Below are 72,089 nucleotides of genomic sequence, written 5' to 3'. Positions count from 1 at the left end.
CATTGAAAAACACATAAATGGAAAGATATCCCACGTTTATGGACTGAAAGAGTTAAAATTGTTAAAACATCCATACTACCCAAAGCCATCTATTGATTCAATTCAATCTCTATCAAAAATCCAATGGCATTTTTCACAGAAATAGAATAAACCATCCTAAAACTCATATGGAACCACAAAAATCCCTGAATAACCAAAGTGATCTTGGGAAAAAAACAAAGCCAGAGGAATCACACTTCCTGATTTCAAATTATTTTACAAAGCTATAGTAATCATAACACCATGGTACTGGCATAAAAAATGGGCAAATAGACCGATGAAACAGAATTGAGAGCCCAGAAATAAACCCACATACATACAGTCAACTAGTATTTGACAAGGGTGCCCAAAACACTCCATGTGGAAAAGATAGGCTCTTCAATGAATGGAGTTGGGAATACTGGGTAATCAAAAGCTGAGGAATTAAATTGAACCCCTCTCTTCTACCACTCACAAAAATTAACTTGAAATGGATTAAGGACTTAAACATAAGTCCTGAAACCATAAAGTACTTAGAAGAAAACATAAGAAGAAATCTCCTTGACATTGGTCTTGGCAATGACTTTTTGTATATGACATCAAAAACATAAGCAACAAAAGCAAAATTAGACACAAGGGACAACATCAAACTTAAAAGGATCAGCACAGCAAAATAAACAATCAACAAAATGAAAAGGAAACTAATATATATTGAGAGAAAATATTTGTAAACCATAACCTATTTGCAAACCATATACAATTAAAAAATAACCATATATATATATAAAGAATTTGTATAATTCAATACAAAAAACAAATAATATCATTAAAAAATGGGCAAAAGACCTGAATAAACATTTCTCCAAAGAAGACAGAAAAAAGGCCAGCGGGTACACGAAAGTGCTCAACATCACCAATCATCAGGCAAATGCAAATCAAAACCACAGTCAGATATAATCTCACACCTGTTAGAAAGGCTTTTATCAGAAAGACAGGCAATAACAAGTGCTGAGGAGAACGTGGAGAAAAGGGAACCATGTGCACTGCTGATGGCAATATAAATTGGTACAGTCACTATGGAAAACAGTATGGAGGTTCCTCAAAAAATACAAACAGAACTCCCGTGTGATCCAGTAAGCCCAATTCTGGGCATATATATCTGAAGGAAATGTAATCATGATCTCAAAGAGATATCTGCACCCCAAGTCCATTGCAGCATTATTCACCACAGCCAAGTCAATAAAACAACCTAAGTGTGCTTTGACAGATGAATGGATAAGATGATCTGGTGTATATATACGTGTATATATATGTGTGTGTGTGTGCATATATATATAATACATATGAATATTAATCAGCCATAAAAAAGAAGGGTATTGCCATTTGCAACAGTATGAATGATCGTTGAATGTATTATGCTAAGGGAAATAAGTCAGATAGAGAGACAAATACTCTGTGATCTCATTTTATGTGGAATCTACAGAAGCCAGACTCACAGAGGAGAGAGCAGAATGGTGGTTGGCAAGGGCTGGGGGGTGGGAGAAATGGGGAGACATTGGTCAGAGGGTACAAACTTCCAGTTATAAAATGAATAAATTCTTGAGACCTAATCTACAGCATGGTGACTATATTTAGTAATACTGTATTGTATACTTGAAAATGCTAACAGGGTAGATTTTAAATATTTTAACTACCACACACAAAAAACTGCACTCGTGTAAGATGATAGATGTGTTAACTAACATTATTGTGATAATCATATCACAATATATATATGTATCAAATCATCACATTGTACACCTTAAGCTTACACAATATTATGTGCCAGTTATATCTCAATAAAGCTGGAAAAAATATTAGTTAATAAATTTTCAAGATTAAAACCATAGGGCACGTGTTTTCTAACAACAGACATTAATTACAAATATATTACAAAAAAATATCTTTTAAAATACCAAATATATGGCAGTTAAACATTCTCCTCTAAACAGCCTATAGGTTAAAGAAGTCGTCACTGGGAAAGTAAGAAAATGTTGCCAACTAAATGATAAAAAAAAAGTACCAAAATGAGTGGTTTTCAGCTAAGGCAGTGTTTAGGCGAAATGTATAAACATTTATATGGGAAAAGGAACAAGACTTACATCTGTACTCCAAACCTCCATTTAAAAAACTAAAATAGAAGATAAAGTATAATTCCAAGTAAATCTTAAATTTTTCAAAGCAGAAAGCATTCATTCTTTTCCTAGACCTGAGTTTATAGACCCAGGCTTGCAGGGCAGAGGAAGGAAGTAGGTCCCCACAGCTCACAGGCCACAAACTGGATGCACAAACTCAGGTCTAGAAAAGAAGGATCATTCTATTTCTCTCTCTTCCCATTCCCATACAGACCATTACATAAGCACATTCACAAGAAACAGGAAACCACTATCATGACCCACAGTTTCTGGCTTTACTTAGCAAGTCAGGGAGGTGTAGAGAAGGATGTTTCTTAAACACCTCTAGCCCAAAAGATAGATGGTAATAAGAATAGATTAAACTCAAGGAACTGAACTGAGAGCCTGTTTATCCTGTTTCCCATTACAAACAATAGGAGCACACTAGTATTCCAGGACATACCAAGTGGGAATTTTCACTTAGAGCAGTACTTTTCAAAATTTAATGTGCTTTCAAATCCCCTAGGATTTGGTTAACATACAGATGTGAATATAGATCTGAGGTGCAGAACGTGGTGCTACATTTCTAACAACCTGTAAGGTAACGTTGTTGCTGCTGCTCCATGGACCACACACTGAGGGGCAAGGGCCTGGCCTAATACGTGCAGCTCATTTTTCCCTAGCTCTGAGGATTTAGCTGAGATACTTGAGAAGCATCTGTAGAAAATAACAAAACTCAATATCAAATGCAAAGACATTTGAGCCAGCAGTTTACAGTTATGTTTTATTGGAAATTGGAGGCATTGCCATCTTAGTGACCATATTTCATCTGAGGACATTTTTCAAGGTCTGCTTTACATATTTGTTCCACAGACTGTAGATGAATGGATTAAGCACTGGATTTACAAAAGTGTAGAAGACAGCTGTTATTCTGGATTCCTCAATAGGCTTACCTATTGGTGGTCTTACATACATACAGAGGAGCATCCCATAAAATAGAGTAGCAGCCATCATGTGGGAACAACAGGTAGAGAATACCTTGTGCCTTCCCTCTGCTGATTTGATTTGGAGAATGGCACTGATAACGAAGACATAAGACACCAGGATGATGGTGAGGGAGATGGAGAGGGTGAAGCCAGCTGGTATGAGCATGGCATGCTCTTTGACATAAGTATCAGAGCAAGAAAGCTTAATGAGTGGTGGGTCAGCACAATAGAAGTGGTTGATGACACTGGATCTACAGAAGGTCAAGCGGAAGGTCAGGATGGCCTGGAACAGTCCATCTGAGAAGCCAGAGACATAAGGAAATGTGGCCAAGCAGATGCAGACACGCCTGGACATTTTCACACTGTAGCGCAGAGGGTTGCATATTGCCACGTACCGGTTATAGGTCATTGCTGCCAGCATCTAAATCTCAGTGAGGAGAAGCGTGATGACTATGCAACACTGTGTAAAGCAGCCAGTGAAGGTGATGGTCTTCTTCTCTGATAAGAAATTAGTCAACATCTGAGGAGTTGCGTTTGAGGTATAGCTCAAGTCTACAAAGGCTAAATTAGTGAGAAAGAAGAACATGGGCGTGTGAAGGTGAGAGTCCAGTATTATTGATAACATCATGCCCAGGTTGCCTAAGAGAGTCACAAGGTACACAACCAGAAACAGCACAAAGGGGAGAGGTTGGAGTTCAGGGAGATCTGTGAGCCCCAGGAGAATGAATTCTGTTATTGCACTCTCATTTGAGATGGACATTTTCTGAGACTCTGTGCCTGCAGTTGAAACAAGTGAAAATAAAGCAGCATGAAGGTACACATCATATTACTGACTATTGAAATGATTTTTCTCTAAACCTCCATATGTCATTCAAATCAATACAATTGTAACCCAAATTTGTAGTTCTACTACAAGAATGTTCCCAGAATCGCACTTTAAGAAGGCGTAGTCACCATGGTCCCATAAACATATGTGAAATAAATGAAAAAAGAATCGACAGATCAAGTGACTTCTTGCACAATATTTTGAGGACAGTCTACAGCAATGACATACAGTTGATAAAGAAAAGAAATAAGTTTTGCAGTTAGTATTTAAATTATTAATTGCAACTTGTGTCTATTAGAGGTATTCCAATACCTGTGCATTTTACCTCCTTCCCATGGCAGCTAGAGCTGAACCTCCCTCTTCCTTTCTCTCAAGTTGGTTTTACTTTGTGCCCTTCTGTCAAACTTCAGGTTTTTTAAAACCTACTTAATTCTTATCTTATTTTAATAATGAGTCACTAAAACTTACTTTATTATAAGTTTTAGAAAGACAGTGACAAGCCTTTTAGACACCTATGTCTCTTTTACCGAGAATTGTAGGTACTTAATAAACATTTGTTGAATACAATAATAATAGTTATTGATAACGTATAATGATCCTTAACCATGAGTCACTTTATTTCTCCTTTTGTAAGTAGGAAAAATATTACCAATTCTGCATCCTGCTTAAATCCTGTGGACATCAATCTAGATATTCATAAAACAAGTATTTATTGATACATAACATAACATGTAATTAGACATGGCAGATGCCAAAATGAACAAAACCTTCAAACGTCCTGCCTTCTGGCATTGATGTTCTAGTGGACAGAGACATAGAGTACTCTAAGTAAATAAATGGTGTTTCAAATGGCACTGTTGCGGGAAAAAAATTAGAAAATGGAGTTTGGAGGAAAGATCTTCAAATTTTAAATAGTAACATCAATGAAGAACTCAGGAAAATGTGACTTTGTTAGCAATAAGCTGAAGGAGGAAGAGAGCAAGCAATAAAGCTGTTTTAAGAATGGTGTTCTAGGAAGGACAAAGAACCGATTCAAAGATGCCATATGTGATCTTTCTGTGGAACTGCTAGTGACGTGTGTGTACAGAGTTCGTGCAGAGGAGTGCAGAAAATCCAGCTGAGATGTTCCCTAAAATGCAAATGTTTCACTTCACTGAAAGTCTGTTTCATCTCTACCGAAGACTTTCCTTCCAAGAATATCAATGGCCTTCCCTGGATAACAGGAGTCAGCGGTTAGTTGCGGCTTCTCTTCAAGAAGTGTCTAGCAGGAAATACTCTGAAAACAGAATATTTATTTGTATGGCAGCAGCAAGGTGGCTTAGAAGTTATTTTCATGCTTTTCTGCATCTGGGAAACTTCAGAGAAAAAATAGGTGGTGTTTACCAGAACAGAGCAAAATGGAAAAAAGAAGATCAGGATTTGGGCATTCCAGATTTATACTGACACAACAAGAAAATAGATTTGAGGGGCCCATTTGCAGAAGGACTCATCTGCTGCATGTCACTAATGACTGTCTGTAGAACCTGAAATGGTCTTGACTCACCAGCTCAGTGACCTGTGTGGGATCCAGAAATATCCAGTTGAAGTAGAGCCGAGGTACTGACAAGTAAAGAGGCAAAAAGGACTGAATAGTATGTGTTTACAGAGAAAGAAACCACAGCCAATCTGACTGCCTGAGTCAGGCCAAAGCAAAAGGTGAACATCTTCTGAACAAGGCGCTTGTGGGTTTACTTGTTTACAACCAGGGAGAGCCTCTACCTGATGGAGAAAGAACTCACAGAGGAGTAGCTCAAGGTCAGTAGAAAGCTACAAATTATGAAACCCACAACTAGGACTAGCTACATAATATACAGGGTCCAGGGCAAAACAAAATGTAAGGGATCCTTGTTCAAAAATTTGACTAAGAATATCGACACTGTGACAGCAGAGGGTTAAACAAAGCTTGAGGGACATTCAAAACAGGGCCCTGTCAACAGCACAAGTTGCATGTCCATGAAGACAGCCTTTCGTGGAACATATAGGCTCTCAGAGCTGACAACGGGGATGTGGAAGGAGAAGGGGAGCACCCTAACACCTGCAAAAATAAAGACTAGAAGGAAAAGAAGGAGAAGCAGAATGAAACCCTAAAGCAAGGACTCAGCTCTGGTGGGAATGTCCGAGAGGATGACCCAGCTCAATGGGCTATCTGTCTAGATGAATTCTGTAGGCCATTCAATCACAAGTAAATGAGAAAAGACTTTGTTTCAGAAGAATAAAGGAAGTAAAATTATGGAAAAACTTTTAGCAAGAATTCATCGTAAGAATGGTTCTTAATCTTGTTTTCTTTATAAGATTCCCATGAAAAATCTAATAAAACTGTTGAAACTATGAATCTTCAATGAATAAAATGCACACACTCAAAATCTTACCAAAAATTAAAAAAAAAAATACACTATCTAAAGTATTTATAGATTGCCTGATCTTTACTATAAGAACTCTTGAATTAGAGTAAGTTTCATCTCAGGTCTGAAAATATCTTTACATTTGTCTCTGGTGAGCAAAATGTTTTCCCTTCATGGTTCTTTTGCAATAGTGTCATGTCTGTAAATGTTGTCCAAGAAGATCAACAGAAAATTCAATAAACTTGTTGTCAGGGAAATTAGCTGAGGTTCATATTATGCTACTGAAAACAGAAAGGATTGCGTATACATATTTTGGAGATACAGGGTGTAAATTTATGTGCCTCAGTTTGAGACTTTAATACAATTTCCTCTTGAAAGTTAAAACAAGACATGTTCATACAAATAAAAACAGAGAGAGTTATCTCCCACAAACTGTCATGGAAAGAACTAATTAACAGTACCCATTACAAGAATAAAAGTAAGCCCAGCATGAAGAGTGAGATCCAAACAAAGCAGTGAGTCATTGACAAAGGTGGCTAAATTTAAAGGAACATTGATAATAAATAAATATTCAATGTAATTATAATTTCAATCATATATAACATGTATAATTATGTTTCAACAGTCTAGTATTAAATAATAATTTATTATCAATGATTTATTTTATACTTCCACATAACAGCATATAAGATAGAAGCAAAAAGTAACCAGAGTTAGAATATTCTAAGTTCCATTTACTATTCCATAGCAAAGTAGACCTACTGATTAACAGAAACTTAGTTAACTCAAGTATGAGTACCAAAATTTGATGAAATTTATTAAAATAGAAAATAGAATGTGTAATAATCCAACAAGAAGTAGAAATAAAAAGGAACTTGGAAAACATAATTTATGGTAGGAAAAGGGGAAAAAGTATAGGGAAAATATTTTAAAAGTACAAAATAAGCTGTTAGAAAATATTAATAAATATCAATATTCACAATAAAATAAGAAACTCAGTAATTAAAAGGACTCAAAGCCTGAAAGTCAAAGGGGAGAAGTACACATGGTAGGCATCAACTAACCAAAAAGAATGAAAAATACTACTGAAGATACGTGAATACTGGATGGAATAGACTTTTGGATTCTAATCATCAAAGATGGGGTAGAAACTACAAAATGATAAAAGAAAATACTAGTTCATTACTTGACAAGATATAACAATATAGTGGCAATGTTCAAAGATAAAAATTACAAAGAGAAATAGACAAATCCACAAACATCTCTCTTGGTTTTTATATGAAACAATAAGACATTTGTAGGGACACTGAAGATCTGAAAACTAAAAATGTCAACCAGATTGAGCTAATAGAACCTTGCTCTGCTCAGCTCCTGTCTCTTCTGAGAGCATTTTTCAGCTCCATTGTCTTCCACAACTTGTATGTCTCAGGAGAAAATGCCAAAGGTGAGCAGTAGGGTGCCATAACATGAGTGCGTGTGCAAATTGTCCAGCAGGAAATGTACCACCTGGAATGCCTAGAGAGTAAAATAACACAGCACCTCACTTCTGTTGCTACTTTCCCTGTAAACTCTTAAATCAGGATATGGCAGCTTCTGGTTTGGGAATTGGCCCAGTTTGAGTAGGAAAGAAAGGCTGATCAAGGCATGCAGAACTGACACAACTTGCAAAATGTATTATACCATACTTAAGGAATATCTGTGATGGGGGTACCACTACTGGATCAATGAAGTTGGTTTCATGTCTGTTCTGAGGAAATGATGGACATGGACTCTGGAGAGGACATAGGTATTTCTATACAGTTTAATGGTAATTTCTTTCAGAGTTCCTTCAAGAAAATACTCTAATGTTTCAAGCTTCCAGATGAGGGGTGGTAAAGGTATTTTTATAAAAATATTTTCATTGATGAAGAAATTGACAAATTGGTCCTAGAGTAGAGAACCCAGAAACAGACTGATAGATATATGAAAACTCGGTACATGACAGAGTTTATACTAAAAATTTAAGGAGAAAGGTAGGGAGAATTCAAACCGTGAAAAATTGATTATTTTCATTAAAAAATAGGATTAGTCTGTTTTGTAACATTTATAGTACCAGGAAAAATAAAGAAAATATGCAAAAGCAAAACTTCAAGCATTGAAAGAAAATATAAGACAATGTCTTTATAATAGGAATGTATTGTTTAGGGAAGGCATACAAAGCACAATGATAAAGAGAAGATTAATAAATTTGAACTACATTAAAATGAAAAACTTCTGCACCAACCACCAAATACGTCATGAGCAAAAATGAAACACAAGCTACAAATTGAAGATACATGCATTTCATATATCATTAAAATATTAGTACCTAGTACGGAATATATAAGGAGCTATTACAAATGTAGGAAATAAAGATAAAATAACCCAGTTGAAAAGTGGACAAAGAATATGAACATACAACCGAACAAAAAACGAGAAATTTTCAAATAGCATCAAAACATTTAAAAATACTTCACTTCACTTGTAATGATGATCCAAAAACTTCAACAAGAAATAAGAATCCATTTTGCACCCAACAGATTGGAAAACATTTTAAATGTCTGACAATATACTATACTGACAAGATTGTAGAGTCAAGGGCACTCGCATACTCCGTTGGCAGGAGAACAAATTGGTAGAGGGATTTAGCAATATCTACTAAATTTAAAGATGTTCATAGTTTATGACTCAGAATTTACCATCCTAAGTATACACATGAGAAGAATTCTTGAACTGGTACATATTCAGAATTTTGCAGAAGAGTGTATTGCTGGAATTTCATATTATCAAGGAAAAAGAAAAATGTATTCATCCATCAATAGCAGAACGGATAGATCTATTGGGGCACATTTATATATTGGCATAGAACACATCAGTGAAAAACGCTGCTACATGAATCAGCATGGTTAAATCAAACAATATTGAGTGAAAAATAAAATAAATTGCAGAAGGACACGTAGAGTGATTTCATTTACATCAAGATTTAAATCTAGCAAAATAATATTATATAATTCTGTGGATACATAAACACCAGTAAAACTCTACATAAGGTTAAATAACATAAAATTCATGTGAGACTTCAATGCAGGAAATGGAGAGATGAACAGAATCAGGCAGGGAGGACTCAATTTGAGAATATCTGTGTATCTGAAATATCAGAACCAGACGTGGCATTGTGTGAAAACTGAATAATGATTAGTTATGCTTACATAAGTGATCTTTAATTTTGTACTTTTAGCTGTATGTTGGAAACACTCTATAGAAAGATTAACAGGTGAAACCACAAAACCAGTTTTATGATGGGGATGAATATTGTTAAAAAAAAAGATCTTCTAAAGGAAATTTGCCATTCCATGAAAACCCTATGAATTCTAAAGACATTTCTTAGGGTAATAATCTGAATACCAATAGCTTTTTCATTGGTATACAATTTGTATAAAAGGAAAAAAATTCACCTGCCATGGTTGACAAGTTTATTGAAAATTGTTTGGAAGTTATTAAGTACTATAAAAATCTAATGGATAGTATTTGTCATAGCATCATTTGGTAATTCTGTCTTTTACACATTTGTACCAGTATGGGTATCATGGATGGAATCATCTGGTCTTTATTGACTTTACAGAGCAATAATGATGCTTTCTGGTCTTTGAATTTCTATGCAGCAATTTTTTTTTAATTCTCTGAGATGGTATTGTAAAATCTAGTAAATAATTTGACACATTCTTCCAAGGCTCATATGCAAATTATAAAAGGCAGAAATACTCAATAAAATAAAGTGATTTGTTAATTTAAAATGCTCATTAATTGGTCAGATAATATAGATTTATTATATATCTGTGAACAAAATGTCTACTTTATTTAGCAAAGAATTTCTTTTGGATCACTTTCCTGATTGCTGTTTTAACATCTTTATTCCGCAAGCTATAGATCAAAGGGTTTAACATAGGACTCACAAAGATATAAAAAACAGCTACAATTTTCCCCTGTTCCACAGATGCCTCAGAAGGGGGCCTCAGATACATGCAGAACAGTGTCCCATAAAAGATGGTGACAGCTGTCAGATGGGACCCACAGGTGGAGAAGGCCTTGCGTCTCCCCTCAGCAGAGCGCATATGCAGAATGGCTGTGCAAATGAACATGTAGGAGATGAGGATGATGGTGAGAGAACAGGTGAGGTTGGAACCAGCCACCACAAACATGGCGGTTTCTTTGACATGAGTATCTGAGCAGGCAAGGACTAAGAGAGGAGGGTCTGCACAGTAAAAGTGGTTGATTTCATTGGGTCCACAGAAGGAGAGACGAAGCATCAGGATAGTCTGTACCAGACCATTTGCAAAGCCATAAACATAAGGAACAGTAATGAGAGAGAGGCAAACACATCTGGACATTTTGCTACCATACAGCAAGGGTTTGCAAATGGCCATGTAGCGGTCATAAGCCATCACTGTGAGCATATAATAATCTGTGATCCCCAGGGCAATGAAAAAGTGGAATTGGATAAAGCAACCAATGAAGGAAATGGTTTTTCTCTTGGATAAGAAATTAACCAGCATCTGAGGAGTGACACTGGTGGCATAACAGAGATCTACAAAGGAGAGGTGACTGAGGAAGAAGTACATTGGAGTGTGAAGTTTCGGGTCACTTCTGATTAACAAAATCATGCTCACATTGCCGATCACTGTGATAAGGTAGATGACTAGGAAAACCACAAAGAGGACAGTCTGTAACTCTGCTCGATCTGTCAGTCCCAGGAGAATAAATTCAGTCACTGTTGTGTAGTTTTTCTTTAACATTGTGTTTGCTTAGCTTCAAATGAGATCTAAAGTAAAGGAAATAAAAATGCATTTGTCTTTTGCCATTTCTCCATCACCCTCATCAAGTCAGCTGATACTTCTTCCCCTTCTCTCAAACTTGTAAACACATGTGGCAGAAGTAAGAAAGTGACTGATGTTTTACATATATAAATCAATATAAAGCTCCTTATATATAAAGGCAGTCGTATTTTTAAATGTTTTTCTGCAAATCTTTTTGTATTTGAAAAGCCTTTATTTTTTCTGTAAGTCTTTACCATATTTGCTCAATTATAATTTTCTTAAATAATTTCCTTAAACATTGTTTTTCTTTGAAATTGTTATCATTTCTATTTCAGTATACCTTGTGATGTAGAATCTAAAGCATCAGTCATTGACAGTCATCTGTTTTTCTGAGCTGAATGGATTTAGGGAAGTGGAACTGATATATGGCATATGTTCTTGTAAAACTAGGATCTGTCTACCTGTGCCTGTAAACTCAAGATCATTTTCAATCTCTTCCTTCTCCCTGAAAGGTATGTCCATTTTCCTGCACTCTAGTCTACCTCAGATGGCCCTGATATCACCAGATTTTACCTAACTCTTGAGACTCAGCTCAGGATCTCCTTTGTTTTGTATGTTATTACCCAAAGAGCAAAAATTGGTTCATGGGGCACAAAAGAAAATCTTAGTGTTTTATGTATAAAATCAGACCATTTATAATACGTAAATTATATATCTATATATCTATCCATGTATAGAAAGAGAGATAGACAGATATATACTGCTCTGTATACATACACATATCAGTGGTATTCAATGTTAATGTTTGGGACTGGGGGTGATTAGTGGAAAAATAATGTATTAAAGGGCTCCTTGGTGTGGTGGGAGACAATAATGAAAGCAAAGTTGACGAATATCCCTAGATCGTAATGATTTTGTTGTAACTCTACCTCTTTTTAACTCTTGCAAAAATTAAGAAAAAACTCTATGACATGAATTCAAGTTCCTTGAAACGTGTAAAAAGTCATACTGAAATAACAATCACATTACACATACAACTGAGACAGTACATAAGATATCATGAAGTGCATCCCCCAATGTTTGTACAGAATAAAAGTGATCACAAAGACTCTCATGGAAAATCCTACATTTTCCTTCAGTAACACATACCCAGGTACGACAATGTTGCACTGACTCTTGTTAATAGCTATAATACCAAGGATGGAAATGGTCACTTTGTAAGGATCTTTGTAAATCTACCACTCGAGCTTCCTTGGTTATTGCATTTTCCTATTCTGCACATGAGGGCTTCAGACTTATTGACCAGGGTAAAAAAATGCAAGACAAATCACCTAAATCAATAAAATTATTTTGTGTTTTTCTAAGTTTGTAAGATCATAGTAATTGTCATAATAGACAAGTACTCTCGTATGGTGTTTTTAATAAATATCTATTCACTGAAATATTCATCAACAGTCAAAATAATTAACATCTCCACTTATGTCTTCCCCGTGGAGAAATGAGGTAATGTGAGCAATGAACATGCCATGTAATTTAACTGAGAACTTTATGGTAATGATGTTCATTTCAGTAAACAGAACACAGCATCCAACACGATTTGAGCAAAAAAACTTCAGAGAGAAGTATTTGCAAGTGGACAGAAGTGGCTCTGGGAAACCCGAGGCTTTACACTCATGACGTTCACCCTCACCTTGAGAATCTCTCATGTAGACGTTTGCTGCCACTGCCCAGTCACTCAAAGAGTCTAGAATGTTGGTCTTTAGCTTTAATAAGGGTGATCCCTCCTTGTTATGTAGTTGTGGTTCAATTTGGAGTGGAAAAATAAATTTAGAGAAGGCATCTTCATGAAGTGCACTTTCAATTAATTTTAAATAATTAATAAAGATTACATACCTAAAAGTGGCCAATTCTCCATGAAGGGGCTATAGAACATGACATGATATGGTGCTTATAATTATAAAGGCATTGTTAACTGGGAAAGAGCCAGAAAGATTATTTAATACCACCCCCTTATTTTTCTTCCTGAAGCAAGAGAGAGTAAGCATGGTTAGTTCTTGAGAGTCAGCAGAGTATAACAGTTATTGGGGTCTGCAGCCAGACTTCCTGGCTCGAAATCCAATATCCTCTAATTCCTAGCTATGGCACTTGGACAAGCTATTCATCTCTCTGTGCCTAAGTTTCCTCGTGCATAAAATTTGGGGATTAATAGCAACTCCTTTCATGTGTGGGAGTTAATCCCTGTAAAACTTATAAAATATGCCTGACATGTATTGAGCAATTAATAGATCATAGCTACTATTATTATTTGGTGAAAAGTGCAGGTCTAGTCTAAAACAAGACTCAGCATCAAAGTGTGAGCTCCTTAGGGACACAGAGTTTAATCTATAGCTACAGCTTCAGTGACACCTAGAACAGTGCTTTCCCAAATGGAGGAAATCAATAATTATTGATGGAATGAATGTTCTCTTTGGTCTAGTTCCCTTTCATGATAAATACTACTCCACTGTACATTTGTAAATACTTGTACTCTGAGAGAATAGTAGAATTTAATTCAAGATATTTGCTAATTCATCAGAATATGTTTTGGCACATAATTTTATTTTTGTCGATTAAAATATTTATTTCAGATTCGAAAATATATATTAAAAATACCTAATCCTACCTGTGAAATAAGAGTGATTTCCCAGTGAGAACATGGATATGAAGAATCTGAAGACTTTATAATGTCATTGTCATAGAGGGACCAAATCCCTATGGTTTAATTATTTCTAACAGAAAGTCATTCAGACTATGAACAACCACTATCTCTTTATTCTATTGAAACACCTAAACTCATTGAGAACATGATTTTTGCCCAATCTCCAGTATCATCAGGGAATCAAATCTCTGAAGAATGATGCAGCAATGGGATTCATTATTTATTTCAATTTCTGCCTGAATGTCTTAATATTTTTTGACTTGGGGGTAACATTAAGTTCTCGTGTTTACATGTAAGATAGAATAGTGCATGGTATAGGGACTAAGTTTTGGAGTCTGGAGGACCATTGGAAGGTGAATAAACTTTCATTGAACTTGGACTGGTTATTTGCTGATTCTGAGCCTTGTGCTTTATTTTTCAATGGGAATAATAATAACTATGGAACATTGCAGATATGTGGATAATATGGCTATGCTGGTGATTCTCTCTTTGTCACCCTACCCCACCCAGACCTATTGCATTTCTTCTCTACCTTGCTCTGTCCAGCTGATATTTCACCCTTAGGGGTCACATCAATAGAGCTCCTTTGGTGTATAGTTTCCAGCTGAGTTTGGCCAATGGGAGAAACCAGCAGGATGTCAGAGGTGGGAGGAAGAGAAAAGTAGCTCAGTTTCTTTCTCATTCTCTCTCAGCTTCACAATGAAGGTGCTAGAGTGGCTGCAACCTTCCAAGGAAAACTGTTGAGAGATGTGTTGGAGAGGAAGGTGGTCATGGACTTTCTTCCTGAAGGTATAGCAAACAAGGCCTCCTGGTAGTTTAGATTAAGGATGTGAAGTCAAGGGTATGCGATAAATTGAAATAGGAATATGAAATATGTATGAGATATAAAATAAATTGGGAAACTATGCAATAAAAAGAGATTAGTGAGATCAAAGTGCATATTAAGTGAAGAAACATCCCGGATACCAGGTGTTGATTTGTAACAAAGGAGACGGGACGGACAGAACTCCAAGGGACCAGGAGAGGTTCACTGCTGTTGGAAAGTAAGAAATGAGGTAGAAACTGAACGTGAATAAACACACAATAGGCTCTCAAGAATTATATGCTGCTCCAATTACAGAAGGTTTGCCTCTGCTGACAGTGATAGAACCAGTCTACAGAGATTCATCCATTCTCCCTATTCCCTGATCAACAGTTTATGCCATGATCCACTGCAGTGGTAGCCGTGTTTGAGGATCAGGGGTTCTGACTCCATAGCCTATTTAGGGAGACCAGTGAGCTGAGACAGATTCTGTGTGTGCTAGCCAAGTTAAGGGGGGGGTTGCAAAGCAGCCAGCAAAGCATGGTGCATGGCCTTCAAAACATGTTTCCACTACAACGTCCACTTTAGTCAGCACCACCAACCACCTGAAGGCACCTCTTGAAAGTCTTCCATCTCTGAGGGAAATAGTAACCTATTTAAACCTCTCTTTTCAAAACCAGTATGTTTTAGAGTATATTTATTTTTTCTTTTCTTGGATTTCATGCAATTTATTTCTCTCTTTATACCTGAACAATTATTCTTCTCTTATTAGAGAACATGAAGATAGAAAAAGTTCCCCAATGCAATGGCACTGAGGCAACTCAATTCAATCTGCTGGGACTGACCAGCCGACGAGAGCTGCAGTCCATCCATTTTGTGGCGTTTCTCCTGATTTACCACATCACCATGACAGGGAACTTTGGATTGATTTTATTAATCAGAATTAATCCTGGGCTGCAAACCCCTAGCTACTTTTTCCTCACCCATTTAGTATGCATGGATATTTTTTATTCCACTAATGTCTCTCCTCAGATGCTTGTCAATTTCCTATCTGAGAAGAAAACCATTTCCTACGTGGGGTGTCTGATCCAATGTTTTGTTTTTGTGACTCTGCTCCTTACTGAATATTACATGCTTGGTGCCATGGCCTATGACAGGTACATGGCGATCTGCAGCCCCCTGTATTACAGCAGCAGAATGTCCAGGCCACTTTGCATCTGCCTGGTCACTTTCCCTTACCTCTGGGGTTCTATGGTGGGCACAATGCAGGTGATATTGACCTCTCGCTTGTCCTTTTGTGGACCCAACACTATCAACCATTTCTACTGTGCTGACCCTCCCCTCTTAACGTTGACATGTTCTGACACTTACATAAAGCAAACGGCCCTATTTGTGTCTGCAGGGATTAACCTCACGGGTTCCCTACTCATCATCGTCGTCTCTTATGTTTTCATTTTCATCACCATTATGAGGATCCGTTCCAGTGAAGGGCAGCGCAAAGCCTTCTCCACCTGTGGCTCCCACCTGACAGCAAATACCAGATTTGCTGGTATCTGAGACCAGCAAATCAGCAGTCTGTTGAACAAGGGAAAATTGTGGCCGTGTTTTGCATTTTTGTGAGTCCCATGCTGAATCCATTTATCTACAGCCTGAGGAACAAGGATGTGAAACAGGCTTTGAGAAGAGTGTTTATGAGAAACCTTGGTATAATGGAGAAAAGTTCCATTTTGACACTCTCCCAATGAATACTAAAAAAAGAATCTCAAAAACGATCAAAAAATATCCCTTGTTGGTGGTGCCTGAATGCAATTTTCTGGAATAAAAATGATGTTCTTTATGTACGCATGGCTTGGCATCAATTGAGAGTCCAATGGAAACAATGAATGGAAAAGAGGTTGGAAATGATGATTGATAGGAAACACAAGAGTGGAAGTCAGTTGTTTGTAATAATGCAGGGTCATGTTTTTAGTCTCATTCAAGAACTCATTTCCACTTGGTTATTTAGCAGATAAATTCTTTCCTTCACTTCCTAGGTCATCAATATTGACCATCGCTGAGCCATCTTATCAGCAAAGAAAGTGCTTTACAATATATTTCCTCGATATGAAAATGACTTACTTTCGTACAATGTATTACATAGTTTCCTTTAATGAAAGCTGATTATCTTCTAAAAAAATCTCATATCTCTAATTTTGGATGTTTGGTCTCAATACATTTTTGCCATATTTTTATGTCTACTTGTCTTGAATATAAAAACGTGTTTAATTTTTTCAACAAAGAACCTGATATTTTACATTTTAATAAGCCAAGGATTTGCTTCATTAGTTTCCTTTAATCGAAACAGATACCCTTATTAATGAGAGATAACCATTTCTGATTTAGAATTTTCATGTCTTATGTAAGAAGTTTATATTGTCCCTATTTTATATTTGTCCCTACAGTATTAACAATTATTTTTCTATAATTTTATATATGACCTTTCATTTTGTGTCTACTCACAAACTATTTTAAAATAACCACTATTCTACTATGCATGAATTTTTTTTCAGTGTTTTATAACTAAATAGTAAAATAAGCATATTCTAGATTGTTGGATACTCTTTGAAACTGGTCTTTATTTAAGAGCATGATATAACTTAACATTGATATGAAACATTTTGGTACATCACTACCTTAATATTTAGGGAGTTTTTATTTTTCCCTCTTTAAGAAAATCTTTATGCATATAAGTCATTACTTCTGATCAGTTATTGTATTAAGATAGATTTCTAGAGATTTGTTCTTACTTATTTTCATATTTCTTTCTTTTTGCATGTAGCAATATGTGAAATCACCACCAGCAAAAGAGTACCCTAGTTTCCCTACATCCTCAAAGGCATTGGAAGCATTCATTTGATTGTGTGTATGTGTGCATATAGTAGATGTAAATTCAACACAGAAAACAGTCATGCAGCAGGTATAATTTATTAGAACTTAACATTAATTTATTTTAGTTTTTCTCAATTTCATAGTATGCTAGCTACTATGATGGTAGTGTTTAAGTTTGAGAAGAAGAAGAAAAAAGCTTTTATTTGAAGGAACTTTCTTTTGAGATGGAAACTTCCTGAGTAAAGGAATAATTAGGTTTCCAGATTTAAAAACAGTAGGTAGAGATATTCACGTACACCATCCCTCATTCCTAACAAACAATTAAGTACAGCTTTGTTTACCCTTGAAGATCTCAACCTATTCAGAAGCACAATAATTTTCAGGAGAAAAATAATAGAAGCTGGAATTAGAAGAAAACTGGATGACCATCCTGTTCAATACTGTTATAGAACAGTTTTGTTTTTTTTTTTTTTTTTTTTTTTTTTGTGAGCAAGATCAGCCCTGAGCTAATATCTGTTGCCAATCCTCCTCTTTTTGCTGAGGAAGATTGGCCCTGGGCTAACATCCGTGCCCATCTTCCTCTACTTTAATAGGACACCGCCACAGCATGGCTTGACAAGCGGTTCGTCAGTGGGCGCCCAGGATCCGGGCCTGGGAACACTGCGCCACCAAAGTCAAGCGCGCGCACTTAACCGCTTGCACCACCAGGCCGGTCCCTAGAACGGATATTGAATCCCTACTTTTCCCTACTTTCATATTCCAATTCTAATATTAATAAATAAAGATCTTTTAATTTTATATCCTGGGATCTGGATGATATTGGAAATATGCACTTTGTTGATTGTTTCTTGATTATAAAAGCAATAATTGTTTTGTCATGGGGAATTGGTACACAGATATAAAGTTTCACTTTTCCTTAATACTAGTATTTTACAAAGTTAGCATAATATATATATTGTTGTACCCTTTCTTTTTCATAAAAAGCAGTATAAAATAGTTTGTCCATGTCTTAACTGAGAACTTCTTCATTTTAATGTCTGTATAACATTCTAATGCAAAAATTTGTCATGCAATAGTCTCACTTACCTTGTGCTCACAGCCAACACACCCTTCCAGGGGTTCTAGTTATTTACAGCCATCATATTGCCCATGCTTAACCTGTTATTAAATGCAGGGGTCCTCACTTTGCACAGTGCTATGGAAACTTAGTTCCATGAAAGCAAAGACATATTTCCGGTCTGTAGATGGTCCAGTTTACCAGCACCACGCAAAATGAGGGCTGCTTGAGTTAATATATCACTTGTTTCCCTTTTGTCAATTATAAAACAAATCTTAGGAAAATCTCCAAGTTTCTTATTATGCCTTCAGCACGTTTTTAAAATTGGAATAGCTGACTAAAACTGTACAAATATTTTTGACTCTTAAAAATATAAGGTGAAATTAATTTCCAGAGAAACTGTGTACTTTTATTTTTCTAACATCAATGTATAAAAGCGCAGTTTTTTGAAATCTCTTAAATATAGATACTAGACAAAATAATATCTCAATTTGTATTTTTGATTACTAACGATTTATTCATTAATTTTAGCATTTTTGTATTTTTATTAATTTTCAGATCATAATCTTTGAAAGGCATTTATATGTTGGTGTTTAATGCTTCAAATGATTTCTATAAACTTACTGTGTCTTAGTATTATTATCACTTTATCTTATGTGTGACAAAATCTTTGTCAAATTGTTGGAGCTGCTTAATTTTAAATTATTTTATGGTCATAAAGAAGTAACTTTTCTATTGGGAATTTCTCAGTCTGCTATTAAGCTCAGAGACATTTTCTTCTGATTATTGAAATGTTTAATATTTATTTGAATTTTGATCAAATTGTTTTTCAGGATTGTTTTCAGTGATTGAGTGACTCACAGTTGAGGAGTTATGTGTGGGTACGTCAGTTCTTTTGGGGGATTGTTGTTGGCAAAAAGCAAATCCAGATATGGATAAGATTCTCTATTTAGATATCTTTGTTGAAAACTATATTGCATCATGGACACTGGGATGGTACAAAAATAAATGTATGTTTACAACTGTTAATAAATAAACAGCATTAATGTGCCAAAGTTATACGCTTTTCTTCTCATTTATAGGCCACCATCACCTCTCCACCCTTCTAGTAAAAATGCTTAACTCACCTGTAACCTTTCAGCCCTAAGCAGTCCTCTCTGCGGCCTCCGTGCCATACATCTCCCCATCGGACCTGGGGACCAAGCTATAACAATACAATTAATACTAAAATATTTTTTCACATTTTTCACATAATTTCCTATGGATCTGTATTGGATGTGTAGCCACATATGATATTGTATATGTGTGCATATCCTTCTAAATTGAACTATTGTATGCATAATTTCTGGGTTAAAAATATCAGGTAGCTAGAAGCATCTTATTTGCATTCTCCTAATGTAAATTTGAAAGTCAAAAATAATAAAGATGGAATTTCTCTACTAGAAATTGAAACATTTAGGGGGCCTGTCCGGTGGCATAGCTTCGTTGGCTCAGAGTTTGTAGGTTCTGATCCTGGGCACGCACCGATGCACTGCTTGTCAAGCCATGCTGTGGTGGCATCGCATAAAAAGTAGAGGAAGACAGGCACGGATGTTAGTCCAGGGCCCATCTTCCTTGGCAAAAAAGAGAAGGATTGGCATTGGATGTTAGCTCAGGGCTGATCTTCCTCACAAAAAAAAAAAAAAAAGAAATTGAAATATTTCAAATTTACGTTAATTATAAGAATTTGGCTTAAAATATGTATATAGATTGGTCAAAGAAAAAACAGAAATGGATTCATTTAGTATACAATGAAGATAACATCACAAATTAATGAAAAGTAACAAGGTGCTTAATAAATAGAAGGAAATGGGTTAAAATGTGAGGGAAAATTTATATACAATATTACAACATACAAAAAAATTGCATCTAGAATAACTCAAGGTATTCCTATAATATATAGCCACAAAAAACCAATAACATAATATAGATACTTGCTTATTTAATTTTAGGATGGAGAAAATCCACAAAGCAAAACAAAAACATACAAAAATTTTCCAAATAAAAATGTAAATATTCTTCATGTGAAGAATTATTGGAAACATTATGAACAGTAATCATCAAGCTGATGTATATATTTCATTTGTTAAATATATATTTCAATTCTTTTTCTGTTCAAATTAAAATAGAAACCTTGCCTAAGAATTTCAGTTGAGACAAAGAAGTAAATAATCTTAAATAATATTTCTTAATATTAATATAAGTACAATGAAATGGTTATTTTCAAATGTTACTAATCATAAGTGTAAATGATTGATGCTTTCTGGATAAAAATTTACCCATAGAAAAATTTAGCAAGGGCTTTAAAAGTGTTCAAAGCATTTAAGTCAGCAATTCCACATTTAGGAATGTATCCTAGAGAAATAACGGGAGGGATATGGACATAGAGATACGAGTCAATCATAACAACAATAGGATATATTGATATGATGGAATAATGGTTTGCAAGATAAAGTGGAAAAAAATAAACCAAATGCAGGGAACAACTCCCTTTTAATAGGAGATTGCAAGTAAATTTTACTTTTATTCCAAAATTGAAACTAATTTTTTTTCCAAAATTTAAAAATCCTTTAGTATTTTTCAATTTGCTTCTCTACAACTGATATGTATTATTTTTGCAATTAACTTCAAGTATGATTTAATTTTGTGTATCACACCACATTAAAAATAATGTTCACTAAAAATAGTCTGTATGAAAATACAAACATTATATTCTCAAGTGAAAATCAATATTAAAACTTGTATATGGCAAATGATTCTAATTTTGTTTTAGGAATTATAAGAATATATATGTATACCAATTTATTGAGAAAAATATAAGAAAATTCAAACAGAAGCTGTCCGTTGGTTTAGGGCACATCACTGACAAATGTTACTTCCTCACCACTGTCTGTATTTTCAGTTATTTATAGTGAACATGTTTGATAGAATCAGCCTTATTCAATCAACTGAGACTTAAGAATGGAGCCCAGTTTTCTAAAACTGCAGGTCTTCTGAGTGATTTTCTGGAAAATTATTTGAACACAGAGTAAGTATAGCAGTTAATTTCATGTGAACATTTAGTATAGCGGTCTAAGTTAAAATCAAAGTGCACAATATTAGAATACCAGACATTTAAGACAATTTAAAGAAAGTTTAATATATGTTTCAATATGCAGCCATTTAGTTGAATAATATTGCATAGATTAACGAGGATGATTTATGTATCTCTTTATGTAACTTTCTTTACTGAAGATTTTCTCAATAGAAATTTTGAGAACTACTGGAACAGACTTATCTAGAGAATAACGTCACAGACAGTTTTCTGAACCAAAACAAGAATCGGGTGTCCTCCTCCAAAAAGATATGTAAACACCTACTCATCTGTATACTGTTTCAGGGCCTTCTCAGGTCTGAAGAAGCCACTTGATAGATTGTATTAACTCAATAAATTAGACCTAACTCAGTGCTACTACATAAAAAATATATCTAGAATGCTTTATACTATACTGTGCTTGAATTCAATCCATACTCCTGGAAACTCACAAACAGGTGTTGACAGTTTATTTTCAAAACTGAGGATCATAACCAGTATTTATAAATGGACAAAAAGTTTTTAGGATGTGTATGATTCGGATTGTGGGAGAATTTGCAAAATGTTTTAACCTATGTGTGATCTATGTATTTAAAATTTCCCCAAGGTGATTCCAGTAATTAGTCAGGCACAAGAGCCATTGTTCTACACCACACATTGAAGAAGAAATAATTTTGTAAGTAAAAGAAGTGCAAAACTAATCTCCCTGTTTTGAACCTTGCTATGGCTCTGTAGACCATATAACTCAGAGAAGATGGATTTCCAGTGTTTCCATCAGAGTGAGTTAATTACAAACTTTTACACCCAAGTGAGTAAAGATATTAAAGTTTTATACGGAATTATTGGATACTGCCCATTTTATTTTTAGAGGCTCTCTGCTAAAGAAAATATTGTTTAATTTCAATATTACAATTTTTATTAAAACAAGTTGTCTTGAAGGTATTAATTTTGAGAATTTAGCTAATGTCATTGACAGTTCGCAAAGATAAAGAAATTATGACTATAGAGTAATAGATTTGCCCTTTGAAGAGATCACCATGTCATCATAGACATTTAGCAATTACAAATGAGCACTCACTTAAACTGCAATTTTATGAAAGAGATTTCCCTTAATCATTTGCTGCATGGCATGGATCACATCCTTGTTCCTTAGACTGTAGATCAATGGGTTCAGCATTGGGCTCAAAAAAGTATAGAAGACTGCAATTATTTTGGACTCCTCTACAGACGTCTCAGATGGGGGCCTTAAGTACATGCAGAGGAGGGTTCCATAAAATATGGTGACTGTTGTCAAGTGGGAACCACAGGTAGAAAAGGCTTTGTACCTGCCTTCAGCAGAATGGATCCTCAATACAGCTGCAATAATGAAAAGGTAGGACAGGAGAATGATGAAGAGGGAGCTTAAGAGAGTAAAACCAGCAACTACAAACATTGCCATCTTCTTGACATAGGTGTCAGAGCAGGCCAACATTATAAGAGGAGGGTCAGCACAGTAGAAATGATTGATTTCAAGGGAGCCACAGAAGGACAAGTGAAAAGTCAGCAGTGCCTGAGAGAGTCCATGGAGGAAGCCAAAAGTATAAGGGACCACGACTAGAGAGATACAAATGTTGCTGGACATTCTGGTGCTGTAATGTAAAGGGCTGCGAATGGCTACATAGCGATCCAGTGCCATGGAAGTGAGGAGATAAAGCTCAGTGATGCCCAGGGCAATGAAGAGAAGACACTGCGTGACGCATCCAGCATAGGAGATGGTCTTCTGGTCTGAGAGGAAATTATGCAGCATATTTGGAGTAATGTTGGAGGAATAACAAATGTCTACAAAGGAGAGGTGGCTAAGGAGGAAATACATGGGCGTTTGGAGGTGAGAATTGGTCCTGATCAGCGTGATCATACACAGATTCCCTGCCAGTGTGATTAGGTAGATCACCAGAAACACCCCAAACAGGATCTTTTCTAGCACTGGATCCTCTGTGAGTCCCAAGAGAATGAATTCCGTCACTAGAGTGTGGTTTTGAGAAGACATTTTCTTAGCCCTTGAAAACTGAAAGTGACAAAGAAAGTGAGGAATTCTGTCTGATCCAGATTCTGCTTTTATTATTTGATTCCATCTGTTTTATCACTTACTCATTGATCTATTCATCTATGAGGAAATTGCTCTTCTCTTTTCAACAAACACATCAGGATTTCTATGTAAATATTTTCACCCTATAGCTCTATTATCTCTCTCTATATATATATATATACATGTATCTCAAACACGCAAACACGCTCACTCTCTCTCTCGTGTATATATAATGTATTTACATAATTATATTTTATATTAATTAATAGATAATATGTTATAATATTACATATTATATATACATATTTATACATTTATAACTGTCTTCTTGGGGAACTTCATATTTGATATTTTTTTCAAATGTTTTTGGAAAAAAGGCCAAAAAAATGAAAACTAGACCTGAAAAGTAGCTTGTCATCAGCATCATTCAAATGGAGAAACGAAAGAAGTTGGATTTCTAAGGTCCCTTCCACTGTGATATCCTATTGTTTCAGATATAAAATAGAAGATGAATGTTCAGTACAGCATTTTCATTTGAAACCTATAGTCGTCTGACTTAATTTCTTAAAGAGGACACTGAATTAGTGAAATTTGACTCTTGATATATGGCTCAGAAGGTACAGAATGAAGAACTGTTCTATCTGTTTTGTAAACTTACCCACTCATTTATTGTAGTACACTGCAAATTTGATATTTTTCTGTTTTGGGATCTGTAGTTACAGCAGTGCACAATTTCCCCAGTGTCATGGAGCACATATTGTAGGAGGAGGAATAGATATTAAACACATAGATGAAGATGTATAACATAATGTCTGTTAGAAGCAAGTATTATGAAGAAAATGAAGGCAAAACGCTTTAGATGCAATTTTTTCCACATTTAGGGGATACTAATCTCCACACAAAAGTACAAAACATATTTTTGTGAACAAATGTAGAAAAAGACCTACTTGTAAAAGCTGACTTACCATATTTGTAAAAGCACAGTGGGAAGATTTATAATGTATTTGCTAAGTATATTCCGTAGAGCATTTTTTAAATAATTTTTGAAAACCAATTAAAATAGTCTTTGTTACTCCAGGGCATAACCTTAATTTAATGCTTTGGGAACTAGATTCTCCTTTGAGGCCCATATCCTTACCTAACTCCTGTATACACTGCTTGGTACTGTGCATGAGATGTTCAGCACACATAAACAATTTAACCATCACTTTTAATACTATGGAAGGAAGAAACTACGTGCAGATAAGTTTTGCAATTTTAGTATAGTAAAGAACAAGGAATTCCAATCAGAAAGCTTAAATTTTTCTCTATGAACACTGAAATGAGGTTATCTAAGGAGAGTGAGGAGTAGGAAGGTACAGTAGGTGAGAGATTTGAGGAGCAGAAAGACTAGGAAAACCACAGATTAGGAAAATATACACATTCAATTATTCTGACAAGGACTTGGATTCAGAATACATGAAGATTTTCCACAATAAACTGCTTAAAGCATAACCACCCTAACTGAAAAAAAAAGTCTATGAGGTGAACAGAGTTCATAAAAGAAGATTTGTGAATAGCCAGTAACCACATGAAAAGAAGGCCAACAGCCATAACTGTCAAGAAAATGCAAATTATAACTACAACGTGATACCACTTCATAGTCACATCAATGGCAAGAATTAAAAAGATTAGCAAGAAAAAGATAGACAATGACAATGTGAAGTAATTGTAACTTTCATAATATGTCACTTGATGGAGTATAAAATAATTTAATGACGTCAGGAAAACTGATTGTTCCTCATAAAATTACTCATAAAGTTAAGTGCCATATAAAACTATGGCCCAGTAAGCTTTATGTATTTATACAAGAGAAAAGGTGTATACCCCCAAAGAAACTCAGATGCATGCTGACAAATGCATAGAGAAACAAATTGTGATATACCCATATAATGGAATACCATTCAGCCAAAAATGAACAAACTACTAATACAACTTAAATGAATCTCAAAAGCATTGTATATCTAGAGAGATTAAGTTCCTGAAGGGCAGAGTGATGATCTCCCAAAACCTGTTTCTCCAAAATGCAATGAGAACACTGGCAACAGTTGTCAAAATCAACCCTGAGAATTCTGGATATTTACCAAAGGCTTGCAATAGTTCTAGGAAAATTAATTCCATTTATTTAAGTAAACATGTCAGAATGTTGCTAAAAAGAGTGAGCTTTGTGGCATTTTTATGTGCCCTATTCCCACCCTCTCTCCCTACCTGCATAGTAGCCTCGAAAATGTGAATTATGGTTGCATGGCTGTGCACATTTGTCAAACTGCACTAACATTTCTACATTTTATTGTAAGTAAATTTACCTCTATAAATTTGATTTAAAGGTAAGTTTTGCTTTCCTCAGAGTCAACCAGATCAAATTATTCACTGGATGTTTAATACTGAGGTACGAATAAAAAATGGCAACAGAGGCTAAGCGTTGAAACTTAAATCTTCAAACTGTTTCTTCACCCTGAAAACTTTTAACATTTTCATCAAGGAGGGGATCTGGAAAACAATCTGGTTTATCTCTTGTCTCTTCCCTTTTCTTTGTTTCCAGTATCAAGGAAGCTTGGATAAAAAAAAAAAAAAAAAAAAAGAGGAAGAAGAGAACGAATGAGAGAAGCAGCAGGAGGAGAAGTAGTTGGATGAAGAGATTTAAGTAGTAAAACGGAGTGGCCAAGCTTTCTCCATGAATCTTCATGAGTCTGCCCCTTACTGAGTAGTCCATGCTCAGTGTCTTGGCCTATGACAGGTACGTGGCAATCTGCAATCCCCTGCATTGCAACAGCGGAATGTCCGGGCCATATTGCATCTGCCTGGTCACTTTCCTCTACCTCTGGGGTTCTATGGTGGGCGCAACGCAGGTAATACTGACCTCTCACTTGTCCTTTTATGGACCCAACACCAACAATCATTTCTACTGTGCTGGCCCACTCCTCTTAATGTTGACAAGTTCTGACACTTACATAAAGCAAACTGCTCTGTTTGTGTCCACAAAAATTCAACTCACAGGTTCCTACTCATCATCATCATCTGCTACGTTTTCGTTTTCATCACAATTATGAAGACATATTCCAGTGAAGGGCAGAACAAGGACTTCTCCACCTGTAGCTTCCCCTGACAGCTGTCGCTGTGTTTTATGGTGGCACATATATGAGACCGGCAAATGAGCAGACTGTTGAACAAGGGAAAACTGTGGCCGTGTTTTGTATTTTTGTGAGTTCCATCCTGAATCCATTTATCTACAGCCTGAGGAACAAGGACGTGAAACAGGCTTTGAGAAGAGTGTTTATAAGAAACCTTGGTAGTATGTAGAAAAGTTCTACTTTGACAGGCTCCCAATGATAAAAAAAATAAGAGTCTCAAAACCAATAAAAAAGTATCCCTTGGTGGTGGTATCTGAATGCAATTCTCTGGGATAACAAAAATATTTTTTATATATGCATAGCCTGGGTTCAAGTGAAAGTCTAATGGAAACAATGAATGGAAAAGTAGTTTGACAATGATGGGTGATAAGAAATACAAAAGCAGAAGTCAGCTTTTTATAATCATGCAGGGTCATATTTTTAGTCTCACTCAAGAACTCATTTCCACTTGGTTAGCTTGCAGATAAGTTCTTCCTTTCACTTCCTAGGTCATCGATTTTGAACACCACTGAGCTACTCTTACCAGCAATGGGAAGTGCTTTACAGTATATTTCATGAATATGAAAATGATTTACTTTCATATGATATATTACGTAGTCTCCTTTAATGAAAGCTGGTTATCTTCTCAAAAGAAACTCACATCTCTAATTTTAATGATTTTCTCACTGCACTTTGGTACATATTTTAGGCTACTTCTCTTGAATATAGAACCATATGTGTTTTATTTTTTCAAGAAAGAGCTTAATATTTTATGTTTTACTACCCTATGATTTGTTTCATTAGTTTCCTTTAATCAAAACAGAATCTCTTCTCAATAGAGAATACTCACTTCTGATTTAGTATATTCTTTACTTACAGAAGTTTTATATCATTTTCCCCACTACATAATTAACAGCTGTTATTATATAATTTTACATATTACCTTTCACTTCTTGTCTACCCACAAACAATTTTACATAATAGCTTCTCAAGAATGTATGAATATTTGGTTTTAGTGTTTTAAAACTAAGTACTCTTATAGGAATATTACGAATTGGTTGACACTGTTTGAAATGGGCTTCTTTTTAATTGTATAATACAACTTAATGTTAATATGATGTAATTACTATGCCACATCCTTTTAATAATCAGACAGTTTTTACTTTTTCCCTTCTTTAGGAAGGAAGAAAAAGACAAATACTGTATGATTTCACCTTTACGTGGAATCTAAAAAAACTGAACTCGTTGAACCAGAGAGTAGAATGGTGGTTGACAGGGGTTGGGAAAATGGGGAGATGTCGGTCAAAGGGTACAAACTTCCAGTTATAAGATGAATAAATTCTGGGGATCTAATGTACAACATAGTGACTATGGCTAAAAATACTTTCTTTTGTACTTGCAAGTGCTAAGAGAGTGGATCTTAAATGATTTGGCCACCTTGAAAACAACAACAGAAATTGTAATCGTGTGAATGATAGATGTGTTAACTAACCTTATGATGATAATCATTTCACAATATATAGATGTACGAAATCATCATGTTGTCCACCTTAAGCCTACACAATGTTATATGTCAATTACATCTCAACAAACCCGGAGGAAAAAAAGCTAGTCAATAAAATTTCAAGGTTAAAGTCATAGGGCTGTGTTCTCTGACAACAAACTAAATTACAAACGTGTAACAATGAAATAATACGTAAAAGTCCAAACACTCTCTTCTAAATAACCCATAAGTTAAAAAGTCACAGGGAAAATTAAAATATATTGCAAACAATGATAAAAAATACCAAAATTAGTGGCTTTCAGCTTAGGCAGTGTTTTGGTGAAATGTATAAACATATATGAGAAAAGAAGCCAGACTCAAACCAATAATCCAAACTTTCATTTAAAAAGTGAGAAGAAAAAATAAAATATAATCCCAAGTAAATTCTAAATATTTCAAAGCAGAAAGCATTCATTCCTTTCCTAGACCTGAATTTGTGGACCAAGGCTTGCAAGTCACAGGAAAGAGGTAGGCCCTAATAGCTCAGGAGCTACAAACTAGATCCAGAAACTCAAGTCTAAGAAAAGAAAGATCATTATATTCCTCTCTCTTTCCATTCCCATACTGGCCATTATGCAAGCACATTCACGAGAAACAGGAAACCACTATCATGACCCACAGCTTCTGGCTTTAGTTAGTAAGTCAGGGAGGTATAAGGAAGAATATTTCTTAAAGACTCCTAGCCCCAAGAGACAGATGGTAATAAGAATAGAACAAACTCAAGGCACTGAGCTGAGACCATGTTTATCCTGTTTACCACTGTAAACAAGAGCACGCCAGTGTTCCAGGGTATATCAACCAGGAATTTTCACTTAGAGCAGTGCTCCTCAAAATTTAGTGTGTTTACAAGTCACGTAGGATTTGGTTAAAACATAGATTTGAGTTTACTAGATCTGAGGCACAGAATGCAATGCTACATTTCGAACAACCTACAAGGTTAACTCTTTTGCTGCTGGGCCAGGGACCACACATTGAGAAACAAGGGCCTAGACTAATAAGTGCAGCTCATTTCCTCCCAAACATGAGCTTTTCAGCTGAGATACCTGAGACATATCCATGGAGAATGCCAAAAGTCATCATGAAAATGCAGACAGTTGAGCCAAAGATTTATAGTTATGGTTTATTGGAAATTGGAGGCATTGCCATCCTAGTGGCCATATTTCGTCTGACGACATTCTTCAAGGCCAGCTTTACATCTTTTTCCGCAGACTGTAGGTGAATGGATTAAGCGCTGGGCTTAAAAAAGTGCACAAGACAGCTATTATTTTTGATTCTTCAATAGTCTTATCTGTTGTTGGTCTTACATACATGCAGAAGAGTGTCACATAAAATAGAGTAACAGCCATCACGTGGGAACAACAGGTGGAGAATGCCTTGTGCCTTCCCTCTGCTGATTTGATCCTGAGGATGGCAGCAATAATGAAGTCATAGGACACCAGGATGATGGTGAGGGAGTTGGAGAGGTTGAGGCCAGCTGGTATGAGCATGGCTGATCTTCGACATAAGTATCAGAGCAGGAAAGCTTCATGAGGGGCGGTCAGCACAGTAGAAGTGGTTGACGACATTGGATCTACGGAAGGTCAAGCGGAAGGTCAGGATGGCCTGGAACAGTCCTTCTGAGATGCCATAGACATAAGGAAATGTGGCCAAGCAGATGCAGACAGGACTGGACATTTTCACACTGTAGGGCAGGGGGTTGCATATGGCCATGTAGCAGTCTTCGGCCATTGATGCCAGTGTGTAAATCTCAGTAAAAAGAAGAGAAATGAATATGCAACACTGTGTAAAGCAGCCAGCGAAGGTGATGGTCTTCTTCTTTGGTGAGAAATTAGTCAACATCTGCAGGGTTGCATTCGAGGTATAGCACAAATCTACAAAAGCTAAATTAGTGAGGAAGAATTACATGAGTGTGTGAAGGCAAGAGTCCAGTTTGATTAACACCATCATGCCCAGGTTGCCTAATAGGGTGATAATGTACACAACCAGAAACAGCACAAAGAGGAGAGGCTGGAGTTCGGGGCGATCTGTGAGCCCCAGGAGAATGAATTCTGTTATTGCACTTTCATTTGTGATGGACATTTTCTGAGACTCTGTGCCTGTACTTGAAACAAATGAAAATAAAATAAAGCAGACATGAAGGTAAACAAATCATATTACTGTCTGTTGAATTGATTTTTCTCTAAACTTCCATATGTCGTTCGGATGAACACTATCATAAGCCAGCTTTGTACTGCTACTAACCCATTATTTCAGTTGCCATTACACTGAGTTACTATTATAAATCTATCTCTATACCTACAGTTTTACCTGTAGCTATACCTAGAGATAACTATACTTAGATCTATTCCCATATCCATATATACAACTGTGGTGCATATTCTTTATATCCCCACACTATGTTTTGCCTCTCAACTCTAAGGCCTAGTTTAAAAGCCAGCTCTGTCTGGAGCATGCCTTACTCCACTCCCAGTACACATGGGATTGAATTAATCCCTTTCTGCTTTCTGCTTCCAACACACTCTATAAACCTCTAGTTTATTCACTAGGACATTACATCACCATAGTGAATCTACTTTCTATTCATATATTATTTCTTCAGGGTCAGGGACAAAATCCAGTTCATTATTATACTATGACTTCTAAGCATATATTTATATATTGAATTTAAAAAAGAAAAGAGAAAAACAGTGTAAGCATGAAAGATGAACTACTTGCAATGTTTTACTCATGTCTGTGTCTCCATGGAGCTTTTCATGATGTCATATCCTTAGGAGAATCAGTGCTTTTGAACTTTAGTGTACAAAGCAGTTAGTTGCTTGGGAAGCTTGTTATTCAAGAAAATTCACAGAACATTTGTTTCAGAAAGTCTTATGTGACATACTGGGATCTTCATATTCAACAATTATCCAGAAAAGTCCAATGCACTTGTTCCCAGAATCACACTTTAACAAGGCACAGTCACAATGGTCCCATAAACATATGCCAAATAAATGAACACATAATCATCAAATCAAATAAAACCTTATGCAGTATATTGAAGACAAATCTACAGCAATGACATAACGTGTTGGTGAAGAAAAGAAACAAGTTTTACGTAGTTCATATTTAAGTTATTTATTACAACTTGTATCTATTAGAGGTATTCCAGTCCTTATGGATTTTTATGACCTTCATTTCACAACTAGAGCTGAATCCTCTCTTCCTTTTTCTCAAGATGCTTTTATTTTCTACCCTTTCTCTCATACTTCAGTTTTTTAAAAAACGCTGTCCAATTCTTGCCTCATTTCAATAGAGTCACTAAAACTTACTTTAGAATAAGTTTTAGAAAGATAGTGACAAATTCTTTTGGTAACTATATCTCCGTTACCCAGAATTTTAAGTATTAGTAAACAATTGTTGAATGAACTAATAAAAGTTATTGATGACATATAATGACCCTTAACCATGAGTCACCACTTTTCCCCATTTGTAAGTGGGATTAACAGTATCGATTCTGCTCCCCTCTCAAGTCATGGTGTACATCAAACTAGATGTTCATAAACAAGTGTTTATTGATGCTCAACATGTCATGCGATTAGGCATTGCAGATGCAGAAACGAACAAAACCTTCAAACCACCTGCCCTTCTGGCATTCACGGTCTAGTGGACAGAGACAGACAGTAGTGTAAGTAAGTAAATGGCGTTTCAAATGTCACTGTTACAGAAAAAAAAAGAAAATGGAGTTTGGAAGAAAAGGTGTTCAAATTTTAAATAGTTACATCAACAAAGAACTCATGAAAAGGTGAATTTTTTATCAACAAACTGAAGGAGGAAGAGAACAAGCAATAAGGCTGTTTTGAGAAGGATTTTCTAGGAAGGATAACAATCAGATGCAAAGACACCATATGTGACCTTTCTGTGGAACTGCTAGTGATGTGAACAGAGTTCATGCAGAGGAGTGCAGAAAGTCTAGCTGAGATGTTCCCTAAAATTCAACTGTTTCACCTCACTGAAAGTCTGGTTCATCTCTACTTCAGACTTCTCTTCCAAGAATGTCAATGGCCTTCCCTGGAGAAGAGGAGTCAAGAGTTAGTTGCAGTCCTTTCAAGAAGCATCTAGAAGGAAACACTCTGTAACCAGAATATTTATTTGTATGACAGCAGTGAGGTGAACTAGGAGATGTTTTCATGTTCTTCTACACCCAGAAAACCCCAGAGAGAGAATAGGTGGTGCTTATTAGAAAAGAGAAAAATGGAATGAAAAAGATCATGATTTGGCAATTTCACATGTATAAAGACACAGCAGGAAATTGGACTTAAGGGGCCCCTTTGCAGAAGGACTCATTTGTTGCATGTCACTAATGACTGCCTGTGCGACCTGAAATGGTCTTAACTCACAAGCTCAGTGACCTGTGTGGGGTCCAGACATATCCAGTTGAACTAGAGCAGAGGTACTGACAAGTGAAGAGGCAAAAAGGACTGAATAGTATGTGTTTACAGAGAAAGAAAACCACAGCCAATCTGAATGCCTGAGTCAGGCCAGAGCAAAAGGTGAACAATTTCTGAACAAGGCACTTGTGGGTTTACTAGTTCACAACCAGGGAGAGCCTCTACCTAATGAAAGAACCAGCAAAGCTACAAATTGTGAAACCTACAACTAGGACTAGCTACATAATATACAGGGTCCAGGACAAAATAAAAATGTAAAGGATCCTTGTTCAAAAAGTATTAAGAATTTCAAGACTGTGACAGGAGAGCATTAAGCCAAACTTGAGGGACTTCTGAAAACAGGTCCCTGTCAACCACACAAGTTGCATGTCCATGAAGCCAGCCTTTCCTGGAACACATGGGCTATCAGAGCTGACAGTGGGGATAAGGAAGGAGAAGGAGAGCATCCTCACCCCTGCTAAAATAAAGACTAGAAGAAGGAGAAGAAGGAAGAGGAGGGGGAGCATGATGTGGAGTGGAGGGGAAGAAGAAGAAGGGTGAGGAGGAGCAGGAGGAGGAGGAGAAGGAAGAGAAGAAGAAGGGGAAGGAGAGAGGGAGAAAGAGAAAGAGGACAAGGAAGAAGGAGAAGAGAAAGAAGCCCCTAAACAAGGATTTAGCCCTGGAGAGATCCTCTCCATGGTAACTAGAGGATTCAACTACAAGTGAACGAGAAAAGACTTTAAGGAAAAAAGCAAGTGGAGCTATGGAAAAACTTTTAGCCTCACTTCACTGTAAAAATGGTCTTTAAACGTTTTATTTTTTACACGAATCCCTTGAAAAATCTAATGAAAATGTGGATCCTCAACTAATAAAAGCACAAACTCAAAATTTTACTCCCTGTCCCAAAATATAAGGGTCTCGTTGATCACCTGGCTCTAACTATAAGAAGACCTGTTTTAGGGCGAGCTCCATCCAACACCTGAAAATGTCCTTACATTCATGTGTGGTGAGCAGAATATTTTCCTTTTTTGGTTCTTTTGCATCAGTGACAGGTCTATAAAATATTGTCCAGGAAGATCAACTGAAATTTCAATAAGCCTGTTGTCAGGAAAATTAGTTGAGTTCAAACTCTATTAAAAACAGAAGGGATTGCCTCAAAGCATTTTGAGGAAACAGGGTGCACCAATGGTGAAACTGTCCTGAGGTCTGCAGGGGAAAATATGATTTTGTCCATTTATGCGTGTAAAGGTGGAGATAAGGAATATGTTTGAAATGAACAGTAAAAACAGAATAACCAGTCACTTTTTAAGAAACAACCCTCCAGGTGACTTAAAATCCTGTTAAATAGAACTGCTGCCTCATTTACTGGAAATGAGGAGACACGGGAAAAAAAGTTGACTGAAGGAGATTTTCTTGTTGTCCTCAGGGACGTAAAGAGCCCTATGCCATTGAGAACTACAGATAAAGAAAAGCTGACTACTCTACTCTGCTTTCAGAATGACTTTCTGTTTGTGGTAAGGAGAGTAAATGGGGCTGCCTCCATCTCCTTCTCATTGCCGCCTCCTCCTTCTCCCTACAATGGTAACTTAGAAATATTCCACCAGATAATTAAGAAGAAGAAAGTCTTGAAATTCAATTATAAGGTGCTTAGAGGCAAGTAGTCAGAAAAGAATATCAGTTCATGAGAGCATCTACAAGGGAAGAAAGCATGCACAAATGGAGTTCCAGAGTGAGAGGTGAGCGTAAAGGCCATCAGAATGTCTGGTGTGAACTTGACACTTGCAGCTGAAGTAGGTCAACCCTCGTTACAGGTGTACATTAATACCTAACTCATCAGCAGGACGGTCCTTAAGATCAGACACACATGAGGAGGGGAGCACTATGCTACTCACTGAGCATTTTCTCTGCGTTTAGAGAAGAATTCCATCAAACAAACAGAGGTTCTGGATGGGTCTGGAACCTATACCTAGCTCTGTCACCACCTTCCTCTCTGAGTGAACTTGGGTAACAATTAGCTCAGTGGAAACATTTTCAAAATAAATAAATCAAATTAGATGATGTGGAGCCTGCCCTAACATAGTGAACATCAAGGAGGCAATACTTTAGTGTTTAGAAAGTCAGAACTTCATGAATCTAATTCCAGTTAGTGATTCTGATTCTGGCTCCACTGTTTATGAATTCCACGATAGGGGCAAGTTATTTAACCTGTCCTACCTTAATTTTCCCAGCTATAAAATGAGAAATGCATTGTTGTGAGGAATAAAATAGTTAATTCAAAGCTTGGAAAAATGTTTTGCATACAGTAAGGATGCTCTGTGTGATGCAAGAAACAGAGTTAAGATCTTTCAGAGCTGACCTCTCCTCTCTACTTCTTTGCCCACAGCACTGAGAGAAGGGCATGTCCTCTTTCAGGGAAAAAACTCTAAATTCCTGAGCCCCATTGATTTTCAAAGTCAGAGAAAATCTGATTTTTAAGGGTGGAAAAATCCTTATAATTTGTAGACCTCACTTTGAGACTTTAATACACTCTCCTCTTGACTAAAATTAAAGAAGTAAAAACACAGAGATTTACTTCTGGTTCTGTAAGCACCTGTTTTCCTAACTTCTGGTTAAGAAAGGTCCTTAGTGTCTCTCTGAGCTGTAAAATGTAGTCATATTTATTCCAGGATGTGGGAGGTAGGGACCTGCTCTTTAAGCAAATCTCAGAGGGATTTGAGAGCAGCAGTGATGAGTGTTACACTGGGACTCACCCATCTTGAGATTAATCGGAACACTCTAGGATCAGAAATCTAATCATGTGCCTCAGTCATATTTTCCATGATTTCAACTTTACTATTTGTCCTAAGACCTCTGTGGAAGGCACATAAAGAAGTTTCATCCTGAAATTTTGACGATGATCTGATTTTTATTTTTTATTTTTCTTTTATACTAAAACTGTCTCCTCTCCTTAAATCCAGAGCGCTTAGCAATGTCCTCTCTGATGAACATCAATGTCTTGGGCAGGGTCAGCCATGAGCAGGAGTGTGAAGCAGACAGGGTCCTTGGCAAGCACCTTGGTGAGCACTTCTCATGTGTGGAGAACTTCCATGTAGGTAATTTAATTGATCCCTCAAGATAACCCTAAAAAGCAGGGACTCCATCCTGAACTTTTAGCTAAAGAAACATAGACTCCACTAAAGGAATAGTGATGGACTAAGCCACCCAGTGTCACATAGCTGGTACATGGCAGGGTAGGATTTGAATTACTGTCTTATATATCAATTTGTTCTCTTTTTCAAGTGTAAGTAGCTGCTATTCCTCAACCTGTAGTCACAGTTTGTCCTTTCTTCCCTCACCATTTTAAAAATATTTCCTTAGCTTTCCTCACACAACACCATAGGTCATAGTATTTTTATCTTCATTTTCCCAATGGGAAACTGAGGCAAATAGAGATTATGCAACTTTCCCTGGTATATACAACTAATAAATTGTATATTTACAATTTATTGTAATTAATAATTACAATATTAATTGTAATTTTGAGGATGGGATTCAAACAGGCCAATCAACAATCACTGATATCACGTTGTTGATAGTTCAGCAAGGAAATACACAAGCTAACACAATACTAAACATTCTCCACGTATAGTGGCATTCATTCATTCACTCACTCATTCATTCATTCATCTATATAGTTAGGAAATGTTCAGGGAAAACCTATTTGCCACTGTCAATGTAGAAATCATAAGAGAAAGTCAAAAAATGATTTATGTCCCTAAAAAATTTCTGCTTTAAGGTGGGAGGGATGAAGCATTCATATTTAAAGTTTCAGAGTCAGGGTTTTGATTATCTTAGAACTCATGAAGATCATGTTGGAAAGCGATAGAAAGTAGAGTTTGCACTCAAATAACCATAATGCAAAGGGCATAGTGATAGTTGATTAACTCAATAGATACTTACTGAGAACCATCTATATTCTAGGTTTTGGGATAAATGCTGGCTTTAAAATAGTGAGCAAAACTAGACATGGACCTTGCTCTCATGGACCAGACAATCAGGGAATGATAAAACCATGAATACATCACACAATGTTAAATTATAGTCATGAAAATCCCATAAATTAAAGGTACATGAGACTGTGAGAACATATACAAAGACAATATGACTTAGAAAGATCAGCCAAGGAGGCATTGAAAATGGAAAAGGATAAATATAACTTAATCCCAACAAAGAAAAAACTGAAACTGAAAATTACAAAATTTACAAAAAAGAAGATATTTTCCCTACAGAGATATAACAAAAAATCTGGTAGTACAATCATCTGTACAACAAAACTGGTAGAAGCTAGAGTATGAAGTATTTTCTAAGTATTGAAAGCAAATATCTATTTATCTAGATTGATAACCAAATGAATTCTTCTTTGACAATTAAAGTTAAAACAAGACATTTTCATACAAATAAAAACAGAGAGAAGTTATCTTCCACAAAATCTCATGGGAAAAACTACTTAATGATATATATCAGAAAGCGGAAAACTAAATCCAGAAAAAAGAGTGGGATCCAAACAGAACAGTGAGAAAGTGGTTTACAAAAGTGGCTAAATTTAAAGGAACATTGACAATAAACAAAAACCTAATATAATTATAATCCAATCATATATAACTATATTTCAAGTCTATTATTAAATAATAATTTATTATCAATGATCTATTTTATACTTCCACATAACAGTATGTAAGATAGATATAAGAGGTACCCAGAATTAAAATATTCTAAGTTCATTTTATTATTCTCTATAGACTTACTGATTAATAGAGACTCAGTTAAGTCAAATATGTGTACCAAAATTTGATGGAATTTATTAAAAATAGAAAATAGAATGTGTAATATCAAAAAAGAAGTAGAAAGAACAAAGGAACGTAGAAAACAACTTAATCATGATTGGAAAAGGGGAAAAAAATACAGGGAAAATTTTTTTAAAGCACAAAATAAGCTGTTAGAAAATGATAATAAGTATCAATATTCACAACAAAATAAGAGACTCAATAATTAAAAGGACTCAAGACCTGAAAGTCAAAGGGCAGAAATACACATAATAGACATCAAGTAACCAAAAATAATTAAAAATACTGCTGATTCCATGGCTTATCAAGTCATGCTGTGGTGGCATTCCACATATAAAGTAGAGGAAGATGGACACGGACGTTAGCCCAGGGCCAATCTTCCTCAGCAAAAAAAGGAGGATTGGCAATGGATGTTAGCTCAGGGCTAATCTTCCTCACCGAAAGAAAACAAAATACTGCTGAAGATATATGAATGTCAGACAAAATAGACTTTTGGATTTTAATCATCAAAGATGGGTTACAAACTATATAATAATAAAAGGAATTATACTAGTTCATTACTTGACCTCATCTAACAATACAACCTCAATATTTAAAGGAAAAATTACAAAGAGAAATAGACGAATCCACAGGCAAGTCTCTCAGTTTTTATGTGAAACAATAAAACATTTGTAGGGACACAGAAGATCTGAAAAAAATAAATAAACCAGATTGACCTCATAGAACCCTGCTCTGCTCTGCTCCCATCTCTTGAGAGTTTTTCCCCACTATTGTCTTCCATAACTTGTATGTCTCAGGAGGAAATGCCAAAGATAAGAAGTAAGACGCCATGACATGAATGGGTGTGCAAATTATCCAGTAGGAAATGTACCACCTGTAATGCCTATAGAGTAAAATAACCCGACTTCTGTGACTGTTTTCCTTATGAACTCTTAAATCAGGATATGGCAGCTTCTACTTTGGGATTTGGCCCAGTAGAGTAGGAAAGAATGATCAGGGCACACAGAACTGATGATGCCATGCAAAACACATTAAGCCATAGCTAAGGAATATTTGTGATGGTGACTACCAAAATAAGAGGATAGATACGGGACTAAATATAGACTATAAATTACCTTTTCTTCTTTCTCATTCTTAGACCCACCACTACTGGATCAATGAAGTTGGTTTCATGTCCCTTCTAAGGAAAGGATGGACATGGACTCTGGAGAGGATATAGGTATTTTTGTACATTTTAATGCCAGCCCTGGTGGTCTAGTGGTTAAGATTCGGTACTCCAGCCTCCAGCAGCTGGAGTTCTTTTCCTGGTGAGGGAACCACACTACCCATCTGTTGGTTGTCAGACTGTGGTGGCTGCTTGTTGCTGTGATGCTGAAAGCTCTGTCACCGGTATTTCAAATACCAGCAGCGTCAGCCACGGTGGACAGGTTTCAGCTTAGCATCCAGACTAAGACAGACTAGGAAGAAGGACCTGACCACTCACTTCCGAAAAAATTAGCCATGAAAACTCTGTGAATAGAAGTGGAGATTTTTCTGATATAGTGGTGGAAGGCGAGAGGATGGCACAAAAAGACCAGGCAGGGTTCCACTCTGCTGTGCACAGGGTCACTAGGAGTCAGAATCGACCTGAAAGCAGTAACAACAATAAATACATTTTAATGGTAGCTTCTGTCAGAGACCCTTCAAGAAAATAATGTTTCAGGCTTCCAGATAAAGGGTGATAAAGCTATTTTTATAAAAAGTTTGTATTGATGAAGAATTGACAAGTTGGTCTTAGAATAGAGAACACAGAAACAGACTGATACAGGTGAAAACTTGATACATGACAGAGTTTACACTAAAAATATAACGAGAAAAGTATGCAGTACTCAAAAAATGGGAAATTTATTTTTTTTCATTATAAAATAGGATTGGAGACTGTTTTGCAACATTTACTTACTGGAAACAATAAAGACCTACATATGCAAAAGCAAAACTTTAAAACTTTGAAAGAAAAGATAGGAGAATATCTTCATAATAGGAAAGAATTATTTAGACAGGACATACAAAGCACAAGCATAAAGAGAAGATTAATACATTTGAACTACATTAAAATGAAAAACTTCTGCAGCACCAAATATATCATGTGCAAAAATGAAATACATGCTGCAAACAGGTTGAAGATATTTGCAATTCATACATCATTAAAATATTAGTACTTGGTTCAGAATAAATAAGGAGCTATTATAAACATAGGAAATAGAGAAAATAACTTGCTGAAAGTGAACAAAAAATATGGACATACAACTGAAAAAAAGAGAAATCTTCAATTAGCATCAAAGCATTTAAAAATATTTCACTTGTAATGATGATTCCAAAACTTAAACAGGAAATGAGAATCCATTTTGCACCCATTAGATTTGAAAACATTTTAAAGGTCTGACCATACACTGTGTTGACAAGAATGTGGAGTAAAGGGCGCTCTCACACTCTCTTAGCAGGAGTCTAAACTGGTAGAGCTATTTGGCAATATCTACTAAATTTAAAGATGCTCATATCTAATGACCCAGACATTACCATCTTAGGTATATATGTGAGAGGAACTCTTGAACTGCTACACATTCAGAATTCCACAAGAAAATGTTTTGCTGGATTTTCATATTTTCAGAAACTAGAAAAATGTAATTGTCCATCAATAGTAGAAAATAAATATATGGTGGCATATTTATATATTGCCAGAAAATTATCAGTGAAAAATGCTGCTGAATGAATCAGCCTGGATAAATCTAAGAATGTTTAGTGAAAAATAAAACAAACTGCAGAAGGATACGTTGAGTGATTTGACTTATATCAAGATTTAAATCTAGCAAAGTAATATTGTATAATTCTGTGGGTACGTAATCACCTAGCAAGTGCTAAAACTCTACATAGGGATAAGAAACATTAAATTCATATTACAGTTTAATTCAAGAAATGAGGAGAGAAACAGAATCACACAAGGCAGACTCAATTTGACAACATCTGAGTATCTGAAATATCTGAAGCAGAAATGGCATTGTGTGAAAACTTAATAATGATTAGTTATGCTTACATAGGTGGTCTTTATATTACTTTCTATTTTTGGCTGTGTGTTGGAAATAGTACATAATAAAAATTAACAAGTGAAAGCACAAAACCAGTTTTATAATGGGGATGTATATGAGTGACAAAAAGAAAAAGGAAAAAAAAAAAACCTTCTAAAGGAAATTTGGCATTTCTATCCTAGAGTGACAATCAGAGATGCCCAAAGATCTTCATTGCTATATAATTTGTAAGAAAAAGAAGTAAAAACTCACCTGCTATAGTTGATGAGTTTCTGAAAAATCATTAGGAATTTATTAAGCACTATATAAATCTACCATGTTATCATTGCCATAGCATCGTTTGGGAACTCTGTCTTTTATAACTTTGTACCAGTATGAGTACTACAGGTAGATTCATCTGTTCTTTATTGATTTTATAGAACAATAACAATGCCTTTTAGTTCTGTCTCTGAATTTTTTTAATGCCCTGAGACAACACTGTAAACACTAGCAAATAGTTGGACACATTCTTCCAGGCCCCACATGAGAATTAGGAAAGACTAAAAATACTCAATGAGAAAAATGATTGCTTAATTTAAAATGTTCATTAATTGGCCAGAAAATAAGGATATATTACATACCTGTGACCAAAAAGTCTATCTTATTTAGCAAACAATTTCTTTTGAATCACTTTCCTGATTGCTGTTTTAACATCTTTGTTCCGAAGGCTATAGATCAAAGGGTTTAACATAGGACTCACAAAGATATAAAAAACAGCTACAATTTTCCCTTGTTCTACAGATGCCTCAGAAGGGGGCCTCAGATGCATGCAGAACAGAGTCCCATAAAAGATGGTGACAGCCATCAGATGGGACCCACAGGTGGAGAAAGCTTTGTGCCTCCCCTCAGCAGAGCGCATACGCAGAATAGTTGTGAAAATGAAAACGTAGGAGATGAGGATGATGGTGAGAGAACAGGTGAGGTTGGAACCAGCCACCACAAACATGGCAGTTTCTTTGACATGAGTATCTGAGCAGGCAAGGACTAAGAGAGGAGGGTCCGCACAGTAAAAGTGGTTGATTTCATTGGGTCCACAGAAGGAGAGACGAAGCATCAGGATGGTCTGTGCCAGACCATTTGCAAAGCCATAAATATAAGGAGTAGTAACGAGAGAGAGGCAAACGCGTTTGGACATTTTGCTACCATATGACAAGGGTTTGCAGATGGCCACGTAGCGGTCATAAGCCATCCCTGTGAGCATATAATATTCTGTGATCACCAAGGTGATAAAAAAATGGAACTGGATACAGCAACCAATGAAGGAAATGGTTTTTCTCTTGGATAAGAAGTTAACCAGCATCTGCGGAGTGACATTGGTGACATAACAGAGATCTACAATGGAGAGGTGACTGAGGAAGAAGTACATTGGAGTGTGAAGTTTCGGGTCACTTCTGATTAACAAAATCATGCTCACATTGCCGATCACTGTGATAAGGTAGATGACTAGGAAAACCACAAAGAGGACAGGCTGCAACTCGGCTCGATCTGTCAGTCCCAGGAGAATAAACTCAGTCACTGTTGTGCAGTTTTTCTTTAACATTGTGTTTGCTTGGCTTCAAGTGAGGTCTAAAGTAAAGGAAATACAAATGCATTTGTCTTTTGTCGTTTCTCCATCACCCTCATCATGTCAGCTGATACTTCTTCCCCTTCTCTCAAACTTGTAAATACATGTGGCAGAAGTAAGCAAGTGACTGATGTTTTAAATATCTAAATCAATATCGAGCTCCTTTATATAAAGGCAGTCATATTTTTAAATGTTTTTCTGCAAGTCTTTTCATATTTTTTTTATTGCATCAAATTTTAATTTTTGTTTATTGCAGTAACATTGGTTTATAACATTGTATAAATTTCAGGTGTACATGATTGTACTTCTATTTCTGCATAGATTACATCATTTAAAAAGCCATTATCTTACTGCAAGTCTTTATCATATTTGTTCAATTACAATTTCCTTAAACACTGTTTCTTTGAATTTGTAATCCTTTGTTTTTCAACATACCTTTTGATGTGTTATCTAAAGCATCTGTCACTGTCACTCATCTGTTTTCCTGAGCTGAATGGACTCAGGGAAATGGAACTGATGTATGGCATATGTTCTTGTAAAACTAGGATCTATCTACCTGTCCCTCCAAACTCAAGATTGTATTCGACTGTTCACTCTCCCTGGAATGTCTGTCCATTTTCCCCACTACAGTCTACTTCAGGTGGCCCTGATACCACCAAATTTTACTTAACTTTTAAGAATCAGCTCAAAAGATCTCCTTTGCTTTATATATTGTTGCCAATTATTGGGGGCAAAAATTGGTTCATGGGGCACAAAAGTAAATTAGTATTTTTGTATAAAAACAGATGTATGTAACATACATAAATAATATGTGTGTGTGTTTGTGTGTGTGTGTGTAGGTATATACATACACATATATCAGAGGTATTAAATACTCGTGGGGGAGTGATAAAATAGTGTATTAAAAGACTCCCTGGTGGGGGTAAGACAATCATGAAAAAAAAGGTTGACAATCATATCTCCACATCATAACAATTTTGTTGTAACCCTACCTCTTTTTAACTCTTGCAAAGGTAAGAAAAACTCTATAACATGAATCAATTTTGGTTTTTTAAAACTTGGAAATGGTCATACTGAAATAATAATCATATTACATATACACTGAGATAGTACATAAGATATCATGAATTGCATCTCCCAAATTTGTGCAGGATGAAAGTGACCATGAAGACCATTGTGGAAAATCTACATTCTCCGACAATAACACATACCCAGGTATGTCAATATTATACTGACTCTTGTTAATAGCTACAGTGCCAAGGATGGACACAGTTCACTTTGTAAGGCACTTTGTAAATACACCTCTCCAGCATTCTTGCCCATTGCGTTATTCCGTTCTGCACTTGAAGACTTTGGACTTATTGAGTGGGGTAATAAAATACAAGACAAATCTCCTGAATCAATAGAATCACAATCATTTTGTAGTTTTCTTTTTTAAGTTCAAAAGATCACAGTAATTGTCATAATAGGCAAATACTCTTTGGTGTTGTGATGGTATGTTTAGTAAGTGTCTATTTTTAAACATTAATTTAGAGCCAAAATAATTAATACCTCCATTCAGTTTTTACTGTGGGGAAATGAGCAATGTAAACAATGAACATTCCAGATAACTGAACTGAGTACTTTAAAGTAATAACTTTCCTTTAAAGAAATGGAACACATCCTATATGATTTGAGCAAGAAAACTTCAGAGAGAAGTATTTGCAAGTGGATAGAAGTGGCTCTGTGAAACCTGAGGCTTTACACTCATGACATTCACCCTCACCCTGAGAATCTCTCATGTAGTTGTTTGCTGCCACTACCCAGTAACCCAAAGAGTCTAGAAGGTTGGTCTTTAGTTTTAGCAAGGGTGATGTCTCCTTGGCATGTAGTCGTGGTTCAATTTGAAGTGGAAAAAGAAATTTAGAGAAGGCATGTTCATGAAATGCATTTTGGATTACTTTTAAATAATTAATATAGGTTATAACCTAAATGTGGCCAATTCTCCAGGAAGGGAGTGCAGACCATTACATGATACGATGCTTATAATTATAAAGAGTAGCATTGTTAACTCAGAAGGAACCAGAAAGTTTATTCAATACCACCGCTTTATTTTTCTTCATGGAATGAGAAAGTAAGCATAGTTAGTTCCTGAGAGTCAACAAAGTGTAACAGTTACTGGGGTCTGCAGCCAGACTTTCTGGCTGGAAATCCCGTATCCTCTAATTCCTAGCTGAGGAGGTTGGGCAAGCCATTCATCTCCACTGTATGTTCATAAATACTTGTACTCTGAGAGAATAGTAGAATGTAAATCAAGGCATTCACTAATCCATCAGAATATGATTCAGCACACAATTTTATTTTTGTTGATTAAAATACTTATTTCAGTTTCTAAAATATGTTTTAACAATACCTCATCCTACCTGTGAAAGAAGTGTTCTCCCAATGAGAGCATGGATATGAAGAACTGAAGAGTTTATAATGGAATTGTTATAAAGGGACCAAATCTCTATGGTTTAATTATTTCTAGAGGAAACTCATTCAGACTGTAAACAACCACTATCTTTGTTATTTTTTTAAAAATCATAAACTTATTGAGAACATGTTTTTTGCCCACTCACCAATATCATCACAGAATCAAATCTCCCAAGAATGATGAAGCAATGGGATTCATTATTTATTTTAACTTACATCTGAATGTCTTAATATTTTTTGACAAGAGGGAAATATTAAGTTCTGTTTACAGCATGTAAGACAGAATAGTGTGTGGTGTAGGGAGAAAGTTTTGGCGTTAGGAAAACCACTGGAAGATGAATTAACCTTTATTGAACTTGGACTAGTTATTTACTAATTTTGTGCTTTCTTTTTCAGTAGGAATAATAAGACATAGCTATGGGAACATTGTAGATACATGGATAATATAGATGTCTGGTGATTCTCCCTCTGTCACCCTACCCCATCCACACCTATTGCCTTTTCTTCTCTACCTTGTTCTGTCCATCTGGAGTTTCATCCTTAGGGGTCATGTCAATAGAGCTCCTTTGGTAACTAGTTTCCAGCTGAATTCAGCCAATGGGAGAAACCAGCAGGATATCAGAGGGGGGAAGAAGAGAAAAGTAGCTCAGTTTCTTTCTCATTCTCTCCCAGTTTCACAATGAAGGTGCTAGAGTGGCTGCATCCATCCAGGGAAAGCTCCTGCAGAGGTATGTGTTGGGGAAGAAGGTGGCCAGGAACCTTCTTCCTGGTTCTAACTCTCACTGGGCTCTGGTGACATATGCCACTGCCCAGCCATTTCAGGACTAGAGGTGGAACTATCACATAAATAGAGTCACATAAATAAATAATCTTTTTTGAAGTGATAAAGCATATGAGGAAAAATAGATCATGGTTCATGATTAAAGAGCTATTTCAAATGAGGTAACTTAGAGTAGTGGCCAGGCAATGCCTTTCAGAAGAGGTGTTATTAGAAGACAGATCTAAATTAAGTGATGGAATAAGTCACTGAAAGGTCTGAGGGAAGAATATTCTAAGCAGAGAGAACAGTGTTTACAAAGGCCCTGAGGTAGGAATGTGCTCAGCATGTACAAGAAACAGCTAGGGGTTCAATTTGGCAGGAGATGAAGTACTGAAGAGTAAGTGGTCAAAAAATTTGGAGGGGGATGGGAAGGCATCACATAAGTCCTTGTAGACTCGGTGATGTTTCTTAAGAAGTTTAGATTTTAGCCCAAATGTGATGGAAAATCTTGGACTATTTTATGAAGTCAGTAACGTGAAGTGATTATATTTATGAAAGGTCATTGGTTTGCATTGAAATAGAGAATTTCAAATGTGGAAGGAGGAAGATCATTGCCATAGCTTGGGCAAAAGATAATTTAGTTTTAGACCAGACTGGTAACAGAGGAAATGCTGACAAGCTATGTTAACGCTTAAAATGTAATATTTAAAAGGTAGGACAGAAAAGACTTCCTGATGGTCAAATACAAAGTGTGATATCAACTGTATGGGATAAATTGAAATATAAATATGAAATATATATGAAACCTAAAATAAATGGGGACATTGTGCAATAAAAAGAGATTAGTGAGAGCAAAGGGTATATTAAGTGAGGACAGAACCCAGATACCAGGTGTTGATTAGGAACAAAGGAGATGGGATGGACAGAAATCCAAGGGACAGGATAGGTTCATTGCTGTCGAAAAGTAAGAAATGAGGTAGAAACTGAGCCTGAACAAACATACAATTGGCTCTCAAGAAGTATATGCTACTCCAGTTAGAGAAGGTTTGCCTCTGCTGACAGTGATAGAACCAGTTACAGAGAGCCGCTCATTCTCCCCATTCCATGATTAAATGATTATGTCATGATCAGACCATGGCAGTAGCTATGTTTGAGCACCAGGGGTTCTGATTCCATAGCTTAATTAGGGACACCAAAGAGCTAAGTCAGAGTCCATACACACTAGTTGAGTTAAAGTGAGACATGCAAAGTAGCGGGCACAGTATGATGCATAGGCTTTAAAATATGTTTTTCCAATATATTGTCCACTTTAATCAGCAACATAAATTTTCAAAAGAATAAAGCACCACTTTCTTTTAATATTGAGGCAGTTTTTTATTTTTCCCTCTTTAGGAAAATGTTCATAAATACAGGTTAGTGCTTCTGATAAGTTATTGTAGTAAGATAGATTTCTACAGTTTTATTCGTACAACTTTTTATATTCCATACTTTTTGGATGTGCTGATGTGTAATGTCACCACAGGCAAATGGTGCCCACATTTCTCTACATCGTCAAATGCACTGGAAGTGTTCATTCTATTGCGTGTATGTGTGAATACAGTAAATATAAACCAATGCAGAAAACATTGATCCATCAGATACAGTTTATTGGAACTCAACTGTAACTTGTTTCACTTCTTCTCAGTGTCATAGCATGATCAGTACCTGAAGGTGATGTTTAAGCTTGAAAAGCAGAAGAAAAAAGCCTTTAATTGGAGGAACTTTCCCTTGAAAGTTCTGAGTGAAAGAAAAATTTTATTTTCCAGATTAAAACATTGTAGACGGAGACTGATATTGACTTGCCCCCATCACCCACTCTTAACAAACATAAGCATAACTTTATTTATCACTGAGTAAACTCAAAATATTCAGAAGCATGATATTTTTAAGGGAAAAAGTAATAGGAGCTTGAATTAGAAAAATCTAGGTGACCATCCAGTTCAATACTGTTATAGAAGGGGTAGGAGTTTTGAACCCCTGCTTTCTCCTACTTTCATATTTAAATTCCAACATTAATAAATAAAGATCTTTTAATTTTATATCCTGGGATCTGAATTATATTGGAAATATGCACTTTTTGTTCACTTCTTTCTTGCTTTTAAAAGTAATAATAGTTTATCATGGAAAATTGGTACATAGATATAAAGAACAAGTTTTACTTTTCCTTAATCCTACTATTTTACAAAGTTATCATAATGTATATATTGTTGTATCATTTCTTTTTCATAAAAAGCAATGTAAAATGATCTGCCCTTTCCTCAATTCAGAATTTCTTCATTTTAACTTCTGTATAAAATTCTAATGCAAAAATCTGTTACAGGATAGTCCCAATCTCCTCATGATCACAGCCAACACACCCTTCCAGGGCGTCTAGTTATTTGCAGCCAGCTTCTGCTCTGTCTGGCATACGCCTGTGCCTAACCAGTTATTAAATGCAGGCAGCCCTCACCCTGCACAGCGCTGTGGTAACTGGGATCCCTGCAAAGCAAAGACACGTTCCCAGTCTGTACAGGTTTCAGTTAACCCAGCACCGTGTAAAGTGAGGGCTGCCTGTGTTTAATACAGAACTTGTTTCCTTTTTCTCAATTATAAAACAAACATGACTATGAAAATCTTCTCTCATTTCTTATTATGCCTTCAGCACATTCTTAAAATTGGACTGAGCAAAAGTGTACAAACATTTTTAAGATTCCTTAAAACATAATGTTAAATTGATTTCCAGAAAAGCTATATATTATTGTTCTTCTTGACACCATCAATATACAAAGTGTCAGTATTTTTTGAACTCTCATAAATAGAAATACTACACAAAACAATCTCTTAATTCATATTTTTGATTACTAACATTTGTACTCATTAATTTTAGCATGTTTGTATTTTTATAAATTTTCTGTACATAGCCTTCAACAATTATTTATATGATGGTGCTTAGTACTTCATATGATTTCCATGAACTTATCATATCTTAGTAAGTTTACACTTTACCTTATCTGGGGCAAATCTTTGCCAAAATATTGAATGCCTCTTTTATGGTCAAATTTGGGTGATTTTCCTCTGCGAATCTCTCCACTGCAATTAAGCTCAAAGATATTTTTTCCAATTATTTAAAAACTTAATGTATATTTTAATTTGGATCATTATAAAATTTTTTTGAGTGTTTTAAATGACTCAGAGTTAAAGAGTACGTATGAGCATGTCAGTTCTTTTGGGGAATAGTTGCTGGCAAAGGACAATCTAGTTAGGAATAAGATTCTGGATTTAGATATCTTAGTTAAAAAATAATGTTGTATAACGGACACATAATGGTATAATGGAAAAATAAATGTTTGTGTAAAAGTGTTAACAAATACACAACATTAATGTGTAAAGGTTAAATGTTTTTCTTTTCACTTATAGGCCAACAGCACCTCTCTGCCTTTTTGGCAAAAAAAAACACCCTAACTCACCTTTAACCTTTCTTCCCTATCCAGTCCTCTTTATGGCCTCCATGCCTTACATCTCCCCTTTGGATCTGAGGACCCAGGTGTAACAATACTGTTAATACTAAAATATTTTCCGTATTTCTAAAATAATTTACAATGGATATATGTTGTGTGTATAGCCATATTTGATCTTTGATAATATGTATACATGGACTTTGTAGTTTGAACATTCATATACATAATTTCTCTGTTAAAAATATTGAGTAGCTTAGAAGAATCTGATTTGTATTCTCCTAAGATAAATTTGAAAGTAAAAAATAATGAAGATGGAATTTCTCTACTAGAAATTAAAGCACATTTTAAATTTATATCAATTATAAGAATTTTATTTAAAATTTTTGTATAGATTGGTCAAAGGAATAGAGGAAATAGGCCAGAAATAGATTCTCTTAGTGTACAATAAAGGTAACATCGCAAATCAGTGGGGAAAAAAGGAGTTGCTTAACAAATAATGGGAGGAAATGGGTTAAAAACATGAAAGAAAAGTTATGTACAATATTACAAAATATAACAAAATTTATCAAGAATAATTCAAGATAGTCCTATAAAATATTATTATTAAAATTAATAACCTAATATAGATACTTGTTTATTTAAATTGAGGATTGAAAAAAGCTGCAAAACAAAAAAGTTGATAAAATTTTTCCAAATAAATATGTCAATATTCCTCGTGTGAGGAGTCATCAGCAATAATATGAAAGGCAATCGTCAAACTGATATATTTTATTTGTTAAATATACATTCCAAAATTACTTCTGTCAAAAAAACCCAGAATTCTTTCCTAAGAATTGCAGTTGAGACATGAAAGAAGGAAATAATCTTAAATAGTATTTTTTAACATTAATAATGGTGTAGTGAAATAGTTATTCTCAAATATTATTGTCATCAGTATAAATTATTAGAAACTTTCTGGAAAAAAAATTTACCCGTGAAAAAATTAGCAGGAGCTTTAAAATTGTTCAAAATATTTAATTCAGCAATTACACTTCTAGAAATATATCCTAAAGGAACAATCAGAGAGACATGTACATAGAGATAAGACTCAATCTTAAAAATAATAGAGTATATTGATATGACAGAATAATAGTTTGCAAAATAAATCAAGTGGAAAAAAATACACCAAAATATTGAGAGCAGCTTTCTTTAGGTAGGAGATTACAAGCAAATTTTGCTTTCATTCCTTACGTCTTTCAGCAGTTTTTAGTTTTTTTTCTACAAATGATATGTATTATTTTTGTAAGTTCAAAATGAAGTAATTGTTAAATATTATAGTACATTAAAAATGGTGTTCATCAAAAATATTTAGTCCATATGAAATGCAAACATTATACCATCAAGTGAAAATCAATGTTCATACTCGTATATGGCAAATGATTCCAATTTTGTTTTATTAATTAATATATATATGCATAAAAATTATTGAGAAGAATTATAAAAAAACCCAAACAGAAATTATCCACTGGTTTAGGACACATCATTGATAAACCTTGCTTCTTCATTTCTGTCTGTATTTTCTAGTTTTTAAAGTGAACATGTGTGCTTTTTTATAATCTGGAAAATATATCTATAAAATGCCATCTAAATAGGTCTAGCATATACCAAAATTGCTTGTTTTACATGGAGCAGTAGGATAATTCTTTTTATATTGCACACAAATCACCATGCTACCTGAAATGTCAGAGGACATCCATGTTAGCTGTTATCAGCTCTATCACTCTCATCACAATCACCATGATTTCATGTACAGCACTAACCTCGTTAGTTTATTATCCCCGCATTCTATCCCGCATGTGCAGTGCTGAGGAGTTTAACCACTGCAGTGCGAGTTGGAAAGAGGAGAGAATTTGGAATCGAGGGACTTGCCTTTGTGCCACTTAGTGGCTGAGAGACTTTGGGTAAGTCATTTAACCTCTCTGTGCCTAAGACTCCAAACGTTACAAATGGAGGTGATAATTTTCTCACTAGTTCATTTGCAAGGATTAAAATAAAAGGTGATATAAAAGTCATCACCAAATTATAACTGAGTGTCATTTATGATTATTATTTTTTTTTTTTGGTGAGGAACATTGCCCGTAAGCTAACATCTATTGCCAATCTTCCTCTTTTTGCTGAGAAAGACAGGCTCTGAGCTAACATCTGTGCCAATCTTCCTCTATTTTTTTGTATGGGGGATGCCGCCACAGCATGGCTTGATGAGCAGGACATAGGTCCATGCCTGGGATTCAAGCCTGGCAACCTGCGAACCCCACGCCACCAAGGCAGAGAACGTGAAATTAACCACTATGACATCAGGCTGGCTCTATTTAAGATTATTATTATTTTTTTTTTTGCGAGGAGATCAGCCCTGTGCTAACATCCGCCAATCCTCCTCTTTTTTTGCTGAGGAAGACGGCCCTGGGCTAACATCTGTGCCCATCTTCCTCCACTTTATATGGGACGCCGCCACAGCATGGCTTGCCAAGCAGTGCGTCGGTGCGCGCCCGGGATCCGAACCAGCGAACCCCCGGGCCGCCGCAGCGGAGTGCGCGCACTTAACCGCTTGCGCCACCGGGCCGGTCCCTATTTAAGATTATTTTTATGCATGTTGATTTATGTTCTATTCTATCTCTAAAAAAATTCTGAGGTGACTTTCACCCCAAAACATACACAATGAAAAAATTAAATCACAAATAGAAGTAAATAAAAAGATTATTTAAAAAAAGACCACAAAGAGATCAACTATTTGGGTTAAGAGAGCTGCCAAGATTGAGTGTAAGTTTGGTTCCTGAAAGCCACAGTAGCTCTCAGGACTAAAAAATAAGAGGAAGCATAGAATTATTTAGACAAAATATAGAGTACTTCTACAATGATACTAAAACGCATTTTTCAAACAGGATTATAAATCTGGTTATCAGCACATTCTGGTTGCTAGGAATGGAAACACGACTCTGCTTAACAAAAAGGGAAGTTTGTTGTGAGTTAAGGGAATGTCTCACAGACAAAATGATGCTGATCCTCAAAAGAAAATTGGAACCAGAGGCTCTATCACAGTTAGGACCCCTTTCATACTCATTTTTAGGTACAAATCACTATCTTATCACAGACACTTAGTCATTTCCAATGAACCCACGCCTAAACTGCAATTTTATGAAGGATATTTCCCTTAATCATTTGCTGCATGGCATGGATGATATCCTTATTTCTCAGACTGTAGATCAACGGGTTCAGCATTGGGCTCAAAAAAGTATAGAAGACTGCAATTATTTTGGACTCCTCTACAGACTTCTCAGATGGGGGCCTTAAGTACATGCACAAGAGGGTTCCATAAAATATGGTGACTGTTGTCAGGTGGGAACCACAAGTAGAAAAGGCTTTGTACTTGCCTTCAGCAGAACGGATCCTCAAGACGGCTGCAATAATGAAAAGGTAGGACAGGAGAATGATGAAGAGGGAGCTTAAGAGAGTAAAACCAGCAACTACAAACATTGCCATCTTCTTGATATAGGTGTCAGAGCAGGCCAACATTAAAAGAGGAGGGTCAGCACAGTAGAAATGATTGATTTCAAGGGAGCCACAGAAGGACAAATGAAAAGTCAACAGTGTCTGAGAGAGTCCATTGAGGAAGCCAAAAGTATAAGGGGCCATGACTAGAGAGATACAAATGTCCCTGGACATCCTGGTGCTATAATGTAAAGGGCTGCGAATGGCTACATAGCGATCCAGTGCCATGGAAGCAAGGAGATAAAACTCAGTGATGCCCAGGGCAATGAAGAGAAGACATTGCGTGAAGCATCCAGCATAGGTGATGGTCTTCTGGTCTGAGAGGAAATTATGCAGCATATTTGGAGTAATGTTGGAGGAATAACAAATGTCTACAAAGGAGAGGTGGCTAAGGAAGAAATACATGGGCGCTTGGAGGTGGGAATTGGTCCTGATCAGCGTGATCATGCACAGATTCCCTGCCAGTGTGATTAGGTAGATCACCAGAAACACCCCAAACAGGATCTTTTCTAGCACTGGATCCTCTGTGAGTCCCAAGAGAATGAATTCCGTCACTAGAGTGTGGTTTTGAGAAGACATTTTCTTATCTCTTCAAAACTGAAAGTGAAGAATTCTGCCTGATCCAGATTCTGCATTTGTTCCATTTATTCCAGTAAATGCATTCCATCATTTACTCTTTGATCTAGTCATCTATGGGGAGATTACTCTTTTTTCAACAAACATCGAATTTTTACATAAATATTTTCGCCCTTTGTCTCTGTGATATCGCTTTGTCTTTGTATCTCAAATTCTCTCGCTCTAACTTGTAGATATATATATAATCACACATTTATACTTATCATCTTGGAGAACTCCCAATTTGGTATTTTTTTCAAATTTTGTGAAATAAAAAAGCACAGAATGTAAAATCAGATACAAAAGCAACAGGTCATTGGCATGATTCAAATGGAAAACTGAAGAAAGTTGGATTTCTAGTGTCCCTCCAGATCAGATATCCTATTTTTCAGATACAAAATAGAAAATGAATATTCAGTACAGCATTTTCACTTGGAACTCATAATTGTCTGGCTTAGTTTCATTCAGAAGGCATTGAGTTAGTAAATTTATCTCTTGACATATGGCTTAGATGGTACAAAATGAAGAATTGCTCTCTGCTATGTAAATTCAACCACTCATTTATTCACATACACTACAAAGATTGACTTTTTTCTGTTACAGCTTCTGGGGTTATAGCAGTGAGCAAATTCCCCATCCTCGTGGAACATATGTTGTAGGAGAAGGTACAGATACTAAACATATAGATAAAGATGTATAATATGTCAGTTAGAAGTAAGTACTATGAAGAAAAAGGAAGAAGGGATGCTTTTAGATGGCCATTCAGAGAAGGCTTTTCTGAGAAGATAGAATTTGAACAGTAAATAAAGTACAAGTATCTGGAGAAGAATGTGCAGTTTTTTAGTCTCCAATTTTTGTGCAGCTAACACACATATGAACATATTTGTTTAGAGAAAATACAGATCATGTTTAAATGTGTCCTTAGCTCCCACCTGGAGCCACTATCTCTCAATTCTTTGTGAAAATAAGATATAGCTGGAAAAATTGTGCCTCAGAATTGCACCCTAAGGCTATTTTTATTTAGTTTTCACATATACATGAGAAGAGCTTTCATATAATAATTAATTTTTAGAGATGTCATGAAATATTAACATATGAATAGAAAAATCAAGTAGAATTGATGAAAATAATTTTTCAACATTGGTGGGATATTAATTACCACACAAAAGAACACACATATTTTTAGTGAACAAAAATATAAAATGACCTACCTGTAAAAGTTGACTTACATATTTTGTACAAATGAGATGGGAAAATTTATAATGTATTTCTTGGTTACACTCCCTGGGGTATTTTAAAAACAATTCTAAAACATCCAACTAAAATAGTCTTTGTTCCTCAAGGGTATAATCTTATTTTGGCGCTTTGAGATCCTAGATTCTCCTTTGAGGCCAAAATTTCTACCTAACTTCTGTGTACCCTGCTTGGAACTGAGTGCATGAGGTCTGCAGTACAGACAGAGAAATTAGTCATCCTCTTTAATAATATGGAAGGAAGAAAATATGGGGAGATAAGTTTTGTAGTTTTAGTATAGTGTGGGAGATCAAGATTTGGCCACCCTGAAATATATCTCTTTACCTTGATTGTTTTCTCTGAGGGATATTTGACCTCCTCCACTAACTGCCTAAACAATTTGACATAGTAACTCCTTCCTGGAACAGATCTTCTATCTGATGGCTGTAATATAATGTAAAATAGATGTTACAATAGAAAAGGCACCAACAAGCCCATCTTATCAGAAGTTCTGTCTCTCAGGCCACATTCTTTGGATGACCCTGCAAGGATCTGCCAGACAAACATTTACATTTATAAGGGAAATCTCCATTTGTAAAGGTATCTCCTTCTCTGTATTGGGAAGATGGGGGATGACCTCATTTCTAGAAACTTATCAATGTGGAAGGTGAGGCCTTAAATCTGCATAATAATCTTACTCTTGTTTACGGTGCTTTAGTGGTAATCTCCTGTAACTGGCACCCCTCACCCCCAACATCCTCCTTTGTCTTTAGCTGAAGATGGTATTTAAGACAAGAATTTCTGCTACTGTGTGGAGAAACGCAGTGTCCCTGGTTTCTCCCATGTATACATGTTATTAAACTTGGTATTATTTTCTCCTGCTAACCTGTCTTGTTAATTATTTGGCCAGCCAGAAGAACCTTAAGGGAAAGGGCAGAGGGAGATTCTCCCTCTATCTTTACTATAGTAAAGATGAGAGGATTCTCAACAGAAGGCTTCAATGTTCCTCAATAAACACTGAGGTTAGGTCATCTAATGAGAGTGAGAAGGAAGATAAATTTGGTGAGAGATTTGAGGAGCAGAAAGAGTGTGCAGAGCAGAAGGGTGATATGATCAATGGAAGAAAGTAGAAGTACTGGTAGGAGTGAGGACACTTTGGAGGGTGAACATTATGGATTTATACTGGAACAATCTGCTCCAATTGAGTTAATTTCATCAACATGCTAGGAACCAAAGATGAGTCTGAGAGCCAGGATCATTCATGAAATTGATGATTCATAAAACTGGTGATTTAGGAGGAGGGTTGAAAGTAGAATAAAGAATATTTGAACATTGTTTGGTGCTGCATTTGTTAGAGAATAAATAAATCTAGAGTTGCTTTCACTAGTCTGTCCAGTGCACTGATAGTTCCAGGTCAGTACAATCAAAGGAACCAAAGTGTGTTCTGACCAAGAGGAGAAGCTTTTCTGATTTTGTTAGCTCTCCAAATGCTGGGTTACACTGTGAGAAATCAGTCAGTGAGATAAAGCTGTACACCTATATCAAAATGTAGATTGTTATCAACTCACCACATTTGAGAAGATTTGAGCATTATCATGTATTTTTTTTTTCAAATGGAAGTGGAAAGATTTCTCTATCTCAGTTTCTATCTCAATTTTTATCTTGATTCCTTGCACAAATAATAAAATTTAAAGAGTAAAAGCTACTGCTTAAATATTCCCATGAAATAAAAGTTTCTTGCAGTATAGTAGAGCTCATTGTAAGATTGCAGAGCCCTCATTCCCTCATGCTTTAATATGGAGATTTCTTGTTTTACATAAAAATAGTCGAAGTTTTGACTCTTCTTTAAGCAGAATGTCAATTTTTAGTTTGAAGAAAATTTGTCTTAAAGTACTTATGTATGTATTTAAGTATTTTCTGATATACTTTAATATATAACAACGTTATAATACTCATAAGATTTACAAAAGTTTTTCCAACAAAAAATAGGACTAACTAAACAGTAACTGAATGAATAGGCAAAAATTAGTGAATTAGCTCTTTCAGATCTGGAAGGCCAAGTATCCATACTTTTCAGTATGAATCACTTGATCAGAAGTCCACACAGAAGAAGCTAATGTTCATTTATTTGTATAGTAATGAATAAGATTAGAGGGCACAGACTTTACCTAAGTGTATAATACCTACTCAAAGAAGAGTTTTGTGCATTCTTGTTTTATTTTCCTAGAAAGGTTTCAGAAGACTCTATTTAAATTCTACCTGAAGACATAAATTCCTTAGTCAATATCACTCTGCTTCAATTGCAGTGACCAATTGACATGTGTCTGCCAAAAAGACACCTAATGACTTGAGCTACACAAATGTCACGATAGTCAGATAGTTGAAAACATCCTTCTGACAATGTAAGTTTGTTACTTGTATTTTTGTGATTATTCAACTACCTATGTTTTTAAGTTATAAGATTCAACACTATATTGGAAGTTCTAATCTATGTAATAAAGTTATACAGATTGGAAAGGAAGAAATAAAATTGTGTTACAGATCACATGACAGTTTATATAGAATGTCCTTTTAAAATATGTGAAATTAATGTTAACTAGAGTTATTGTTGTGACCCTTTTGTAATAAATAATAACATCAAATATTTCTGTTGTACACCTGAAACTAAAAAATATATATATACAAAAGAAAAGTTGAGTGTGTGTATATATACACACACAGACACACACATGTATATATATATATATATATATATATATATATATATATTTTGTTTTTGAGGAAGATTGGCCCCGAACTAACATCCGTTGTGAATCTTCCTCTTTTTTTGCTTGAGGAAGATTTGCCCTGAGCTAACATCTCTGCCAGTCTTCCTCTATTTTGCATGTGGGTTGCCACCACAGAATGACTGACGAGTGGTGTAGGTCTGCACCTGGGATCCGAAACTGTGAACCAGGGCTGCCAAAGTGGAGCATGCAAAACTTTAATTACTATGCCGTGGGGCCAGCCCCTGAAAATTTGAGTGTATTTTAAAAGATGACGTGATTACAAGATCAATATATGTAAATCATTTATATTAGTATAAAAACCAATCACAGCTGGCAAATGAAATTTTTAAAATATCACTTACAATAACCTCAAAAGCATAAAATGTTTAGAAATTAATATAATAAAAAACATGCAAGAGATACATACTGAAAACCACAAAACACTACAGAGAGAAATTAAAGAAGACAAATATATATCTCACGTGTAGGTTGGAATATTTGATATTAAGTAGTCAATTCTTTCTAAATTGAGCAATAATTTTAAAGCCAGTACAGTCAACATTCAGTTGGGTTATTTTTTCAAAAATGACAAACTGATTCTAAAATACATATATAGATATAAAAAAGACTTAGATTAGCCAAAGCCATCTTGAGAGAAAAGAAAAATTATTGAATGATGTACGCTAGCTAATATCAAGTGTTAATAAGAAGTCATAGTACTCAAAACAATGTGTGGATCTAAGGATAACAAATAGATTAATGGTACAGAATAGAGAATCCAGAAATATATCCACTCATGTACAATCAGTGGATTTTTCAACAAAGGCACAGAGATTTTTCAGTGGGGAATGTTGCTGGAACAATTGAATACCTGTATAGCAAAATTTAACTTCAATTCCTATATCACGTTATAGTCCAATACTCCAATGTTATTTTGATCTAGATCATAGGACTAAATGTAAATACTAAATCTAAAAGTCCTCTAGGGAAAACAAAAGAAGAATATCTTCATGATCTGGAGGTAACCAAAGATTTCCTAGGGAGGACAAAAAAAGCATTAACTGTGAAACAAAAAATACGTATTTTTAATGTCATCAAATTTAGAAACATGCACTCTTCAAAAATGTTAATATAATGAAATGGCTAGCCAAAGGCTCAGAAAAATATTCCCACTAAGTAATTCTGCTAAGAACTTGTATTCAGAATACATAAAGATTCTCCACAATTCACTGATCAAAATACAATCGGCCAATTAAATTTTAAAAAATCAAAGATGTGAACAGACACTTCAGAAAAGAAGCTATATTAATACCCAGTAATCAAATGAAAAGAATTTCGATATCTATAATTGTCAAGGAAATGCAAATTTTAACTAAAATGGGATACTACTTCACAGTCTCATCAGTAAAAGACATTTAAATGATTGACAGTAACAATGTGAAGCAACTAGAACTCTCATAATACACCACTTGATTAAATATAAAACAATTCAACTACATTTGAAAACGGGTACTTCCTTATAAAATATTTACAAAGCTAAAATTTCTCAAAAAAAACTGTGACCAAGCAATTCTACTCTTAAGTATTTATCTGAAAGTAAAGAAGACATATATCCACAAAGAAACTCAAAGGTATATTAGCAGATGCACAGATAAAAAAATAGTGATATTTCCATATAGCAGACTACTATGCAGAAATAAAAATGAACAACCTACTCATACACCTTCCAGAAATCTCAAAAACATTATTAGGAGATGAGATCAACTTCCTGAATGATAGAGTGATGACCTCTCAAAAACTTCCTGCATGAAAGCAAGGAGCACACTGGCAAATGTTATCTAAGTCGACTTTTTCAGAATGCTGGAAATTAGTGAAGGGCTGGCAACAAGCCCAGGAGTGTTTATTCCAGAAAACTGGCAGAATTTTGCTAAGAAGAGTGAGCTTCATGGCAGTTTTTACTTGCCCTATTTCCACGCCCTCTCCGCAGCTGCATAGTAGGCATGAAAATTGGAATTGTGATCACGTGGCTGTATTCATTACTCAAACTGCATTGAACTGTACACTTAAAATTTCTACATTTCATTTTGAGCAAATTTACTTCCATAAGTATGATTTAAAGATAAATTTTGCTTTCCTCAGAATCAAGCAAATCAAATTATTCACTTGTTTAATATAAAGTTATTGATTAAAAAAACATAGGGGCATAATGTTATAAGTGCTCTTTTATAGTATAAATTAATGCAAGCCAAAAGCTTAAGCATTGAACGCCAAGGTTTTCCTCAAATTCATTTTTCACTAGAATTTTTTTAACAATTACATCAAGAACAGAATCCAGAAAGTTCTATGAGTTATCTTGTGTCTCTTGTCTTGTCTTTGTTCCCAGTATCACTGAAGCCTGGAAGGGAAAGGTGGGAGTAAGAAGAAGAAGAAGAAGGAGAGAAGAAGTAGGAGGAGGAGGAGGAGGGGGAGGAGCAGGAAGAGAAGTAGCCAGATGGAGAGTTTTAAGTAGTAAATAGAGGTTGTCAAGGCAACTACTTAAGGGCTTTCTCTATAGAAACAGGGCCCCAAAGAGTGTTTACCCAGGCTGGTGGGACCAATGAATTTCCTAAATCTATCCATCACACACACTGCATAGTCTTTGAGAATCAGACACACACAATAGTGCGACCCATTCATTAAATGATGTCAGATGATGTTTTTTGCATTATTTAGGCAGTCTGATATAAGCAGAAAGGAGAAAACACAAGAAACTCTCAAATCTAGGAACTATAGAGAAAACAAAAAAAAAAACAAGAGCTGCATTTTCCAAGTTTTAGCCTAAAAGTCATGTCTTCTGGAATGCCTTATGGGCTGATGTTTTCCTGGTCCTCTACACCACAAGGAGAGTCTAGCTGCCAGTCTAGTCCAAACATTTATGCATAACTATCAGAAACATACTAAGGATCTGCTGATTTCTGGGCTTTGTTTTTAAATATATTACATGAAGTAAACAGTCAGCAGGCTTAATAAGCAAAAATTCAGTGACTAATACTGCTGGATGGAGGACTCTGACCATTTCATTATGTGAAGAGCAATCGCAGATCAATCACTTTCAACGTAATATTGGTCGACATTGCAACCCCGTGTACTAAAAACACTGCAAATACTTGTATTTTTCTATCAGCAGAATTCTATACACTGTCATAGACAGTGTTGCAAATACATTTGAATAAAGGAATCCACAAATTGTATTCGATGGAAAAACATCTAATGTATCTACTAGAAAAGTTAACACTCATTTTAATGCTGTTTAGGTGTAAACAGCATACAGTGTTACTGCCTAAACTAGGAGTTTGCAAATGAAATGAGCAGTGGGTAGACAAGGAATTTAATTTTACTGAGTACATGTATAGTGGCCTGCAGTATCTTTCGTAGAGCAAGATTTCTTCTGATAATTCATGACTCCACTCTTATTACCATCAACACACAAACATGCACAAATACATAATACCCCCCACACATATGCAAGATGAACATTTGAGCCGTTTCAGTCAATAGCTGTTCTTTCTAAAGAGATAGAACCTTGTCTATAATGTAATCATCATAAAAGTGTGTAAATTTGAGACCATCATGTGAAAAGACTGTGAAAGAGAATAAGTGAATCGATAATGAGAGAGGAATTGAGAGAAAGAGAGATAAAGAGAAGAGAGACAGGGAGAGAGACCTGGTGGCACTGAGGATTCCAGGTCTATGTTAGTGTCGGGGGAAGAGGAGGAATCTCCCTCTGCCCTTTTCCTTAAGGTTCTTATGGCTGGCCAAATAATTAACAAGACAGGTTAACAGGAGAAAATAATACCAAGTTTAATAACATGTATATATGGGAGAAAGCAGAGACACTGCGTTTTTTAACACAATAGCAGAAATTTTCATTTTAAATATCATGTCTAACCAAAGACAAGGAGGATGTTGGGGGTGGGAGTGTCAGTTACAAGAGATTATTACTAAAGCACTGTAAACAAGAGTAAGGTTTATTATGCAGTTTTAAGGCCTCACCTTCCACATTGATAAGTCTCTAGAAATAAGGTCATCCCCCCTCTTCTCAATACAGAGAGGGAGATACCTTTATAAATGGAGACTTCCCTTGTAAATGATTGTCTGGTAACTCTTCACAGGGCCATCCAGAGCATGTGGCCAGAGAGACAGAACTTCCAATAAGATGGGCTTGTTGGTACCTTTTCTATTGTAACCTCTATCTTACATTATCTTTATAGCAGTCATGATAATAACTCCTTCCTGAAACAGATCTTTTGTTTTAAATTTTTTAGGCAGTTTGGGAGGGGAAACTCAAATATTTTTTCTGAGTTCTCTGAGTCCTTATCGTCTTCAGCTCGAAATAATCCGCATACCAAAGTGGTGCCTCCTGGGCTAGCTTGCCCTGAGCACCATCATTAGTTTGAATTAACTTTGTGTTCCTTCATTGAAAAGGTCCTGAATACTGTCTTAGTATATGATGAAATCACATTTACTTTACGCAAGATGAAAAATACAGGACACTGAAGTATTGTCTGTTTATTAAAAGGTTTAGTTTCAAAGAAGATAAGACAGATTGTTTTAAAAAGAATTGAACATTTTCCATCAGATCATCCAACCAGATATAAGAGAACTTTTCTTTTAACACTGACTTTTTTGAAATTGTGGTTTTTGGATACTTTCAGTTTCAGATGCCAGAAGCAACATTTTGTCTTCCATCACCCTGTGCCTTCCATTGGAATGACTCTGTCTTAATTTTAAAACTTTTATTGATGGTCTGCAATGAAGGCCTGGAGCTATAAAGGTAGATATAAAGAGGTTTATTTCCTCACAGAGTGCTCAGTCTATGTTAGGAAACATTACACTGCATTTTTTGTGATTTGTTTCTGTGACTAAGAGCTTGATTAGTGTTGCAATATTTGTAGAATCATAGGAATGGTCATGTGTAACTGCTTGGGGAAGGAGGAGGGAGGGTAAGGGACAATCATAAAGGAGATAATATTTGTGCTGTTTCTTAAAAGATGAAGAGCTCTCCAGAAAAATAACTATGAAATGTACAAAAACCATTGGATAAGCAAGAAAAGTATGTGTTTTTGACAGGCAATGTCTGAAAAGCAGAATAAGGGAGGATTAAATGATAAAATCTGCATTCAATTTCTTATCAAAAACCATAGCCTGTAACTGAAAGCAAAATTATTTCATAGTCTCTTTTAAATGACTACTTTTCTAGTAGGATGACAGTCTTTCGATGAGAAAAGGATATACTAGGATCACACCTAGTATATTTAACCGAATCCTGACCAGTTTAAAACACTTTATGTTCACATGTCTCTGGCCACTATCCATAAAGAAAATCCAGTCCTACTAGGGACATATCCAAATTATGAAAATACCAGTCAAATCCAATGGAAACCTTTAAATTTGTCTTAAATTGCAGAGAGGAGTAAAATAGATATGTATGGTTATTTGCTAAGACAATAAGGAAAAGATATCCATCTTGCCCTAGCTCTTCAAGCTTGAATGCTTACCCATTCAAAGATCAAACAACATGACACTTTACCTTCAGGAATTATGAAGAATTCCTTTTTTCTAAACCCCAGAAAATTATATTCTGTAATTTTTGGTGTTTGTGGTCTGTGATTCCCCCTTATATTTACCCAGTGGTTTGTTTTCATTATTCTCTAAGTGGTCCAGATCACTTGTTCAGGTTAGAAACACTTGACTTCATCACCTTTACCAAGATTGAGTCTGATATTTCTGTCTAGTTCACTGAGGACAAGAGGCAGTCTCTAAGCCCTGTTTCAGTCCTCTGGTCATATCCTGGCTCAGCCTACTCCTTATCACCTGTCCTCTGGCAGTTACATATACTACCATCCATGATGGAGTCATCAAATGGGGAAGAAAATGGGTCATTCCTCCTTTCACTCTGTCTTTTTGTCTCATCTACTTTTAAACTGGGTTTTATACCTCTGAACAGGGAATTGAAAGGTGATATTTGTTTATTTTCAAGGAGATAGGTTCTGTGGAATAAGCGGGACTTATACAGAATAATCATATTCCCCAGGTCGCCTAGGATGTTGGCCCAACTCCACTATCAAAAAAAAAAAAAACCCCAAGCCTCATGACATAATGAAATGGAGCCAGGGTGAATGGAGGTGGATTTGATCATTTCTAAGCTCCCTCAGAGTCTTAAATCCCACGCTTTGATGATTCTAAGTACAAAAGTAAAAAGAGTTTGTTTTTAAAAATTTTACCTAAGGAAGCTTTGACCTCCTTGTTTCTCAGACTATAGATGAGAGGATTTAACATGGGGATGACCACTGTGTAAAACACAGATACCACTTCGTCTTGGTTATTGAGGAGCTGGAGCTGGGGTGCAGATACATGAACAGGATTGTGCCAAAGAAGATGGTTACCATCATCAAGTGGGATGTGCAGGTGGAAAAGGCTTTGTGCTTCCCCTCAGCAGAATGGATCCTCAAGATGGCAATGAGTATGTAGAGATAAGAAATGAAAAGAGTCAGGAGGCAGCTCAGTTCATTAAAACTGGCAAAAGCAAAAATGACAATCTCATTGACACGTGTGTCAGAATAAGAGACTTTCAGGAGGGGTAGAATGTTGCAGAAAAAGTGGTTGATGACATTTGAGTGGCAGAAAGACAGTTGGAAGGTGAAGCCAATGTGAATGGCAGCATTCATAAAGCCTCTAGGTATGTGGCCAACACCAGGAGGACATTAAGATGGGGGGACATAGTGACTGTGTAAAGGAGAGGCTTGCAAATGGCCACGTAACGGTCATAGGCCATCACGGCCAACAGGAAGCCGTCGATGCCAGCAAAGGAGCCAAAAAAGAATTGCATGGCGCATTCATTAAATGAAATGACTGGGTTCTCCACCCAGAAATTCACCAGCATAATAGGGGTAACCACAGAAGAATAACAGAAGTCAACAAGGGACAGGTTACTGAGGAAAAATTCATTGGGGTGTGGAGATGTAAGTCAATCTTGATTAATAGGATCATGCCAAGATTTCCAAACACAGTGATCATATAGATGACTAGGAACACCATAAAGAGGAGGCACTGTAGCTCTGGATGATCCTTGAATCCCAGGAGAATAAATTCAGTCACTGTTGTGTGGTTGCTCATACTTTTCTCTCAGAATGGACGGTTCATCTGCTAGGATAAGAAAGAAATCCAGGAAATAATCTGTACCAAAAAAAAAATCAGAAAAATCAAATATTTCATTCTCTGCTATAGGTAAGATTACTTCTAAGATGTCCTGAGAACATGTGTAATAAACATCTTTATTTTCTTATTATAGTAAAAAAAGACAAGATTCCTTAAGTAAACTCAGTAAACTATTTTATTCAAAAATGAATGTGTGTGTGTGCGTGTGTGTGTTTATGAGGTCTTTGATGATCAACCTCTATTTGTCCATATCCTACCGTTAACTCCCAACTTTTCTCCCCTCCTCCCTTGATCCTACTGCCTTCACCACTTATCATCCAATTTCCGTGCATTTGCCATGGCAATTAAACATCTGATACAGTCGAATATATTTGCTGTCTCCAATTCTGTTTTTCCTGTTTTCTCTTAAGCCACCTCTAACCAGGCTTTCACCCCATTACTCCATGGAAACTGCTCTCATCAAAGTCATCACAGTCTTTACATTTTGTCAAATCCAGTGGTCAATTCTCTGTGCTCATCTTTTTGATCCATCAATAACATTTGACAGAGTTGATTGCTTACTATTCCTTGAAAGACTTTCTTCTCTTATCTTCCAAGACACTAGATTTTGAGTTTTCCTCCTACCATATGGGTTGCTCCCCCTCAGTCTTCTTTGCTTATTCCTCCTCTCTCTCTGACTTTTAAGGTTGGAGTAGCTGAGCATTCCGTCCTTGATCTTCTCTTTTCTAGCTACACTCTACCTTGGTGATCTTATTCAGTCTCATGGCTTTAAATACCATCTGTATACCTATAACTCTTGAATTTAGGTCTCCAGCTCTGACCTCTCTTCCCAACTCCAGACTTATAATTCAACTGGTTACTCACATCTCCACAGGATTGTCAAATAGCAACTCAACATAACCTAAAACTAAATTCCTCATGCTCTCTTTTGATTTACTGCAAACAAATATTCCCTGTCTCAAGTCAGTGTCAAATCTGTCCTTCCATTCGCTTAGATGAAATTAAATAAACAGACAAGTAAATACTGGAGAAATTGATATCTTCTGATTTTTAACACACTCCATAACCAGTTGATTAGATAATTATGTTGGCTCTTACCTTTAAAACATCTATATCAATAATCCAACTACCTCCTACAACCTTCGTTCCCACCACCAAGGCCGAAGAGTCAACATCTCTTACGTAGATGACTGCAAAAGTTTTTCAACGGATCTTTCTATCTCTAAAATCAGCTAAAATCCTACCCTGCAAAATAACCACTTTTAAAAATTTGAAGCCATTATATAGAGCTCTACTTTATGCATATATATATATACAAACACACTTGCATTATATATGTAACGAACATATAAATTGACATAAATGAATTTATACTCTATATGATATATATATGATCTTATATACGTGTGTATGTATACATATATGTATATATATATATACACAAACATAAATACACACAAGATGAAGGCTGAAAATTGTGGTCATTTTCTCAATTTGTACATATAAGAGCATAAAATTATTTTATCTAATGCCCTTTAGAGGGCCTTAAATATGCAAGGTGTTTTGGCACTCTTTCTAAAATTACTTAAATTTGCCTGTTTTGCACACACACACATATGCATATGTATATATACATATATATATATACATTTCTGTATGTATGTGTATGCATATATTCAATATTCTATAAAATTCTCATCTGTTATTAGTGATCCTAAATCCCTGTCTTCTAAAAGAATCCACGTTCATTTAGTTGGTAACACTAAATCCAGTGTTTCAGACATATTCCAATTGAGATGTTTAGTCTTAATTACTTGAATGTTTTTTAAGTCCTCTTGGAAAGTTTCTATATCTGAACACTTTGTGATAAATTAAATCATCTTACCTTTTGTCCTTAAAAATTATTCGCTGGAAGTAGAGGTGTTTATTAGTTTAATTTTGTTTTATTTATTGGTTTTAGGAGAAATACAAGTTTTCTCTCTTACAATGTGAAATTTATAGCTTTGATGAAAATGGAAGTGGCACAAAGGATTCAGCTATTCAGACATTCAGCTATTAAGACATGGTTAATTAACTCAACAAAGAGTAGAAAACGCTGCTTCTGAATCTGAGGCAGAGGGTCAACCTTATTAAGGCTGTGATCATTCTCTTGAGATTTTTGTCTCTGCAAAACACTAAGAAGTCTAAAGCTTGACGTGCGCTAATCCAAAATTAAAACATTCATTTATTTTTTCACTGATGATTGAACTACATTCTCTCCAGTGAACCATTTATACTCTGGAGAGTAAATTAGGCATTTAGAGACATGCAGAATCTATTCCAAGGTCCTGAGCCTCCACTGAGCACAACCTTGAATTAAGTGGTACAAGACTGGTCAGATACTGCCTCCAAATTTTGGAATTCCACTTAAAATATAGTCCCTACTCATTTCTACTAGTTTGTTTTATGGAGCGGACATAACTTTGGTACTGGTAGAGTAGCCAACAAAATCAATTTTGCTCATTCCTTCATGAAGCTTAGGTCTGGTGTTGGGGGAAAACAGCTATCACAAGGTGATATGATAATATAAAATCTAAAGCCTATTTATGAACTACAAGGCTTATCTGATCTGCCACTTTTTCCAAACACCTTCCTGAATGTAGTTTTTCCCTCCTTTCATTCACTCACTCTGGTCCACAGTACTTGTCTCCTTACTATTCCTTTCACAAACCCAGGAGGATCCTGCCTCAAGGGTTTTGTATGTACTGCAAGTATAGCAGGAACGCCCTTCCACAGACACTCACATGACACTATCCCTCACCAGGCTTTGCTCAAATGTTATTATTTCCACAGAGAGCTCTTCTCTGATGCCACCACTCCTTATTTTACCACTGCTTTATTTTTCTTCAAAGCACCACTCATACCCATGTCAAACACACACACACACACACACACACACACACACATCTAGGCATACATGTATGCACATTTGGTATAAACAATAAAGTCTTCCTCACTCAAATATAAGTCAGTTTTCTTATTTGTTACATCTCTAGTGCATGTTACATGCTAGTTTTTCCATTAACAGTGTTTTTAACAGCTTTATTGAAGTACGCATATGCCTAAATTCATCAAATTATATACATTAAACGTGTGCAGTTTTTTGTATATCAATGAAAAATTTTTGAATCAATTACGAGTAAATAAATATATAAAGGGTGTCCATTTTCTTGTCCCAAGCACAAACTAAGGAAGTATAACAGGAAATACCTTTTATAACTTAACATGGAAAAGAATGTTTTAAGCTCAATGACGTATAGGTATGATGCTAAGATACAGACCCTCCTAGGAGTACAAAAGTTGTCATTATTTTCTCAATGTATGAGTATGATAACTAAGTAAGGATAGCTAATTTCTTAATCCTTTTATGTGTCCAAAATCCATAGATGTCAGGTTGCGAAGTCGACATACTAATCTGGAACTCAGGTGAGAGGTCAGGGCTGGAGATATGGATTTTGGAATCACTGCAGACTTCTTAGATCACCTAAGAAGTGGCTGAAGATGGAGAACCAAGGTACCAATGAAGCAATGCAAAGGATTAAGTCTTTGGCTCTGAGATTTACAGACCAGCATGAGAAGGAGGAAGAGCCATCAAAGTTGTCTGGGAAGAAATGGTAATTGAGGGAGAAGGTAAATCAGAAGATTGAAGTGATATAGAAACCTAAAAAGGAGTTTTATTTTGGTTAGCTGAAGGAAGTAACCATGGTAATCCTACTGGGATATCAAGTAAAAGTAAGATAGAAGAGCAATCTTCACATGCAATAGTATTAAGGTTTCAAGTGTCCTTGACAAGATTAGGTTCAATGGAGAGGTGGTACAGAAAGAGAATTAGAACAGTTATGGGGTGTGAGGAAGTAGAGACAATGACTAGAGGAAGTTCTTTTGTTTATTTGTTTTGTTTTGTTTTGTTTTGTGAGGAAGATTAGCCTTGAGCTAACATCTATGCCAATCTTCCTCTATTTTGTGTGTGGGTCACTGCCTCAGCACGGCTGAGGAGTGCCATATGTTTGCACCTGAGATCTGAACCCACAAACCTGGGCCCCCAAAGTGGAGCCTGCTGAACTTAACCACTATGCCACAGGGCCAGCCCCTCTAGAGGTAGTTCTTTTGAAAAGACTAATTGTAACGGGAGCAGAGAATTAAGTTGGTGACTGGAGGACTTTCAGCCAAGGAAATTATTAAGAAGAATGATACCTGATGATGTTTGTAAACAAGTGAGAATATTCCAGTAGAGTCTGAGAAACTGATGCTTAGGGAGGCTAGAGATATAGTTTCTGAAGTAAAGTTCGTGGAAAGCTCCAAAGTTGTGAAAGAACTGGTTTTAGGTAGAAGCAGGGATATATTATCCTTTATGACAGGTAGGAAGAAAAGTATATATATAAAGATTTAGAGGTGTTAAGATGGAGATTGAAGGATGAAGTATGAGACAAGATCAGCAACAGAGTGAAGTGTTGGAGGATTTTCTCTAATTGCACTAAGCAGCTTAAGTGGAGGACAGAGAGAAGAAACAATTAAGTTTAACTAAATTGGGATTTAATCAGATGAGTAGAATGGAGAGATAGTAGAACCATGGAATTGAGACTGAGAATGAGTCATTATACGACGGACCGTGGAATCACAGTTGGGCAATGAGTGAAACGTAGATGTGAGAGTAGTGATGATTAATGATAAAGTGCCATTTTTCTTAGTCTGGTGAACAAGAAGCAGTTAAAAGTTGGATATAATAGTAGATGAGTCAAAATGAAAGGGAACATGAAGGAGGAAGCCAGCCATGATACAGTTTTGAATGTCTTCGAGAGTAACCATGGTTAACAGGTGAAAGTGGGAAGTTATAAGGAGATGGGAGGACTGCTCAAAGTGAACAGGATGAGTTAACTCTTCCTTTGCGCTCTCTAACAAATTCTTCAGGGGTGAAGAGGTCTCACTTGGAGCACGCAGGACACTGGTGCTCTCCATCCTGGTCTGCAGTGAGAGTGGAATGGGAAGAAATAGGGAGTAAACATTTATCTGATTCCAAAACATTAGGTTTCCTTCAACATGCCATCTCATCAAAGAAGGTCGTTTCTCCCTTGCTCCAACATTGACAGCTCCCCACCCCACTACAATGAGCAATAAATAGATAATTTAATTTGATAAATGTTTATTGAAAACTATGTGAAATGTTGGGAGAAGTAAAGATTAAAAAGTTAAAGTGCATTGATTATTACCCTCAAAATATCCCACTTAATTCCAAAAGTCAGTAAACTATTGCTCTGCTAACTGCTGTAGTACCCATATTATTATAACACCTGATAAGTCTCTTTCTTGTATCTTATTTGGTACTCCTGGAACCCACTGAGGGAAAGGTGTTATTATTTATAATGAATGCTGTGGTACACCATCCAAATTTGGTTTTCAGGGTTGAAGTATTTATTTCCTCAGCTTCCAAGTGAATTGGCAACAGACACTTCACAGCTGAGTTCTCTTGGAATGTCCCTGCCGAAAGGCATTGCCATGTCCAAGATTACATCTATATCCAAAACCGGTCATTATGGAGATAAAAATGCCTGGCCCTTTTTTCACAAGTTAGGGTATCTCTGAAGGATCATCTCAGCTCCAGAGCGCCATGTGGAATTGGTTGAGTACTGTGTTGCAACTTCATCACAATTCAACTTTTTCTACCCAATTCTGCTTCCCTCACTCCCTTACAGGTATTGTTCTTGGGAACACTCTCCAATAACTTCCTGCATACATATATCAGTCTCAGAGTCTGTTTGCCCAGATCCCAATCAAAGACACGCATGTATATATAATAAAACTAAGATTAAGAAAAGCTAAATACTGAAATTAGAACTTAAACCCAGATCAGCCAATTTCAAGTATCCCCCCCCTCCAAAGCCCCAGTAGATAGTTGTATGTCATAGCTGCACATCCTTCTAGTTGCTGTATGTGGGACACGGCCTCAGCATGGCTGGAGAAGCGGTGTGTCTGTGTGCACCTGGGATCCGAACCCAGGCCGCCAGCAGCGGAGCGCGCGCACTTAACTGCTAAGCCACGGGGCCGGCCCTCAAGTATTTTGATACATTATCAGATACTACCCTTCCCCACTGCGTTGATTCATCATATAGGCCTATGGACACACATTTAAGACACCAGGAGATTAAGAAGCAGACCTCATTTTAAACAATCTACTTTAACATAGAAAAAAAGCTTAAGCAATCAGACAATAAAATTAATATGAAACATATTTTCTTCTCCATAACAGGGTGGTGTGTAACATGGCTTTACAGTACGTGTTTCTGTAAGGTCTTCTTTAGGGCCCCTTTCACATCCTTATTTTTCAAACTGTAGATGAGAGGATTTAGCAAAGGGATCACTACTGTATAAAAGACAGAGACAATCTTGTCCTGCTCCATTGAGTAGCTAGACATAGGGCGCAAATACATGAATAGAATTGTTCCAAAGAATATAGTGACAGCCATGAGGTGGGAGGCACACGTGGAGAAGGCTTTGTATCTGCCCTCTAATGAAGGCAGCCTCAAGATGGCAATGAGGATACACAGATAGGAAATGAGGACAATCACAACACAGCTGATGACGTTAAAACTGGAGAAAGCCATGATCACGATGCCATTGATGTGGGTGTCAGAGCAAGAGAGTTTGAGCAGAGGTGGGGTGTCACAGTAAAAATGGTTGATCCTATTAGAGCCACAAAATGATAATCTGAAAGTCATTCCTGTGTGTATGGCTGCATTTCCAAAGCCTGCTAGGAATGAGGTAGCTACTAGCAAGGAGCAAATTCTCCCAGACATGAGAACTGGGTATAGCAGAGGGTTCCAAATGGCTGCATAGCGGTCATACGCCATCGTGGCCAACAGGAAGCATTCAGTTCCCAGGAAAGAGCCAAAGAAGTAGAACTGGGCAGCACATCCATTAAAAGAAATGGCCTTATTCTCAGCCACAAGGTTCACCAGCATCTTAGGAGTGACGGAAGAAGAGTAAGAGGCATCAACAAAAGAGAGGCTGCTGAGAAAGAAGTACATGGGAGTGTGGAGACAGGCATCAATCCTAATTAACGCAATCATCCCCAAATTACCCACCATGGTTGCCATGTAGATTAACAGAAACAATCCAAAGAGGACCACTTGGAGATCTGAATTGTCCGAGAGTCCTAAGAGGATAAATTCTGTCACTTCTGTTTGATTTCTGTCTTGGACCTCTTTCATATATCCGATCATTTGAGCTGCAATAAGATACAAGATGGAACAGGGCATTTGGTCAGATGAGTACATGACGGAGCTATGAACATCTTTTTACTGACATAGACTTGCACAAATTCTAACAGAAGAGTAGAAAGTGAAAAACATAGTGAAAGGTGTATTGGACTTGATGTCAAATCAAAAGACTGTGTCTGAGTTCTAGGTGTGCTGTCTACTAACTAACGACCTTAAAATACGTGACCTCATACCCATTAACCAAGACCAAACTCGCATTAGCTATTTGTTTAATAATTACAGGGGCTTATTCTTATGGTGTATTGCTTTGCCTTACTGATGATAAATAAATTAATTGATTTATTGACATACCTTCTAGACACAACTTCTAGAGCAAGAAAGTGAAGTGAATTCAGGCTACCGACTATTCCTCTGCAGTACTAAT

General features: G+C 36.0%; 7 protein-coding genes and 2 pseudogenes across 7 annotated transcripts; 1 reads left to right on the top strand and 8 right to left on the bottom strand.

Annotated features, from left to right (window-relative positions):
- Positions 1 to 2,996: 2,996 nt before the first annotated feature.
- Positions 2,997 to 3,917, bottom strand: LOC131395615 (olfactory receptor 5M11-like). The gene is given in 1 exon segment (XM_058527473.1): positions 2,997 to 3,917. A coding segment is annotated over 1 exon segment (921 nt).
- A 6,319-nt stretch (positions 3,918 to 10,236) lies between these two features.
- Positions 10,237 to 11,175, bottom strand: LOC131395614 (olfactory receptor 5M5-like). Its single transcript, XM_058527471.1, has one exon. The coding sequence runs from the start codon at positions 11,173 to 11,175 to the stop codon at positions 10,237 to 10,239; it is 939 nt and encodes a 312-aa protein (XP_058383454.1).
- Positions 11,176 to 15,473: 4,298 nt separating this feature from the next.
- On the top strand, positions 15,474 to 16,441 carry LOC131395355 (olfactory receptor 5M5-like). The gene is given in 2 exon segments (XM_058527267.1): positions 15,474 to 16,239; positions 16,242 to 16,441. Coding segments are annotated over 2 exon segments (966 nt in total).
- A 6,370-nt stretch (positions 16,442 to 22,811) lies between these two features.
- Positions 22,812 to 23,771, bottom strand: LOC131395074 (olfactory receptor 5M10-like). Its single transcript, XM_058526879.1, has one exon. The coding sequence runs from the start codon at positions 23,757 to 23,759 to the stop codon at positions 22,812 to 22,814; it is 948 nt and encodes a 315-aa protein (XP_058382862.1). The 5' UTR covers positions 23,760 to 23,771.
- Positions 23,772 to 29,603: 5,832 nt separating this feature from the next.
- LOC131395354 (olfactory receptor 5M11-like) lies at positions 29,604 to 31,936 on the bottom strand (annotated as a pseudogene).
- A 9,485-nt stretch (positions 31,937 to 41,421) lies between these two features.
- On the bottom strand, positions 41,422 to 42,360 carry LOC131395076 (olfactory receptor 5M5-like). The gene has a single exon (XM_058526881.1). It carries the CDS (start codon positions 42,358 to 42,360, stop codon positions 41,422 to 41,424), a length of 939 nt encoding a protein of 312 aa, XP_058382864.1.
- A 9,870-nt stretch (positions 42,361 to 52,230) lies between these two features.
- On the bottom strand, positions 52,231 to 53,217 carry LOC131395075 (olfactory receptor 5M10). The gene has a single exon (XM_058526880.1). It carries the CDS (start codon positions 53,176 to 53,178, stop codon positions 52,231 to 52,233), a length of 948 nt encoding a protein of 315 aa, XP_058382863.1. The 5' UTR covers positions 53,179 to 53,217.
- Positions 53,218 to 63,436: 10,219 nt separating this feature from the next.
- LOC131395077 (olfactory receptor 5AP2-like) lies at positions 63,437 to 64,370 on the bottom strand (annotated as a pseudogene).
- Positions 64,371 to 70,714: 6,344 nt separating this feature from the next.
- Positions 70,715 to 72,077, bottom strand: LOC131395073 (olfactory receptor 5AP2). Its single transcript, XM_058526878.1, has 2 exons — positions 72,017 to 72,077; positions 70,715 to 71,673 (listed from the first exon to the last, which is right to left on the bottom strand). The coding sequence occupies exon 2, from the start codon at positions 71,666 to 71,668 to the stop codon at positions 70,715 to 70,717; it is 954 nt and encodes a 317-aa protein (XP_058382861.1). The 5' UTR covers positions 71,669 to 71,673; positions 72,017 to 72,077.
- Between the last annotated feature and the right edge of the window lie 12 nt (positions 72,078 to 72,089).

The sequence above is a fragment of the Diceros bicornis genome, chromosome 31 (genome assembly GCF_020826845.1).
Source record: "Diceros bicornis minor isolate mBicDic1 chromosome 31, mDicBic1.mat.cur, whole genome shotgun sequence".
Classification (NCBI taxonomy): Eukaryota; Metazoa; Chordata; class Mammalia; order Perissodactyla; family Rhinocerotidae; genus Diceros; species Diceros bicornis.
Note: the sequence above shows the minus strand (reverse complement) of the source record. Positions and strands in the feature narration are given on the sequence as shown.

Excerpts from the sequence above, each read along its gene's own strand:
- LOC131395614 (XM_058527471.1), bottom strand. The coding sequence starts at position 11,175 with ATGTTAAAGAAAAACTACACAACAGTGACTGAATTTATTCTCCTGGGA.
- LOC131395074 (XM_058526879.1), bottom strand. The coding sequence starts at position 23,759 with ATGTCTTCTCAAAACCACACTCTAGTGACGGAATTCATTCTCTTGGGA.
- LOC131395076 (XM_058526881.1), bottom strand. The coding sequence starts at position 42,360 with ATGTTAAAGAAAAACTGCACAACAGTGACTGAGTTTATTCTCCTGGGA.
- LOC131395075 (XM_058526880.1), bottom strand. The coding sequence starts at position 53,178 with ATGTCTTCTCAAAACCACACTCTAGTGACGGAATTCATTCTCTTGGGA.
- LOC131395073 (XM_058526878.1), bottom strand. The coding sequence starts at position 71,668 with ATGATCGGATATATGAAAGAGGTCCAAGACAGAAATCAAACAGAAGTG.